The 72,089-nt window shown below is 46.7% G+C and overlaps 1 long non-coding RNA gene across 1 annotated transcript; it reads right to left on the reverse strand.

Annotated features, from left to right (window-relative positions):
- Positions 1 to 21,943: 21,943 nt before the first annotated feature.
- On the reverse strand, positions 21,944 to 55,594 carry LOC147726025 (uncharacterized). The gene is made up of 2 exons (XR_015309408.1): positions 55,538 to 55,594; positions 21,944 to 22,259 (listed from the first exon to the last, which is right to left on the reverse strand). It is a non-coding gene; the product is annotated as an uncharacterized LOC147726025 (long non-coding RNA).
- Positions 55,595 to 72,089: the final 16,495 nt, after the last annotated feature.

The raw sequence follows: 72,089 nt of genomic DNA on the forward strand, positions 1-72,089 counted from the left end.
GCGCGAGATCGGATTCAGAAGCCGCGAATTCGTGCGAATATGCGATTTGTTTTTTTGCAGCGTGTTAGTTTGCAAGGTTTTGTGCGTTTTAGCGAGCCGCTTGTAGCGCAAGGCGCGAAGTTACCCTCGCGGTCGTTCAAGGGCGCGGCCATCTTGTTTGCATGACGTGTTTCCGGGCGCGAAGTGTAATCTCGCAAAGTGTGCGGCCCGCTAGTACAATTTCGCGGGTGTTCGCGAGGAAAATCTCGCGCAAACTTACCCGCGCGGTCGTGAACGGGCGCGTCCATCTTGCTTCTCATTCATTGCTATGGTTCTGGGCATGCTTTTTGTATCCTCTCTGTATCTCTGCCATCCTTTGCTTGTTTGAAGTTTTTTTGATCTATTTTACTTATTATCTATCTCTCTATTTTTCTAGCTCTATATTATTGTGTTTTCTGCTACTTTTGGTTAATTTTAAACTACTTTTTTCAACTCTTTACTTTTCTTCTCTTCCCTATTCTATTTTCTTTATTATTTAGCTTCCTTTCTGCCCAGACTATGGTGAAGGGAGCCGGGAAGCATCACAAGAAGTGGAAGGGTCCCGCACCCCGCGCCCGGCTCCCGTGCGGGCGTTTGAGGGGGGAGCAGGTCATACCCCGGGAGATCTTCAGCCCGGAGGAGGTGGCCTCACTAATTTTTCATGTTCAGTGCCGCCTCCCCAGGACCATCATGGCAGGCGGCAAGATCGGTAGCGGGTACGGGATCCGGGAACGCCAGAAGCGGTGGGAGAAGGTGTGCCGGGCCATGTACCACCACTCTCGGGTCCGGCGCACCTACAACCAGGCCACCCACCGCTGGACGGATGTCCTGGACCGTGAACGCGATCTGCTCGACCTGCTTGGCCTTGAGATCCCCGGGCTTGGTGAGTAGTAGTAGCTATTTCTTTACTCCCTGTTTTCTCCTGCTCTGTGTGGTATTATATTGCAAATTTTTGTTTTTTACCAAGAGCAATAATGCTGCTCATTACATTGTAGGTAAATTATATTTCAAAATCTTCTGTGCATTTCAGGTGCACTGCTCTCCTTCTCAGTACTGTTGCGACTATGCTTATTTGTTTTCGATTTTGTGTTCATTTCATTGGCCTGTGAAATTATGTATGAGTGTAGTTTAAAGAACTGCGTAATGCTAGACACTAAGGTGCGAATTTTTAATTACCGGCGCATCCCTGCAAAGTAGCAGGGATGCGCCAGTAATTGTGGGCCACGCCACCATCACCCATGGTGCACCGTATTTACAATGCGGCGCACCATGGGCCCAAAACGTCACCAAAGCGTTACGCATCTGTGCCGTAAAGGCGGCGCATTGCTGGAGTTGCGTCGCAACGATGGCGCAGCTCCATCAATGCTCTGGGGTGCCCTATCTACCCAATGCTGCATCAAGCCGTACGTCTGCTTCAAGCAGGCGCAGGGTTTGAGTCACGCATCATTGTCGTTAAAGTGACTGATTGAAATCTTGTAGATTTCCCTCAGCCACTTTTAGGATGCGTTCCTGCGCAGGAACACCCTCCCTTGCGCTGGAACGCCCCCCTGATGGCGCAGGGCTTTACAACGTGAAGCATCTCCCATATGCGTCACGTTGTTAATATACGCCGCACCATTGCGCCTCTTTTTTTTTGCCGCTGCGTCACAAAAGTCACGCAACAATGGAGCAAAAGAGCCGCAAGGGGCTTCTAAATCAGCCCCTACAGACTCAAGTCCAGTCCTTCCTTTGTACACATGGCGATAAGAAGAAATAGTGGTGGTGGATTGATAGTTTTAGTATTTTAATGACTGGTTAATGTAGTAGGAAACTTGAGTGTTGTCGCTGATCTGCAATCACGATGGACTTTGTCTGTCACTTCGCGTGCTGCGGACTGCTGCCTGCCAATCCTAGGCAAACCTTTTTAGTACTTTGTTTAGTGAGTTACATAAGAACTTTCCAATTCGACGGTCCTCAAATCAAGCAATACTAATAACGTAGTAGACCACATGAGATCGGTCAATATATCCCGTGGAATAGTTGTCTATTTGCTATTTCGCCAAAATATTTTGTTATTGTTCTTTTGAAATGTTTGATTTGGTTGACAAATATCATCCATGTTTTCTGGTCTTTCTTTCTTTCATGTTGTACATCAGCTCCCCCCAGGGGCAAGAGGACACAGGAGGAGGAGGGTGCTGTTCAGGATGCAGGCCAGGATCGGGCAGGCGAGGGCTCCTTTGCTGGCCCCAGTAAGTTTTAATTTTAATATAGAGTACTTATTTTTTCCTAGCGTTCCTCATTAGATTTTTTCTAAATCGTCTTTGATCTTCTTGTAGACTGGATCTAAATTCTTATCCTGCCTCGACTATGACTCCCTGTGGTATTACTAGATTATTCTTATTAGTCTATCTGTGTAGCTAACTAAGATTGCACATTTGGCAATTCCATTGGATTCCCATCCTAGTCAGCAATAGCTCTATGCACTGAGTGCAGTCCTCTGGGATTGTCCATAATGTCTTTTCAAGTCTTCCAAACGTTTATGCTTTGACAATTGCCAACAACAAAAAGGTGAATGACCACCAAGAAAGAATAAGATACTACTTTACTTTTGGTTTGGACAGTAGGACAATCCTTTCTACTACTGTTGCAGGGACAAATCTGCACAAACAGAACTATAGACACTAAATAATGCATTGCTTAGCTTATCAATTATAATAGGTGCTGTTAGACTTTCCACATACCTCAGTGATAACAGACTTTGTAGTTGAACCCCCAATCTCCTTACTGACTAGATAGTGTGGCAGAGTCATTTAGCTCCCAAAGTCACCGATGATTGATCCCCAATGATGTCAGAGGCACGGACTCATGCTTGCAAAAATTCCAAAACCTTTAGCTCATCCACGCTAGTCTGGAGGACCAAAAACCACAGAGTCTATTTAAGTTTAAAATCTTTATTAAAAGTAAACACATTTATTAAAATCAAGTTTGTCATAAAAATAAACGTTTAACTGAAAATGGAAAAGTGCTTAGTGCTGACGATTAATTGGACACATTTCTTGTGGTCGAGCCGAGCTCTCACCTGGTTTGAACTTGATCCTGCTCGTGTTCTTAGAAGTCAAGCTTCTGTCTGTTAGGAGAAAAAGTGGTGCGTGTTAAAAATAAAAAGCAAGCATTCATCAGTTGTGCCAAAAAGTGCAGCAAGACCACAGCCTTCCCTGGAAAAAGGGACATTTTTACTTTAGAGTAGACAGTCACAAATTATTACATTGTATTCTGTTTTTTTCACATTTCTTTCTTCCTCCTAGACCAAATATTATATAGTAGTGAGTGGTGTATTCTAACATTCCTAAATGTACTTTGTAGGTGGAACATCTGGAGGTGGGCCAGCGCGGAGGTGGTGGTATTGGACGAGGGGAACAACTCTGGGGAGGAGGCGGTGCAAGTGCCAGACATGCCTGTGAGGGATAACACGGTGGTGGCGGGCAGAGGTAAGCTATATATCCCTTACTTATTGAGATTGAAGACTGCAGAGTGTGCTTTCTACATGGGTGTATTATAAATCAACCAGGTAGTAGCCTCCTCTAAATGTACTTCGACTTAGCTGTGAAGTTTTTGGCGAGAAGAATCCCAATCAGATCTGAGATGAACTAGATGGATGGATGAACGAAAAGTGAAAGAAGGCTGTAAGTAAGTGTGGAAGGACGAGAAATGTAATGATGACTGGCAAACAAGAATGATATGTGTTTGCTTGGTCCCTGAGGTGGCTGGGAAGGAAAGAATATGGTATGGTGCATGGCTGGGTGAATGATGAAGCAAGGATGGGTGGAAGGAGAACAGCCTGGGTGGGTGAAACAGAAACTGCATGTGTGCATATACTTTGAATGGATGGATGCCTGGATCATGGTACTATCTGACTCTTAGATAGCATATGTGTATCTAGAGAGAGTAGACGGTCACTGGATGAACTAAGTGTTACTTTGAAGAGCATGCAACTCCGCACCTGCACGTCATTTCCAGTGTAGGAAAGGCAAGGAAAAGAAGTTGTAATTTTGTCCAAATACTACCATGAATAGTAGCAGTAGTTTGTATTGCAACTGCAAGCAAAGCATATATCTGGTTATTACGGTGGACACTCCCTACCTCTCTTAATAACTTTAGTTTAGTAGTAGTACGTCATTCATGTGTGGGTGTATCACTGTTCACTCAATAATAAGCAAAGCACCTAAAGTCATCCCATATGTCATCAAATACATCCCATGTGAAGTGATAGATAATCAGATTATTTAGCTTCTTTATTTTCCTTTTCTAGTACTCATTTGCACTGTAGGGTGAAAGCTAAATTAATTAAGCAGTAGCCCTTTTAACAGAGTATTCTCAGTGCCACCCGTAATAGAAAAGTAAGAGCTTCACCACCTGCATGTACTGGACCGGTACAGTAACGCAAGTCTGTCTCACTCATCATGGTGTGCGTCTGTTTTTCTCGGGTGCAAGTTCACTGCGCTGGCATTATGCCGGCTTGCATAAGATAACGTACCAATTTTCCTAAACAAGAGAGAAGAAGAAGAATAAGACTGGTTTACTATCATAGTCGACTGTAATGGAAGTCCATTTCTCTCGGAGAGTTTGTTCCTTAAACTCCCACTAATGTTAGAGCAAGGATGAAGAAGTCGGAGGTTACATAGATACTGTCCTCAATAGTTATGTACTGTGCTTTCAATTTGCTACATGTACTGTGACACAACTTTCTGCTCAATCATTTTGTGTTAATCTTAAGGAGCATTGGTTACAGACTATGTCTTTCTTTCTTCATATAGTTGCTCCTTCCAAATCAAACAGACCATCAAGGAGGGAGCTGGCTCGAATGGCCCGGCAACGGAGGCTGGATGCCACTGTTGCCGAATATCGGCGGCTGGTGGCCCTGGAGGAGGAGGACACGCAGTCTACTGGTACAATAACAAAATCCACTGGGACAGCTGCATCCTCCTCCGTGCCCCCACGGGCTGCCATCCAGCGCAGTGCTCCAGCGGTACGGAGCCGGGCTACCAAAGCCAACCGCCACCACCGAGCAGCAAAGACAGCAGCTGCCCCCCACAGGATTTGCAAGGCACGCCAGCGCCGCTTATGCCTCAGAGTGTCCTACCTGGAGCAGGAGGTCCTAACCTATAAGAACTTGGTTGAGGGCCTCCGCTTCGACCATGCCACCCTCCGCAAGGAGCATGATGCCCTGGCCGCTAAAGTCAACAGCACCCTGCCGTAGTGTCCCTTGCCCCTTTTTTAGAGACTTTTGGGGGGTGGGAATTGGGAGTTGGGTTGTTTTTGGGACTTTTGAAGGACAATCGTTGGGGTTAGGGAGGGTCTTGCGGGAGATTATTTTGTTAGGGCTACAAAAATATACTTTTTGAAACTTTATCTGACCATACCTGTTTTTTACTGCTTTTGAGTCTGGTGGGTGGGGGTTTAACAGTAAGTTTGTTTTCCTGAATAGTCCTAGGACTTTAGTAGGACTACCGTCAATCTCTCGTCTCTCCTAATACTCCATTATACTACCTCCAACCAAACGCTTATCTTACCTGTAATTTGTGTTTGAAAGTAGGGCTAGGCCCAGGGCTGGCTCCACGGGAAATGGCAATTAAGGTTAGTAATCCTGGGCGGATGAAATGTCCTCCTCATTGCGGTGGTACTAGTGGTGTGACACAGTGGCAGTTGCATGCCTATGGAAAAAAAGAAAATGAAACCTGGTTTGTCCTTACTGTAGCATTACAACGGTACGATAGAGAATATAGCAGGTGACAGTACACTAGAACAGTGCCACCATGTAGCCTAACAAATGGTAAAGTATTGAAAGTATAACTTGTACTTATGTTGGATTTCTTTGACATTGGCTACTACTACAAGAAATAGTACTGAAGCTGAGTAAGTCTAGAATATATCCTCGGATTCCTTCACCAGCCTGTTGCTATGACCTTTTCCTCCCCAGCAAGTGTGTGGAATTATTGATGTAATTTAGTCACACATCAAGCAAAACCACACAGCCGGGGGGAAGAGGGTTAGGGTTTGGAAAATGGATGGGAATGGGGGTTTCTTTTTGGGTAGGTTTTGTTGAGAGAAGAAAAAAAAAGCACAGCATGGACAAACAATAATTGAAGATAAAGAAATCTTTGGATACAAAGCTAACCATAAATCTTTTAAGTAACATAAAGGAAGTGCATGCACTACTGCCTGCATTGTTACTGAAAAGTAAGTAGTACTAGAATGCGACAGTACAGGGCTGCAGCGTTTTCACTTGCCTATCTCTGCACTCAGAGAAACACTTCTTACATTAAATTAGGTTTAAAAAATAACCGAAGTAAAACCTATAGAATGGCTGTAGGGATCAATTTAGAAGCAGAGAGAGATCCAAAAAATGCAGTCACACTCATAGAAGAAAACAATGGATACTGTATCTGTCTGTATGTTGTTGTAGTTGTCCTCCTGTTGAATTTGGTAAGTAAGTTGCATGCAGCAAACAATTCCTCTTATTAGCGGCACTCCTCCATTCCAGCTGACGCTTCGTCCATCAATGTTGGTGACCAGAAGACACCCTGTCCACTGCCTGCCTGGCGGATGCTGAATTGCGGCTCACTAATGTGAAGCCTGACTCCATCCTTTTTTCCCCATTGCACAGACTGAAACCCGGCCTGTAATTATTGAACGAAAAACAGGAAGTGATATATTACAACACCACTGATGAATAAATATAAGGTATGTACGCTGTGTAGTGCAAAAAGTCACACTTTGATTTTCCTAATAGACAGTACAATATTTTTGAAAGTGCGTACTCTGTCTGAGTCACCTTTTGAAGGATAAATAAGTATGAGCAAATTAATTTAGTGGATCTTTCCCCTCAAGCTAGGTGTACTGTAAACTGTGTTTTAGAACAAAATTAGACCTTCCCAGCAGTGCTCCCACCCAGACCCTTACTAAAGCCAGTCACAAAAATGTAGAAGACCCCCAATCAGATCTCAAAAAACGAGGCCTAGCAGAAAACTGGTGACAAAACGTACTTTGAAAGTAAAAGTAGGCCCAAATACCCCCTTACCCACCGTGGATTGTATTCAAACCACTTGCAAGCAAGCAAAAGTATCCATAGCCAGCATCGCTCCAAGACTCGAAACCCCCCCCCACCCAAACACATGCAATAGAAATACTGCTAACCCTAACGAGCCCTAAGTTAAGAATAGTGGCAAAGGCTTTCTTTAACTATGCCAAATCCCCCCTTTCCCACCATGGATTTTCTTCAAATGACTTGCAACCAAAATTACACATTCTCACGAGTGCTCTAAGACCCCAGAACTCAGTTGCAAAAATCTAGAACACCCTGAAACACATGCAATCCTGCTGCTAGGGCTAACCCTAACGAACCCTAAGTTACAAAAAGTGCCAAAAGGCTTTTCCTTATGGATTTTGTCCAAACCACTTCTATCCGGTATTAGACCTTCCCAGGAATGCCCCAAGACCCGCCAACCCACCCGCAAAAAAGCACAACACCCCCAAACAGCCAAAAAGGAAAATCTCATACTTACAATATTTCTCGGCCTTCGGTCCAAACGCGCTGTGCAGCTAGGTTATAACTCCCGTTTTCCACCACGGATTTCCTGAAAAGCAAATGCAATCAAGATTAGACTGTCCCAGCAGTGCTACCAGACCCCAAAACTCACCCACAAACAGCCGGAACCCCCCCCAAAGAGCACCTCAAAGGCAAGCAAGTCAGCAAAAACACACAAAAAATTCCGCCTCCGATTTGGTCCAAACCACTTTTATCCGGGATTAGAGCTTCCCAGCAATGGCACCAGAGCCGTCAACGCAGGAGAAAACTAGTAGAAGACCCTCAAACAGCCAAAAAGCAAAAGTACAAAAATGGGGACTTAGTCATTTTCTTGCCAATTTCCAAAATAACTCCGCGCGCGCTCTGCAGCTAGGCCCTAACTCCCCACTGCCATCATGGATTTGCTTCAAACCTCTTGCAAACTAAAGTATCCATAGCCAGCAGTGCTCCCAGACCCCGAAACCCACCCACAAACACCAGGAAGCCCCCCAAACAGGCACCCAAAAACGTTACATTGAGCAAAATGTCAGAAATATAAAAAAAAAAATCTGCATGGATTTTGTCCAAACCACTTCTATCCGGTATTAGACCTTCCCAGGAATGCCCCAAGACCCGCCAACCCACCCGCAAAAAAGCACAACACCCCCAAACAGCCAAAAAAGAAAATCTCATACTTACAATATTTCTCGGCCTTCGGTCCAAACGCGCTGTGCAGCTAGGTCATAACTCCCGTTTTCCACCACGGATTTCCTGAAAAGCAAATGCAATCAAGATTAGACTGTCCCAGCAGTGCTCCCAGACCCCAAAACTCACCCACAAACAGCCGGAACCCCCCCAAAGAGTACCTCAAAGGCAAGCAAGTCAGCAAAAACACAAAAAAAATTCTGCCTCCGATTTGGTCCAAACCACTTTTCTCCGGTATTAGAGCTTCCCAGCAATGGCCCCAGAGCCGTCAACTCACCCGCAAAGAAGTAGAACACCCCCACAAGTGCAGAGTCTTTCTTCATTGGGCGTAATCCAGCCGTCTGCTTTGAGGGAAATAGGAGTCTGGAGGAAGAGGATAGAGGAGCATGTTCTTGTGAACTTGTGAACCTGAGGAATGCAGACTGCGGCACCTTCAAATCAATAAGCAAACAAGTGAAGACAGTTCTGCTGATGGGCTTGTTTTTGTGATTAGGTGATTAAAGTTTGAATTATATTAACTGTGCACAACAAAGAAAGACAGACACACAGGAATAAAAGTGAATAAGGACGAAAAAGAAAGTTATTGATTCATTGTCTCATTTTCAGGGCTCGGTGTCAGTGAATAGGAATAAGGCTTCGTCATCATACTCTGCGAATTCAGGCAGGGTGAGGTTAGTGTCACCTAACAGAGAAGAAATTCCCTCATCTACGTTGCTGTCCTCGTCTTCATCCGGCGTGCTTTCTCGTACTTTGTAATCTGGTGGTATGAGGTGCTGATTCATCTTGATCATTGTTAACCTCTCCACATTTTTGGGCGAGAGGCGGCTCCGTTTGGAAGTTACAATGCCACCAGCAGCACTGAAAACACGTTCAGAAGACACGCTTGCGAGTGGGCAAGACAAGTAGTTTATAGCCAGGTTGGAGAGCTGTGCCCACAATTCTTTTTTCCCATGCCAATACGCCAATGGGTCAGAATTAATATAGACCTCTGTTGAGTCATTCAGATAGTCCTGCACCATCGACTCAAGGTCCTCCAAGGTTCCTCCACTAGGCTTACTTTTGCTGTGACCTTTTGAGAACCAAACCCAAGCCGAGTTAGCCAATCCTCTTCTGCATCCAATGTTACTGTTGTGTCTGGTGCAGATGATCCGGTTGCTGGTGTCTTTAACGGCTGAGAGGTCACTTGTGCCACAGCCAAAGGTGCAGAAGTGGATTCTTTTGACTTGGGATGGCCTGCTGATGCTGATGTACTGCCTTTTCCTTCAATTTCCTGCCATTCTCTTTCAAATCTCTTGGCTGACAAGGCTAGCCAACGTTTGTACTTTGTAACATCTTGATCACCAAAAGGAAAGAATGCTTGGCCTGCCAGCGCCTTTTTGTAGCGTGGATTCAGAATAGTAGCACAAATGTAATGCTGTTCTGAGTGGATCATTTTAAGATGTTCATCACCAAGTAGGCGCTCTAATAATTTCTCCGCCAAAAGAAAAGCGTCTTTCATTTCTTCATCTTTTTCAAACATAGAAGACATCGCCTTCAGTTGGTGCTCCAGCATGCGCAACAATGGGATAGCTTTTCCCAAATTACAGTCCTCCTTGCTGACTGAATGCGTGAAGACCTCAAAAGGGCGAAGCATGTCTGTCAGGCTTTTAACTAGGTCCCATTGCGCCGCATCTAGCCTCAGGTCCTTCAGAGCTGTACCCAGTGTTAAGAAATACTGATCGAGTACCCTATACTGCTCATACAGACACTCAAGCATGTAGAAGGTTGAGTTCCAACGTGTTGCCACCTCCTGGATGAGTCCTTTCACTGGCATTCGACGTTCATGTAGCAGGGTCCTCAGATGCTTCCGGGCCTTAAAAGAATGGCTGAAATGGTTGCACATTCTTCGGCACACGCTGGACTGTCTTCATCACTCAAGAATTTTTTAACAACCAGGTTTATACAGTGCGCCAAACACGGCACTCTGAAATAGTCACCCAGCTCCATGGCCTTAACTATATTGGCGCCATTATCCGTGGAAACTCCGTGGAAACATAACCAATCTGGCGGTTTTTTGGGTACAGCCAGTGAAAGACCTTTGTGTTGAACTCATCCAAAATGTTTTGTGCTGTGTGACGTTTCTCCAAGCCAAACATGGCTAGTGTTGCATGTTTCCGAGCAGCTTTAAAAACTTGGTCCGGGTCAACACCTGCGTTTAGCTTTGCTTTAACCCCTGAAAAAGAGACCCAGTGTGCAGTGATGCACATGTAATCAGCGCCTGCGCCACTGGTCCACATGTCTGTTGTCAGAAGTATAGTGTGAACAGCACTCTTCTGCAAAGCTGCCCCAATCACCTCCAGCACATCTTCATGTAGTGCTGGAACCGCAACTCTGGCAAAGTAGAACCGGCTAGGAAGCTTCCATTTAGTCCCTCACCACCCCTTGTTGTAAATATGTTTGTCCACCCTAAGCGTGGAAGGGTATTCTCAGATGTGAGACCCATGCTCATTGCACCATCAGGATTCAAGCAAACCGGGCCGAAGACGGCTGTAATGCCAGAAACCGGTCCCCGGGAGCTTGTTTCCTTCCCAGTGTAAGAATTGGCTTTTGTAGTTTGGTTTGCCCTGTTCCCATCATGCACTGGGACAGGAACAGACTAATTTGCATACAGCCAGGTTCTGAAACTGGGATGGTGCAGTGAGCTAAAAAACGGTGTTGGATCTAGCCCTGATCTCTTGACTGGGTGAGAGCTTTCTGCTTAATTCAGAGACTCTGTCCCTCACCACCCCTTGTTGTAAATATTTTTGTCCACCCTAAGCGTGGAAGGGTATTCTCAGATGTGAGACCCTTGCTCATTGCACCATCAGGATTCAAGCAAACCGGGCCGAAGACGGCTGTAATGCCAGAAACCGGTCCCCGGGAGCTTGTTTCCTTCCCAGTGTAAGAATTGGCTTTTGTAGTTTGGTTTGCCCTGTTCCCATCATGCACTGGGACAGGAACAGACTAATTTGCATACAGCCAGGTTCTGAAACTGGGATGGTGCAGTGAGCTAAAAAACGGTGTTGGATCTAGCCCTGATCTCTTGACTGGGTGAGAGCTTTCTGCTTAATTCAGAGACTCTGTCCCTCACCACCCCTTGTTGTAAATATCCATTTAGGGCACAGCGCTGCCACTAATTCTAGAAAACCAACCCCTTCTACAAAAGAAAAAGGGAGAAGGTCCAGAGCTAGCATTTTAGCCAGCTTAGTGTTATACAGACGCGTCAGTGGGTGGTTGCGTTCATATGGCGCTTCTGTAAACAACATGGTTCTAATGTTACCCTGGACCAAGCATTTACGGGATGATGATGATGACTTCTTCGACCCAGTTACGCTCGCTGATGAACTTTTTCGAATTGGTGTCTCACTCTCTCCTACACTCTTAGTGTGGCTCACATGGGGTGTGCTGCTGACAGGGGTACTGGGTGTAAGTGAAGTGTTTGACACGTCTTCTTCCTCCTCGTCATCATCAGATGAAACATCAACGTTTTCTTGACGTGCAATTTGGGCTTCCTTGATCGCCTGTAGGTGCGCAAACCATTGGACAGCGTGCTGTCTCTTAAGATGACCTCTCTGGCCTCCGGTACCATAGTTGGTACCAAACTTACCACGACTAACTGCAAGCTTACAAATGCTATAAATGGCGAAGTTTTCCCTTTTTGGGCAAACACTAAAGAAGTCCCAAGCTGGGGACTTGAATTGTCTGTGGGGGCCGGAGGAGGCGGCGATACTGGTGGTGGTGGTCATGCTGCTAATGCCAGATGAAGTGGAGCATGTGGATTGCCGAACTTTAGTACGTTGTGCACTTTCACCACCACTAATTGAGGTCGAGGTGGATTAAGGTCCCTTCTGGCGAGGAAGAAATATGGAAGCGGTACGTGTTGGTGTACTAGTTAACTCCAATGATTGTTGTGTTTCCATTGCCTCCTCGCCGACATCATCATCACGCTCAGCAGCTTCTCGGGCTAAGGTCAAAATGTCTGTTTGCTGCATGCTCGCTGGGGCTGCAGTGACCTTTATGATGACTGGGTCGTCGTCGTGAGAGCCTTCATCAGCAGCAGTATCCGCCACTTCTTGTTGAGCCTCATCACACTCGATAACTATGAGTTTTTCGACGACCTTCCTTTTACGCCACCCTTGATCTTTTCCTTGCTAGGGATGTGAAAGACAATGAATGATCATCAGGAGGAGTGGCTTCCTCAAATGATACCTTGGCTTGATTGTCGATTTCCTGATGTGGCCCTACTTCGGGAGGAACAACTATTGTGGGCACTTGTGACCCTCCATGCACCTCTGCTTGCGCATCTCCTTGCGCTGCCTCTCCTTCCACATGTACTTGGGCTTGTACTTGCACATGTGGTTGTTGTTGCGGCTGTGGTTGTTCAACACTCGTCAGATGAGTTACAACAACCTGTGTTGATTGAGGGACATTGCTGCTACTTTCTTGTGATGACCCAACATCACTGGTCGATGGTGATTGAACAACTAGACTAAGTGCCTCTGCAGCACTCAAGGGCTTGGACTTAAGTTGGCGTGGTGGTGGTGGTGGCACTGAGCCCAAAGGAGCGGGGGTGCTGCTCCCAGCTTGGTCCCCAGCAGATCCCGCTGCTGCTGCAGGCGTACTTTTTTTTTTTACTCCCAAAAAATGTGGCAGGCGGCACACCAGTCTCTTTGGTAACTCGCTTCTTCTGCTCCTTACTGGCAACTTTCTTGCTAGAGGAGCTACGGGGAACTTTTTTTGGGGCCATCTTCGTCGGAGCAGGTCAGAACAGCAGGCCACAGTTGCACGAGTTGCAGAGTTGTCTGTGGCCAGACGTGACGTCGCGTGACGTTATGCTGCACACACACACCGCTGCAGGACTTCTTCCTGGCACTGGTGGTTCTCTTCAGTCTTGTGCACCTAAAAGCAATGGAAGACAGAGGAACATCATTTCAGTTATACACCCCAAAAAAAACGAAAATCACAGAAAAATCAGCACAATCCCATGCCATCCATCTCTCCATGATGTTTAAATTCAAGACACCCCACAGAAAGACTAGGCTCATGCACCACTCACTACCCCTGGTGAAAAGGCCACAACAACAGCCCAAAAAAACGAAAATCACAGAAAAATCAGCACAATTCCAAGCCATCCAGGCCCTCCATGATGTTTGAATTCAAGACACCCCACAGAAAGACTAGGCCCATGCATCACTCACTACCCCTGGGCATAAAGGTTGAAAGCTAGGCAAAATGGTTGCAGACCTAAGAACACTGCCTGCATTCAAAATGGCCCCCTGCCTCCCAGCACATGGCTAGGGCCTGCCTGTAGCAGCACTCAAAATGGCCCCCACCCACATGGCCTGTCCCCATGAACACCCCAAAAAAATCGAAAAACACAGAAAAATCAGCACAATCCCATGCCATCCATGCCCTCCATGATGTTTAAATTCAAGACACCCCACAGAAAGACTAGGCCCATGCACCACTCACTACCCCAGGTGAAAAGGCCACAACAACAGCCCAAAAAAACGAAAATCACAAAAAAATCAGCACAATCCCAAACCATCCAGGCCCTCCATGATGTTTGAATTCAAGACACCCCATAGAAAGACTAGGCCCTTGCATCACTCACTACCCCTGGGCATAAAGGTTGAAAGCTAGGCAAAATGGTTGCAGACCTAAGAACACTGCCTGCATTCAAAATGGCCCCCTGCCTCCCAGCACATGGCCAGGGCCTGCCTGTAGCAGCACTCAAAATGGCCCCCACCCACATGGCCTGTCCCCATGAACACCCCAAAAAAATCGAAAAACACAGAAAAATCAGCACAATCCCATGCCATCCATCTCTCCATGATGTTTAAATTCAAGACACCCCACAGAAAGACTAGGCTCATGCACCACTCACTACCCCTGGTGAAAAGGCCACAACAACAGCCCAAAAAAACGAAAATCACAGAAAAATCAGCACAATCCCAAGCCATCCAGGCCCTCCATGATGTTTGAATTCAAGACACCCCACAGAAAGACTAGGCCCATGCATCACTCACTACCCCTGGGCATAAAGGTTGAAAGCTAGGCAAAATGGTTGCAGACCTAAGAACACTGCCTGCATTCAAAATGGCCCCCTGCCTCCCAGCACATGGCTAGGGCCTGCCTGTAGCAGCACTCAAAATGCCCCCCACCCACATGGCCTGTCCCCATGAACACCCCAAAAAAATCGAAAAACACAGAAAAATCAGCACAATCCCATGCCATCCATGCCCTCCATGATGTTTAAATTCAAGACACCCCACAGAAAGACTAGGCCCATGCACCACTCACTACCCCTGGTGAAAAGGCCACAACAACAGCCCAAAAAAACGAAAATCACAGAAAAATCAGCACAATCCCAAACCATCCAGGCCCTCCATGATGTTTGAATTCAAGACACCCCACAGAAAGACTAGGCCCTTGCATCACTCACTACCCCTGGGCATAAAGGTTGAAAGCTAGGCAAAATGGTTGCAGACCTAAGAACACTGCCTGCATTCAAAATGGCCCCCTGCCTCCCAGCACATGGCCAGGGCCTGCCTGTAGCAGCACTCAAAATGGCCCCCACCCACATGGCCTGTCCCCATGAACACCACAAAAAATCGAAAAACACAGAAAAATCATTACAATTCCATGCCATCCATGCCCTCCATGATGTATAAATTCAAGACACCCCACAGAAAGACTAGGCTCATGTACCACTCACTACCCCTGGTGAAAAGGCCACAACAACAGCTCAAAAAAACCAAAATCACAGAAAAATCAGCACAATCCCAAGCCATCCAGGCCCTCCATGATGTTTAAATTCAAGACACCCCACAGAAAGACTCAGTCCACCCACCACTGAGTACCCCTGGGCAAAAGGCCCCAAAACAGCCCAAAAATCGAAAATTCCAAAATTGTAGTTGCAGCAACTGTAATGCCCCAAACAAACTTACTTGTGAAATTTCTAATCCAAAAGTGATCCAAAGAAAGTCAAAAAGGCCTCAAATCCAAATATCCAGCAGCATCCACAAAAAGTAATCCTTCCAGGTGAAGAATCCGAATGAAAGTGACCAGCACATGAAGAAAACCCTGGGAGGAGCCTGCTGGACATGAACAGGAAGTTGGAGACTGTGGGGCACTTCCTTCCTCATTCCCCCCCCCACCCAAAATGGACTCCTTGCAAAAAAAAGTGCAGGCAAATGTCAACCTGAGAAGTTATTCTGATAAAAATCATCATTTCCAGAAGGTTTATGCTGCTTGCTGGTGGATTTCTTGTGCAGAATTGCACATTTTGTATTTTCGCGAGTGCAAGATTGTTGCTGCCCGCCGCATCTACAAGTTCACAATTGCGAACTCCCGCGATATGTGATCACGCCGTACTCGCGTTGACAAACTCTCGCAGTGCAAGGTGGCAAGCCGCGATGATGTAATCTCGCTCGCCAAACTCCCCCGGGATCCCGCAGCAAGATCCAAAATGGCGCAGCACTCGCAAAATATCGAGAAAAACAACTCGGCAAACGCTGAATGACGGTAAGTGAACGCCGCGCGCCGCAAAATTGTATCACCAAGAAAAAAAAATCCGCTGCGTGCAAATTTGCGGATTTTCGGTAAATTCGCAAGCGTTCGCAGATTGCGAATTTACCGAAAATCCGCAAAATCCGCGAGCGGAACGGATTTTCCTCCCATGCTTAATAGATTTTTCTTTTGCCGCTTCTCCCCTGATCGATTTCACATTGTGCCTAGTTATTGGGGATTTTAGTATTGTCCTAGTCCCATTTCCCTTTTCCGTATTCCTTTCACCAGTCAGCCCATTTATTATTGTTGGTGTATTGTTCAGGTTCACACTTCCAGACTGCAGTGATGTACCAGGGACCCCCATATTATGTATAATTCCCTTTTGTATGACCAGATGGGTTTTTCAAGAATTTTACTTCATGCCCACTTGGATGTTTTTTTTTTTTTTATATAGTCTGACTGTCAGGGTAGTGATGGAATGCACAGTTATTAAAGTTAGGTATATACATGTCCCTGATAATCTATATCAGGTGCTTTCTCTTTTGAGGTGTTCTAGATAGGGAATTTAGGAACACCTAGACCTAATCATTGAGGAAAATATGTTTTCCCCCATTAGACAATGCCACTACGTGTGAGGACATCCATTCAGATAGAATTCCCATGTAACTATCTACATTAACCCTGGGCGTAGTGGGGCTTCGCGGGGCTACGCGAAGTGGGCGAGAAACTACGCCCAACTCCGCACTCCGCGTAGCCCCACTACGCACCTCAGGCCTCCCTCCCGCCCTCCCTAAATACTTTAAATTAAATCTGTAAAAGAATTAAAAGGCACTTACCTTGCCCGCCGCTGCCCGCCGCTGCCCGCCGCTGCCCGCCACGTCCCCGGGGCTCGCTCTCTTCATCGCCGCCGTCTTGATCTTGAGTACTAATGCGCATGCGCGGGCGGCCGCGCATGCGCATTTCTCGAGAGAAATGCGCATGCGCGGCCGCCCGCGCATGCGCATTATTACCCAAGACGGCAGCGATGAAGAGAGCGAGCCCCGGGGACGCGGCGGGCAGCGGCGGGCAAGGTTAGTGCCTTTTAATTCTTTTACAGTTTTAATTTAAAGTATTAAGGGAGGGCGGGAGGGAGGCGGGTGGCGGCCAGCTACGCTCCGTCTGCGGAGCGTGCGTAGTGCCGAATTCTACGCATGCTACGTAAAATGCGTAGAAGCCGGCACTACGCACACTCCGTGCACGGAGCGTAGCTGCCCGCCCACCCTTAATCTACATCTAGATGGTAGAGGATATGCTCTCACATTGAAGCCACTCCTTTGAAGATTGCAGGCCACCTGCTTGCAATCCCCTTGTTAAATACAATGAACTGTTTTTGTGCTGAATTTGAAGGAAACTAACAACTGTGTCACATTTCCTACGTCACTAGGTTCTGTGGTATCAAGTCATAATAACCTACAGAACGCTGATTTAAGCCTAATTCCCATCAGTGACAGTTACAGATTAGTGCCGGAGGTCTTGGCCCTACAGTCCCAGCACCCAGAAAAGTAGCAAGGCTGCACAGTGATCGCCAGCGCGCCATCAATGGTATCTCCAAAGCATTGTGCTTGCTTCATCAGAAGGCGTTTAAAATCAGAAAAGAAGGAGGAGCTGTTGATGGCAGGGTTGATTTGAGCCTTGAGTTTTCTACCTGTCATGTGCTGGTAACCTCTGACAGTGTGCAGTCCCTTAAACCCCTTTGCCTGAGTTTTGGCCACACCCCCCCCTTTGCTTTGCTCCAATGGAAGGGCAGTGCACCGAAGGATCCAAGATTGAAGGCACTACATTATTGTGCCCATGAAACAGCAGCCTGAGCGTCCTCTGACACTGAATAATGAGTGTTAAAGCCTGAGAATGTAGACCCGGGTCTGCATGAGATGATCTGTGCCCATGACCAATGAAGAGCACATTATTTGTAGTGTCTGCCGCAGAGGAGAGACACTGGTGCACTGCCTTGAGACATTGAGACTTTCGAGTGAGCTGTGAGTGTTGGCCAGGAGCGCACTCCAACTAAGCAGTACTATTTTCATGAAGAGGCCTGAATCGAGAGGCCCAATGAGGAAGAAGACAATGGAAGCAGATTTGATGGACGATAGAAGCCTGCCAGAGAGGCTTTGAACGGACTTTGGGCAATTTAATGTTAATTAAGTTCTTATTTGACTGAATTGCCATGGAAGAGGAAGTGGCTCCGCCTCTAGGATCCAAAAATGGTCCACCAGAAGTGAGTCTTTGTGCTACTATGTGTGTTCGGAGACCTGTCCCGAGAGAAGTAGAGAATAATAAGATGATGTTACAGCAACACCTTGACGACCTAATGAATATCGATATAGACCTAGATTCAGATTAACATGAGTCTTAGGTTAAGGAGGGCCTGAGGTTCTGTAATTCTCGAGTCTGACTCCATTTTGTTCTGTGCCACCATTTTGTGTTGCCCTCACGTAGGCCTGTGAAGGTAGCCTGGCGAATAAAGTGGCCTGGCCTTCTTAGTTCATATATACATTAACTAGGGTTTCTTTTTGACTCTGAAATGAACTGTAAGAAACTGACCTCTTCACCTGAAACTGACCTTGCAAAGCCAATTTCCCTGATCGATCTTTGTCTGAGATTGCCAATGAATGTTCAGGACATCGTTAACTTTTAGTTTCCTTGCAAATGCCTTATCTTGTTCATCATCTGTTACTCTTTCTTTTTATGTTTCTTCATTACATGGGTTATGCTTTCAATTATAGGTTTGTCCGGCTTTTGGAGGTTGAATTTGGGACATTCTTAATGATTAACTTTTGTGTTGGGATACTGTACATGTAATCATGCCATGCCCTGCAGTGCCATCTAAATCAGATTAACCTTTGTGAACTATGTAACTACAATGTTTTGCCTATATCCTGCTAAAACCCAAAAGGCTACTCACCTGCTGACCCTCCAGATTTTCCATTTGTTTAGGAATGTAATTGGTACAATTCCCTTACATGCCTGAGGCAGGATAAAGAGTATGTAAGATATGAAGTAAGACCATTCTAGCAGACTGCCTCATTCAGTTGCTAAGGCTTCTGTGTGACGTAGTATCACTCATTTGAGGTTAATAAAAATGTACTTTTATATTCCAGCTTCTGTGTCAAGTTCTTCTTTGTGAGTTTAAAAGGACTAAGTATCAGTGGAACCCCTGAGAAGTGGGTTTTTGATTTCTACAGTGCCGTACCATTCCTGGAGCCTGTGTCTAAGGTGCTTGCCAGCGAAACCAAAACATCTTTTCTGCTGAGCTGTGCACCAAGCAGAACTGATGCGGTGATGCTACCATGGAGATTGAGCCTGTTGCAAAGATCTGCATCGCCCACCGCAGTTATCGGAACCAATACACTGCCCCGGAGAAGCGGTACCCCCTCACCCAGGTTTTTGCATCTCTGGTCAATGGCAAACTCGACAATGATGCCGGACTATGCATCAAAGCCTCGCAGCTCTTCCAAACCCATGCATTGCCAGCTGTGTACCGAAACCCTGACACAGGATTTCGCATTGCAAGCCCAGTAGATGCAACAGGACCTCTCACAGCAACCTACCACATCCTGTGACCAACACATAACTTGGGCTGCGCAGCACATCTTTGACCCGGCAACGCACTGCTGCACAACCAGGATTTAATGTACTGTGGGCGCCCTCTGTGGACCTTATGGATATTCAAGAATGACAGCTGGAATGTGTGCATCTGTTATTTATATGTGTAAGTAATTCCCTGGTAATAGTCAGTCTCATTTAAGGTAGCAAATATTAATCTTACTAATGTTTTTTCTATTTGCTATTAATATAGATTGGCTGGAAGTGAAAAGATGGTAGACACTCTTTCTTACTCTATAGGGGAAGGTCAGTTTCCCCCAGTATGCTTAGTTGGTTATAAATGCCTGTTTTAATAATTCAGACTAGGAGAATTATAGAAACATGCTTGAAAGTTGTTTTTCACTGTTTATCAAAAATCTAAAGCAATTGTGAAAGTAAACTTTCCTTTTGGTTGTGGAAAAAAGTGTTCTTTGCCTTGTCTGGGAGCCAAAGAATATAAAACAGTTCTGCTGGCTGCTGTTGCTCATGAGGATAAGTAAATGGCCTCACCTCACCAGCATTTTTGAAAGAAATCTTTGACTGACATGCTGGGGTACAAAGCTTGAAGGACTCCCTGCACTGGAACTCATATACTGGAACTGCTCTCAGAGGTCAGCTGGCTGGTCTTCTGTTTCTATCTTGGGAGAAATAGTTAAAGAAGCGCTCCATGTGCTGGAAGCAGAGTGTCATCACCAAAGTTTGTCCCCATTGTGCTGCATTCTCACAAGCTGGAATTTGATGGCAAAAAGGTTGAGAAGGATGCCAACATGAAACTGGCTGACATGAGCCTGGAGGAGAGAAAGTTTCCGTCTGAGGACAAGAAGGCACAACATTTGAATAGGACATACGCCTTTACTATGTCGTCCAACATTTTCAACCTTTTTATAGACTGATCTTGGCTGCAATTATCACTCTGTGTGCTGGAATCCTACCACTCAGTGTCACACTGTGTGTGCCCTTCCCCTACAAAACATAATGTGAAATTGGCTAGACCCAAATCACTTATCTACTTCCAATTTAGCACCTGATAAAATAGTGCATGAAACATATCAGTGGCGTGGAAGACAAATGTTACTTGTGGGCTGCAGACTATATTACAGATTGAAATATTAGACACATGCAAACACAGTACATGACTTCCAAGTGTTCCTTTTTGCCCCTGTTGCTAATGGTGATTGTATTTGACTGTGACATTTTCAAGACTATAACTTTATGTACAAGAATAACTTGGGAGGCTCATGTGTGCACTAGCTCTAACGAGAGACACCCAGGGTCCTATTCACAAAGGGCCTCTGCACTGCGCGGTGAGACCTCTGCATTGCAGTTTCTCATTGTGGAGGTCCCTGTACAAGTGCGGCCCCCCCACCATGACTGCGGGGCCTCTGCCACGAGTGTGGAGACCCTTTGTGAATCGAGCCCTTATTCACCAATCTCAAATGTGGTCAGAAGTGGCCTAGTAGAGGCAATATTACACAATTGATACCTGAAGAGACAAACAGAGGTGTGCCTCGTGGAAGCACTCATCTGGGTGTGTGAGGCAAGCACTTCTGATCAATCCGAACCCTCCAATCAAGTTGATCCGCCCCTCTCCCTGTCTCGACCAACAGCCTATCCTCCCTCATTTCCCTCCCTTTAGAGGAACAGCATCCTTCTATGCTTAACCTTTACATTTAAGGAGCATGGTGCTTGACCTGATCATTAGCTCTGTGTCCCTCCTTTTGTTTATAATAAATGTTCTATATCGTCATCTGATAAATAAGGATTTCTCTGCCTTTTGTCAACACTCAATAAATAGGCTTCGCACTGAAAGATGCTGATGCAGGATTCATTTTCAGGAGAGAATGCGCTTCCTGGACAGCATCGATGCAGGTAAAGGCACCGCACTGACTGGTAAAGAAATGATAACACCATTCAGGCACAGGAAACTCTCTACCAGGAAGTAACACAGACTGCTCTTCCTCATGGATGGCCTTTCACAAAGAGTCCAACACTTACTCTGTGATCCTCCTTATACTAAGGAGTGACCAGCAGCTCTTGGGCCCTTCTTCCTGTCTGATGTAAGTATTGGGAGAGTCTATAATATGGCCTTATAGCCCGCCGTAGCAGGCTATACCGGCTATTAAAGGCCCACTGCAGCGTTAAAGGCGCGAGCCAAAATGCGAGGGACTTTAACAAGGCAGTGGAACTTTAAAAGCCGGTATAGCCCTGCTACGAAGGGCTATGGGGCTATTAGAACATTCTGCCACAAGAGGGCAAAATGCTCTAACAAATAAAACAAAGCCTTCAGGGAGCGCGAGGAGATTGAAATCCCCTCAGGCTCCCTGACGCCTTTGCTCACAGCCAGAGCTGTGAACAAAGAAACATTGGAATGTTGGAGCTCTGGATTTAATCCAGTCATTATAAGCCCGGAGCACTCCATTGTTTTCAATAGAGTCACCAACTTTCCAATGTTCTAATACTGGTTATACATACATATCAGCAGTGCTTCTGAGATGAAATAAAGACAGTGGAATCTAACACAATTGGTAATAAACAGAAAGTATTTTTACTTTTCGCTGTATGATGGGTCGAACTCCAGTGATGGCGCAGAACATCAAGAATCTAAACATCACACGGGCTTACTCAGAAGGCATCTACTATTGCATATGTGATAAAAAGGCTGAACATTGGATGCATGATGAGATAAAATAAGCACCATGTAAAGACAATAACTCGGACTACAAAGGAAACAAACAAAATGAAAAAGACGATGTCAATAAGCTTTTCTAAAAGTCCAGTGTGGCCATCGGAGCGTTGCATTCTGGGCATGTTCTCCATTGTCATCCTGCCTTCAGTGAATTGTCTGAAAAAGACATAGAAAATAAGGAAAAAACATATGTACTATCACACTGCTTTGTCAGTCAAGCTTGAGCGCAAAATCTATTTCTGAAATTTAAGTAACGCAGGAAATTGTTTATTATCATTACTCCTAATACCTCGATTTTGCTATTTCAAATGACAGCAAAGAAGAGGACGAGTGGTATCATGGGAAGGAGCAGAGATGCAAATGGTTGTTCACATGTCTAAGCACAAGTGCACGCTAGGTATTAAGGGCCTCATTTATGAAAAGTGGCGCATCACCGCGTGAAAACTGCAATGCGTCACTTTTCATTGCACCCTCCTTGTGACATGTTGGATGCGTCATATTTACAGTATGAAGCATCATGTCGGAAGGAGTTACAGTATTTCTGACGTATCTGTAGGCGCAAAAAATGACGCATTGCTGGAGTGTGTCACAAAAGTGACCCAACTCTAGCAATATGCCCTTTCACATGGGGCAAGCACCATGTGAAAGGGCATGCGTCAGTCTAACGCCAGCTGTGAGGCAAGCGAAAGATATTGACGCATTTGCGTCCTAGAAGTGACTCACTGAAATCTCGTAGATTTCACTGCATCACATCTACGAGGCTTACTTGCGTCAGAACGCCCACCCTATATACATTATACCTGGCGCAGGTATAATGTGGTGCAGGGGTTTACAAAGTGACGCATCTACCTAGATGTGTCACTTTGTAAATATGACGCAACACGGCACATTTTTTTACGCTGTTGGTTCGTTACAAAAAGTGACGCACCAACGGCACAAAAGTGACGCAAGGGCTCATGAATAAGCCCCTCAGTTGTGTTTGTGGATGTACACCACGGGCCACATCGTGATGGTCATTGCAGTGTCCACTTTATGCATCTGAATTAAGTGAAAGGAATCCATTAAACCCAATATTTCTCTGAGTCAGTGCTTTATTTTCAAGTAGCACAGCTAGAAAGCAGAGGAAGGTTCGCCTCTTTCCGTTCCTAAGCTGTGTAGGGCCAAAAAGTGGCCTTTCCCATATTCTTTGCTCCTCGATACAGAAAAATGGCATTACACTGAACTTCGCATATGAACAGAAGTTTTCTGGAGAAAGTGCCTTTGCTCAGTTTGGTGGAAATCTGTACAGTATTTTTTTTTTAATTATTATAATTTTAAAACTGTTACTGTCTTGGCATGAATTATTTGTGGATCCTCTGTGGATTCATGATTCAAAAGACTATTTGTGAACCTTTTAAAAAAACAAGGCTCAAAATTGGAAGAGAGAGCTTTTTCCTCCATCGTGTATTGCAGATTTACAAATACAAATCCATTTGCGGACTCCCAAATCCGACACACTCTAAACAGCTGCCCGGAATTTCTAAATCGCCTGGCATTCCCAAACATGATGCCTCAAGCAAAATAAAAACAAAAATGACAAACCTATCCGGACTCCCAGGCCCATACAGCAGGGCAAAAACATTGGGTCCCACTGATCCCATTCCCTGAGGTCCAGATACTCTGCAGTGTCCCGGGAAGCCCGCCCCTGGACACTTGGATTCTCTGCCAGAGAGAGTGTGAGCATATACTATCCACACTCTATCAGGCAGGAAACAGAAGCTTGCTCCTTCCCAGAGGGAGTAGAGAAATGCTGCTCCTGATGGGCAGGAGCAAAGGAAAGATGCCAGTTTCGGTCGACCCCCAGTATGGAGCTGGCCGAAGAGCTGGCAGAGCTTATACGATACAAAAGGGGGTGGTAAGGGGTGGTAATGGACGGAGCATCCGAACTAATCAAACACTCACACCCAGTCAAAAGATCTGGGTTTAATCCATCACCGTTCTTTAGCCCACTCTGCCACCCCAGTTCAGACATGGCTATATGCAAATCAGTATGACCCTGCGCCTCATGGGAACAGTCCAGCCCGAACTGCCAAGCCATGCCTTCCCTAGACCGGAAACAAGCTTCAGAGGACCGGTTTCTGGCATTCCAGCCGTCTTCAGCCCGGCTTGCTTGAATCCAGTGGCAAAGTGAGCAAGGGACTCACGTCTGAGCATACCCTGCCACACTTATGGTGGCCAAAAGCGGTACAAAAGGGGGTGGTAATGGACGGAGCATCTGAACCAATCAAACACTTGCACCCAGTCAAAAGATCTGGGTTCAATCCATCACCGTTCTTTAGCCCACTCTGCCAGCCCAGTTCAGACATGGCTATATGCAAATCAGTCTGACCCTGTGCCTCATGGGAACAGTCCAGCCCGAACTGCCAAGCCATGCCTTCCCTGGACCGGAAACAAGCTTCCGAGGACCGGTTTCTGGCATTCCAGCCGTCTTCAGCCCAGCTTGCTTGAATCCAGTGGCAAAGTGAGCAAGGGACTCACGTCTTTTGACTGGGTGTGAGTGTTTGATTGGTTCAGATGCTCCGTCCATCACCACCCCGTTTTGGCAGAGCTTATGCGGGCCTTGGGGATTCCCGCTGCAGCTACCAATGTGGCTTGCATTGTGGGTCCCCCGGTTGGGCACAGGGGCACCCACCTAAAATAGTTAAAACTGTAACTCCTACAGTCCCCTCCCTGAGCCTATGGCGGCCCCAGTTACCCCAGCCCCTGGGGCCTTGTAGTTGGGTGCAGTGGTATCAACCCGGAGCGCCCACCAATCAGTAATTTGGGGCCATGGGAGAAGCTACAGGGACCCAATGGCCCCAGCCGTCTCTCTGCATGCTCAAGAGCTGGCATAGCGCCTGCTTGTGGGGAGCAGCAGTTTCTGGATGCCCTAACCGGGTGGGAGCAATGTGTGTTTCCATACCTGCAGGAGCATGGATAGGGAAACAGAAGTCTGCACCCAACCGGCGGGAGAATTTGTAAAGCTCCCGCAGAGTGACAGCAGATATGCCTTCCCTGCCTGCGCTCCCATTGGCAGGGAAGGTATGTCTGCTCCTCCCTTAAAACCTCAGTTCTAACTTCACAGATTTTTATCGATTTGCAAGTTTTTTCAAAATAAGCGTTTTTTAAATTCTAAACACCAATGACTGTTGTGGTGCCTTTCATCATCCACTCTCTCTGTCTCTACCATTTGTCTGGTATTGGTCACAGCTCTTACTTATATGTGTAATGACTTGAGTTTTGTATTTGTAAAATTAGCAACTCTAGTGAGTTTTGAAAAATTACATCTATTTTCAAATAGATAATGGCAACCACTTGCTCTTGATTTATTGGAAAGTTGTAGATTTACGGCCTCTGAATGTGTTTTTCTCATTATTTGAGCACTGCTTTTTCACATCTGGTCAACTTATCATATCCCCTTCGTAGCTGATGGCTGGTCAATATTCCAATAGTTCCTTTTTGATGTTTTTTTTCACATCATGGTACTCACTGACCAAAGTTAGGAGCTCCAAGATGGCACAGAAAAACAAATTCATGTCCTTACTCGCCATCCAAATTTCATGAAAAATGCAAATGTGATTGAGAGATCTCACAAATTTAGCGCTCAAGAGTTTTACAGCTAAGACCTCTTAACACCTTTTTTTTAAAGTCACAAAAACGATGAATCGGTTAAACACCAAACCCCAAAAATCTTCTTTCTTAGTGAATTTGTACTTTCAAGCCAGGTTTGGTGAAGTACTGTTCAGCCTGTTTTTGTAGTAAACTGCAGATAAAGCGGCGATAATAGGCTTGATAATGTGCTCTACGGAATTCCAATCGAAGCCCAGGTTAGATGTCTTCATATCTAACATGGGCTTCGATTGGAATTCCATAGAGCATATTATCAAGCCCATTATCGCCACATTATCGGCAGTTTCCTGCCGATAAAAGCGGCGATAATGTATAGCCCGTCCTTGATAATATGGCCCAACATTTCTCATGGATCTAAAATGGAAAATGCAACTATGTTGCACCGCCCCTAACTTTCTTCCCATTCCAAAGTATAACTTGATGCGCTAGTGAAGTGACAATGGGGTATATAATTATCGCTATTGCTTGGTTAGCGTGAAAAAATTATCGCCGCTCTGCGGCAATTTTTATCGCAGATAAACCTTGGTATTACCAAGGTTTATCGCAAATGCGATCAAAATCGGCCGCAATGCATGAATATCGCTGAAAAGTAAGCGATATTCATGCATTACCGAGCTAATGCTCTTAGCCATGTTATCCACCTCCCATTGGATAACATGGCTAAGAACTGCTCAGGGCAGGTGTTAGCTTTTGGAGATATTCGCGCTTAGCGCGAATATCTCCAAAAGTTGGTAATAGGAGATAGCGATGTTAGCAATTGTTTCCAGTCGCTAACATCTTGGCACGCCCACTTTGCATGTCATTAGTGATAAATATCACTGAGATGCAAAGTGGGGCCCAAGATGGTCGCTATCTCCTACTAGCTGTTGCTAACTGGTGTTAGCGACAGCTAGGTGATAGGGAGATAATTTTATCTCCGCTTTCTTGACTTTTAAAGCCAAAAAAGCGGCGATAAACCCCCGTGATAATATGCCCCAATATTCTTGCAGATTTGTCATGCAAAGCCAAAGTTAAAAGCAAACCACAAAATGCATTTTAAAGGAAAAATTCGCCTGAATTATGCATACATGGTTGTAGTCTCCAGCTTTCTGATATATATATATTTCATAACTCTTGTTACAAAGGCATTATTTATAATAGAAACTTTGTAAGCTAAATTCTTGCATTTCAGTCTTTTTGCTACTTTTTTACAAGACTGCGCCAATAGAAAGAGGAGCCTGTAATTTGCCATTCTTACTGAATTACTTTTAAACAATGGGTAGATATATGTTTTCCTCCTGAAGCAAACTCTTTGCAAACAAGCCAGAAATTCAGTCTGTGCTCATTCTGATGCATTTTACATAAACGCCGTGAACTTGTGGCGTACCATCTGGAGTACATTCGAAGTGATGAGCCAAGTCATCTGAACATTTAACCACCTTTAAAAGATTTTTGTTTGTAATGTTATTTTTCTCTTTCTGTATCAACAGTTTTCAGGATTGAAAGATCAGACAGCCTTATTTACAAGCCAATTGCGCCCCCAGTTTGTCACTTTTGTTGACGCGCCGGCCGTGCATTGTGCTGCAGCATATTTATACAGCCACGCAAAGCCGCCCTGCGTGTCTTTTCATGACCTTGTAAATATGGGATCCTTTCACACATTACTCTATGCGTTCCATGGGTGTTGCTGTGGGCGTTCCAATGCAACCTCGATGGAACCTGAGACATTCACAGATTTATTCCGTTTTGTAAAGCTGGGAATGCGCCAGAACCCTACGCCTCCCCAGGGGAGGCCTAGGAGGAACAACGAGGAGAAATACTTGTAAATATTAAGGTGTTCCTTCCTGCACTAAAGTAATCATCCCCACAACGCAGGCACCCTTGCTCCATTGCCCCAGTTGAGCGCAGGGAAGGCACACAGATGCTTTGCATTGTTGTTAATACGAGGCATCCCTGTGCTTTTAAAATGAGGCCGCTCAGCGCAGCAAAATGGCTTGCCGCACTACGCTGCATAATTTTTGTCCAGAGTTTTTTGTAACAGGTAATTGGACTCGCCACCGTTCTACAGTCCTACATCCTAGTCCAGGCTCTATTGAATTATAAAGATGCATCACTTAGTCTAAATCTGGAGCCCAAATGATCTTCCTGCTGGACTGTCATCCTATATTAATCATTGATCTTCTTTACTCCACATGAGCGGATCAGAACAGCCCTTTAAATTTAGGCTGCTCCACAATTTGACCAGGTGGACCAGATGTCCCAACAAGGCCAAGACTCCTGACTAGGCTTTCACCGCTTCTACAAGTCCACAGAGAGCAGGTTTGCTGTCACATCCCAATTGTGACACAAACTATTAGTTTTATTGCAGGACACTGGAAATCCTTGGTTCAGCTCGAATAGATAATTAAAATGAATAGACTAGGGAGTGCAAAATGATCTACTTTTTTTGTAAAATCTTGCTACTTCATAGCTAAAACTAAATTAAACTTTTAGGGGTAAGGCTTCTTTTTAGGTCGAGCATTCGAGACCACTTGTATATACTTTAGTATTTACTTCAGTATATACTTTTATGTGTATGTATTTTGTGGGTCTGAAGATCAGCCCTAGGACTTGCCTTCCACTTAGGGACTATTTTCTTTCTGTTCAACTGCCTCTATTTAAACTCTTTGATAGAAAACGACCAGCAGAGGTCTGTAAAATATCAGAATTGTTTTCTGCTGAGGGACTTGCTTTTTTTAAATGTTTCTGGCAACTGCGTCTATTTACCTTTCTTGATAGAAAAAGACCGGCAGAGGTCAGTAAATTGTCTTCCAGGAGCACCCATATTCAATAATATTTTTCCCAAATCTTGTATTTTCTGCGATATGACCATCGAAGGCCCTGCTTTTATATTAAAAACAGAGCGTTGGACTATACCATTTCCCGCTGAAAGGCAATATTTCTCTCCATGTGTTCCCATTTCTGGCATGTCACGTAGTTTGGCGCTTACTTTCTCTCCATGTTAAAGAACAGTAGATGTTTCAGCACCCAGGCAAATGTGCTGCATAGCTAAATAAAAATAGGGTCCCAAAGGCGAGACCGATTGCATTGCAAATGCTTGTTACACCAGTCACTGTGGTCCCATCCCATCATAGGTTAACAATCCTCTTTCTTATGAATCAAACCTGTTTGAACAAAAGTCTCCTACATGGCTCTGGCAAGCCACTCACCCCTGCTGCCTGTTAATTTTCTGACTCACCTGTTGTCTTTCTCTCATTAAAGTGCTGCACTCACTTACTAGTACACAGTGTCATGATTTGTCTTGACCCAAGGCAGAGCTGCACATCAGTGCAAAATGGAACCATGCATACAAACTTTTGGTTGCAATCTTGTTTCCAGGATTAGCACTAGCTGGGCTAAACTTGAAGATCTGCTGCTATGGCCGACCTCTGCGGAAAGGAACGCCTTCCTGCCTGTGGCAAATGCATAGCCAAGGGGGCTAAGAGAACCGGTGATAGACCGTCTTTTGGCTATACCTGCTCCATACCCCTAAGGGTGTCCCCCGCCAACTACTCAGGACTGGTGCTTTACATCAGTGGACTCCCATGAAGAGCCACCATCTTTTGCTTCTGGTGGCAGTGCCACCATTTGGTTTTTGACCCCTATCCGTTGTAGGCAATCTATGTGTGTCCCCTAGGTGCCTTTAGAGTCCTTGCAGTTTCTTTGACTTCACCCCCTCTCATAGGGGTTGGAGAGGTGGCAAGTGTGGGATGCGCTGAGTCTGGAATCAATAACTACATTGTTTTAGTCCAAGCAGATCCAGAGGTATCCTTGTAGGAACCCAAAGAAATATCCATGTTTGTCCTTCTCTTCGCGGTGATCATTTCCCCTGGATCTATGGCACCCCTGCATCTTGAGGATTTACTCCAGCCAGTGGGTTTCCACTCACCTTTTTTTTGCAATCTGTTCAGGTATACTGTCACCTTGGCCAGTCAATATCTCAAATGTATTTACCAAAGGCTAGTACACCAGCAAGGGACTCTGCCCTTCACAGTAAGTACCGAAAATCACTCCTTTTAACAGACCATTTATTTGACAACTTTGGTGGGCACTTTTTGTTACTGCTGGGTGGATTCACAGACAGTTCAGAGAGTCGTGACAGGTTTCATGGGAAGCTCATTAAAACTTCACAACATGTCCTCCTCCTGTAAGGTCTTTGTAAAAAGCACTGCAAACTCCTACAATTTGAAATGTGTCTTTGGGAGACTGTGATTTTACTGTCCTCTTTTGTGCAATCATCAGAAGGATTTTGCACTGTTGATGTTCATGGGCAAATTTGCTAGCTCTGCCCATAGACTAGCATTGCCCACAGGCCTCCATATCAAACCATGTGATGTTGTTTAGCACTTCCATGCTATAACAGTGTTTGGGATCATATCTCTGGCTAGGAGGACACTGGATACTATTTTCTTTGTGACTGCACAATCATTCCTAAAGCGCAGTGGAGGGTATTAGAACACCGTGTCAAGATTTCAGGGTCAGATATTTGCAATTATGTGAGATAACTCTGTGGATCTATTTGTATGCCTATGCTGTAAGGATGCACATTGCTGATTGGAGTTCTCTACCAACCCTGCTTAACAGGACAGGAAGTTACAGAGTAGATGTAAAGAAACAGCAATTCCTGAGCCAAACTCTAAGAGGAATACAACACATCTTCATCGTGCTGATCCAGTGCCCCCAAAAATGGATGAGTAGTGCAGAAAGAGGGCCTCCAACTTCACTCAAGAGCAATTGTTCTCCAACACTTCCCACAGCTTTATTGGTGAGTGGGGTGGCTAGCCTGCTGGCAAAGAATGCATCTGGCCATCTGTGAGGTTCTTAAGAGGCTCTGAACTGCAGTGGGGCTGCCATCTGTATGGATGGGATTGCCACGATTGCTGAGAGGACTTGTGTACTGGGTCCGACAAAAGGCCCAGGACATTTTAGGGAGATTCCCCCAGATCCACACCGGGCACCGATGTGAAATATGTCCTTGGGCCAATTATGGACACGGGGACATATTTCGCACATAAAAAAAGAGCAATATGATGAAGAGTGCATTTTGCATAACAAAACACTTTGACACAGGAAAGTATGTAACTTTTGCCTCAAACTAAAAATAATAGTAACCGAATGACAAATACGTACATTAAGTGAAAAAACAACCAAAGTCCAGCGCGCAACCTCCAAATGTGCACCAATTACCCTCTGGTGCACTGTTTTGTATTCAGGCAAAATACAACACTTCAATCAATCAATCAATCAGAACATTTGTAAAGTGCACTACTTACCCGTGAGGGTCTCAAGGCGCAGGAAAGGGGGGGGGGGTATGCTTCTACTGCTCGAATAGCCATGTCTTGAGGAGTCTTCTGAAGGTTAGCAGGTCCTGGGTCTGCCGTAGGGGGGCGGGGAGGGTGTTCCAGGTCTTGGTGGCAAGGTGGGAGAATGATCTGCCACCAGAGGTCGTTCTTCGGAGCTGGCGGTTGGGGGTGTAGATGCTGAGTCGTCTGTTGAGGTATGCTGGTCCGGTGTTGTGGAGTGCCTTGTGTGCGTGGATGAGGAGCTTGAAGGTGATCCTTTTGTTGATGGGGAGCCAGTGCAGGTCTCCCAGGTGGGGTGTGATGTGTCTGCAGTGAGGGATGTCGAGGATCAGGCTTGCGGAGGCGTTTTGAATGTATTAGAGTCGTTTCAGGAGTTTGGCCGAGGCTCCTGCTTAGAGGGCGTTTCCATAGTCCAACCTGCTGCTGACAAGGGCCTGGGTGACCGATTTCTTCTATCTGTGGGGGTCCACCTGTAGATCTTGCAGAGCATGCGGAGGGTGTTGAAGCAGGAGGACGAGATGGCGTTGACCAGTTTTGTCATGGAGAGAGTAGAGTTGAGGATGTTCTTCATCCACTCGGCGACGGCTTTCATTCCTTCGTGGAGGTTGGTTTTGGCGGTGAGGGTTCCTTGGTGAGGGAGAGGATCAGCTAGGTGTCATCAGTGTAGTAGGTGATGTTGATGTCATGCAGTCGGGTGACGTGGGCGAGCGGTGCCATGTAGATGTTGAACAATGTTGGGCAGAGGGATGAGCCTTGGTGTATGCCACAGATGATCTTGGTGGCTTCGGAGCGGAAAGGGGGGAGAAGGACACTCTGGGCTCTGCTGGAGAGGAAGGAGGTGGTCCAGTCCAGAGCCTTGTCTTGGATTCCAGCGTCGTGGAGGTGTGTTCGTAGGGTGCAGTGGCAGACATTGTCGAAGGCGGCTTACAGGTCCAGGATGATGAGGGCCACGGTTTCTCCGTTATCCAGCAGAGCTCTGATGTCATCGGTGGCTGCGATGATGGCAGTTTCGGTGCTGTGGTTGCTGCGGAACCCGGACTGGGACGGGTCAAGGATGCTTTTCTCCTCGAGGTAGCGGGTCAGTTGTATGTTGATGATCTTCTTATGACCTTTCCAGGGAATGGGAGCAGGGAGATGGGCCGGAAGTTCTTGAAGTCCTTGGGGTCAGCCTTGTGTTTTTGGAGTAAGGCGTTGATTTTGGCATGCTTCCAGCTCTCCAGGAAGGTTGCTGTCTCGAAAGAGATGCTGATGGTTTCCGGAGATGGGGTGCGATGGTGGTGCTGGCTTTGTTGAAGATGTGGTGTGGCCATGGGTCTGATGGAGATCCAAAGTGGATGGTGTTCATGATTTTGATGGTGTCGTTGTCGTTTATGTTGGTCCAGGAGAACAGGGGTTTGGTGCGGATGGTGGCCGTGGGGACGGAGGTCTCAGTGGTTGTCGGGGCGGTCGGGAGGTTGAAGCTGTCGTGGATGTCTGCGATGTTGTGATGGAAGAAGGTGGCAAGGGAGTCGCACAGGTCTTGCTAAGGTGGGATGTCGTTGGTGTTGGAACTGGGGTTGTAGAGTCTCTTCACGATGTTGAAGAGCTCTCTGCTGTTGTGTGCATTGTTGTCTAAGCGGTCTTTGAAGGAGGCCCTTTTGGCAGATCTGATGAGGTGGTGGTGTCTGCGGGTGGCATTCTTGTGGGCTGCATAGCCGTCCAGTGTCTGTTCACAGTGCCATTTCTTCTCTAGCTTTCGGCAGGTTTGCTTGGAGGCCTGGTGGTCTTCAGTGAACCAGCTTGCTTTCTTGTTGGTGTGTCTGTTGGAGGGTTTCTTGATCGGGGCGAGGTGTTGGTGCAGTTGTTGATCCATTGTCTGAGGTTGCGGGCGGCGGTGAGCGGGTCGGTGGGGTCAGCAGGTGGGCTCTGGGCAAGGGTGGTGGTAAGCTGGTCTTCTGTGACTTTGCTCCAGCAGTGGCGGGGGATCTGTGGGTTGCGATGGTGCATGGTGGGTTTCCGGAAGGTGAAGTGGATGCATCGATGGTCGGTGCAGTGGAGTTTGGTGGTGTGGTTGAAGGAGACATGGGTGCTTGCGGAGAAGATGGGGTCAAGCGTGTGGCCGTCGGAGTGGGTGGGTGTTGTGACAAGTTGTTGGAGTCCGAGGTTGGTGATCAAGATGGGGGAGCGTGGAGTTGCGGTTGTTGTTGTTCTCGAGGTGGAAGTTCAGGTCCCCAAGAAGGATGTAGTCTGTGGAGGCATCCGCCACATTCCCGGAGAGTTGGAAACATGCCGAGCTGAGCGCCCTTCTGAAGAAACCCACCGCTGACCCCATGGACCTCAAGAACTTCCGCCCCATCTCGCTCCTCCCGTTTACGCCCAAAGTCATTGAGAAGTCCGTCAACAAACAACTCTCTACCTTCCTCGAGACAAATGGATCCCTCAACCCCTCACAGTCCGGTTTCCGAGCAAACCACAGCCGAGACCGCTCTCATTGCAGCTACAGACGACATCAGGTCCCTGTTCGACAACGGGGAAACTGCTGTCCTCATCCTCCTAGACCTCTCAGCAGCCTTCTACATCGTATGCCACCGCACCCTGATACAGCGCCTCAGCAACACCGGAATCCAAGGAGCGGCCCTGGAGTGGATCATCTCGTTCCTCGCCGGAAGAACCCAGAGAGTCCGCCTCCCCCCGTTCTGATCCACGGCCACCGAAGTCATCTGCGGCGTGCCGCAAGGATCCTCACTCAGCCCCACCCTCTTCAACGTCCACATGAGCCCCCTCGCAGCCATCGCACACCAACACAATCTTAACATCATCTCCTACGCCGACGACACTCAGCTGATCCTCTCCCTCACCAACGACCCCGCCACCGCCAGAGCCAGCCTCCAGGAAGGAATGAAAGACGTTGCGGAATGGATGAAGCTCAGCCGTCTGAAACTGAACTCAGACAAGACGGAAGTCCTCATCCTGGGACCATCCCTTGTTGCCTGGGACGACTCCTGGTGGCCCCCTGCCCTGGGCACCTCACCCAAGCCAACGGACCATGCATGCAACCTGGGCTTCCTCCTGGACTCCCCCCTCACAATGTCCAAGCAAGTCAACGCCGTCTTGTCATGCTGCTTCAACACCCTACGCATGCTCCGAAAGATCTTCCGGTGGATCCCCACCGAAACCAGGAAGACGGTCACCCAGGCCCTCGTCACCAGCCGACTGGACTACGGGAACACCCTCTACGCTGGAACCACAGCCAAACTCCACAAAAGACCCCAGCGTGTACAGAACGCTTCTGCACGACTCATCCTGGACATCCCTCGTCGCAGCCACATTTCTGCCCATCTGAAAGACCTGCACTGGCTCCCCGTCAGCAAGAGGATCACGTTCAGACTCCTCACCCATGCACACAAGGCACTCCACGACATGGGCCCGAAATACCTCAACAGCCGCCTCACATTCTACACACCCACCCGCCAGCTCCGATCCGCCAGCCTCGCCCTCACCTCCGTTCCACGAATTTGCAAATCCACCGCCGGAGGAAGATCCTTCTCCTTCCTGGCGGCCAAGACTGCGGCAGCTTCGGCAGGAGAAGGGTCCTTGTGTCCATTCCAGGTGGCTAGGAAGCAGGTGTGTGATCGTCCGATGTTGAGTGCGTGGAGGGTGCTGGCATTGTAGCGGTGTTGGGTGTCGTGGCGTTCATGGGGGTCAGGGGTACTAGTGCTGGGCGCGGTCCAGACGCGGACAGGCACAGACGGGCGGCAGCCATAAGAAGGGAAGGTGGCAGGGAGGAGCAGCTGGGAGGTGGGGGCAGCTGAATGGGCGAGCTAGGGGGCGGACCGCAGGGGCACAGGGGCGCAGCGGCGGAAAGAACGGGGGAGAGAGAACGGCAAAGAAGGGTACAGAAGGCAAAGAGGGCACAGGGCCCTGAAATAGCACAATGGGAAAATGGAGGAATGAAGAGAAAACAACAGAACAAATACAACAAAATAGAATTTACCCTAAGGTGAGGTGTGGCGAGCGGTGGGGACGCAGCGTTGGGAAACCAGGGGAGGAACGGCGAGAAGGCAGAGAAGGGCACAGAATAGCGCAAGAGGGAACAGGAGAAATTAAAATGGAAACAAAATAAACAATACCACAGAAGCAATACAATTACATTAAGCAACCTATAGCCTACCAATGGCCACCAGGGATGAGGCGGAGGTGGTAGCTTGCGGGTGGAGGAGGGCCTTGAACTCACTTCAGAGGCAGCAGCCGCGAGCGGGGGGACACGGGCAGACAGGTGGTGATGTTGCAGTGTGGGGAATGACCTGCATGTAGAAGGGTCAAGGGACTTCAGGAGGTAATAGTTCATAAGATATTCTAATCAGAGCTATTTTTGTGTGAAATTGTAACATTATTGCGTGAAACATTCAAATTTTGCAGTTCATTGTACAGCCACCATCAAATAGTAGATGATTGTTCTTCACACATGTGCCAACTCTCACACAGTAACATCCAACACTTGTTGCCTGAACGGCTCCTCTCTTTTGATTACCTGGCTTCTTTGCTTCCACTATTTGCGTTTTAAGCACTACTTATTTTCTTTTTGGCTAAGCACACCAGGAGAGAGCATGTGTTTTCCACCTGTTTTCCCTTGTGTACTTCCCTTTCCCTCTTCTCCGTGTTGCTCACTTTCACCCGCGAACTTCTCCCCACTTCCTGCCCTGCTGTGCTCACTTTCGTGTGCTGCCCTGTTATTTTCTCGCCTGTGTTTTTCTTCCTGCCCGCTGCACCTTGCTATCTTGCCCGTTGTTACTTCTACCCCTCCCCCTTCCTCCATATTGCTTCCATATCCTTGCCCTCCATATTGCTTCCATATCCTTTCCCTCCGTGTTGCTTTCCACCTCCATGCCCTCCTTCTCCGTCCCCCCATCCCTCATCTTCCGTCCGTCTGGACCTTCCGTGTCGCTCTCCTCACCTGTCCCCCCCACGTTGCTCCCCACACTCGTGCTTTAATTATTTTTATTTGACGGTCTAAATCAACATTTTGCCAATGCTTGTTCTCTCTACAGTCCTCCGTTGCTTCTTTCATTCTACTCTCCCCCTTCCATTTCGCCTCTCCTTCCTTCCTGCTTTCCTTTCTCTTCTTTCTTAATTTCTTTCCTAAGCCTACACGACAGTCTAGTCTGACATGGAAGTGATAGGGTGAAGCCACGGGAGGGTACTGAGTGGGGTGGGGGATAGGGTGTGTGAGAGGGTAGGATATGCTTTAGAAGATAACATGGCTGAAATACAGAGTTGGATGGAAAGACATTGGATACAAGTCAGTAAAGATCAAGTTGAGATTCTGAAGACTCCCTCTGGCCGCTCCCTTAAGGAGTTGTCCAACCCCAGGAAAAGCAGTAAAGCGTTTGGGCGTCAGGAGACACTCTTATTTACAGCTCACAGGGGCTTTCTGCAGTACTATAGTGTACTCAAGTCAATTCAATTCAATAACACTTTGAGGCAGATTTACAAGCCCACTGCAACAGCACTACCTCACTTTTCGTGACCTACTGGTGGCGCAGGGGGCTCCTCCATATTTACAAGGAGAGGAAAAGCCACCCTGCGTGACTTTTCCTCTCCTTATAAATACGGCCCAGCACTTTACGATGAAGGCGCGTTCCATGGATGTTGCTGTGGGTGTTCCCACGCAACACCCATGGAACCAGACATATCTCCAGATTTATGAGAAATCTTAATTCTGGAGATACGTCTGAATGCTACGACATCCTAGAGGAGGCGTAGAGAGGCGCAACGAGGAGAAATGTTTTCATTTCTCCTCGTTTTTTTTCCTCTATCAATGCGTGCCTTATTTACAGCAAGCATTGAAGGAGGAAAAAGCCTCCTGTGATTGTCTTCCTGCACATAAACAATCTCCCCACAACGCAGGCATCCTTGCACCTTGGTGCAAGGGTGCCTGCGCCGGCGTATGGCTGCAGTTTGTGCGCCAGCGCAGGGGGGAGCACAGTGATGCGACATAATCTTGTAAATATGTGGCATCTCTGTGCTTTCCCTTGTTATATATTCCAAACTAACGCAGCACGGCTCAGCAAAATGACTTGCTGCATAGTGCTGCGTTACTTTGTTCTAAATCTGCCCCTTTATTCGGAGGCATTCTAACACCCATAAAAGCTTTTCACAGTGCAGACAAATAAAAAGTATGCAATTCTTAGCAGGCACAGATTAGGATACATAAAAATGCAGTCGGCCATAAAGAAGAAACAACAATAGCAGAAATAAATTTAAAATAGCTTGGAATTGCGTGCTCATAGAGCAAAAATGTAAAAAGGCCAAACGTGCAAAACATCGTCCTCATTTTTTAGTAACAATAAAAATCTAAAAGCTTTTCTACATTGGCCAACATTTCAGCAGAGCTTTACTAAAAATGATTTTTTTAAAGTCTAGTATACCTTGCATATAATTTACAGAAAAACATAAAATGAAGCATTGATTGTCCAGATACATCATCAACTGGGCCGGGCTTGGATTCGAGGTTGTGAACAAAGCCCGAGGGGGAGCACATCAAATATTTCGTAGTATCAGATCTAAGGCGAAAAAGCAGAGAGCATTCCCAGCGACTGCGAGCACACCCAGGGCGGCACTGGGAACCAAAACTGGCCCTGGCAAACTGCTCGGCTGGCATCCCCTGGGGTGAGGTGGGGGAGAGGGGGCAGCTGAGCAGTTTGTGAGGGCCGGTTTTGGCCGATTTTGTTACAGGGGGTTGATATTTCCTACCCCCGGTAACAAAAACGGCCCCCAGGGGCCATAAACTGGCCCCCACTCTAGCGGCCCACCGGGGAAACGCCTGGTGCCTGCTACAGCCAGTCTGGCCCTGAGAACACCAAACATAGGCATAGATGCATCAAGCTAAAAACCGCTCACAAAGGGGCAGATTCTCAGAATGCATCATCCCAAATGCAAAAATCGCAATTGAAGAAATCGCAAAATTGCGATTACTTAAATTACTATTGCATTTAAGGAATCTCAAATTGAGATTCCTTAGATGCAATGCATTAAAGTTAAAAAATTAGCGATTTTGCTAATAGGGGGAGCAAATTACCATGAAGTTGAACTTCATGGTAACTTGCAAAAACTTTTAAAAATGCACTAAAGTGCAATTTTCAAAGTTCCATTTTACACACAAACATGCCCTTAGGGCATGTGTGTGTGCAAGATGTACCCTTATACAGATTTCAGGGGTGCAACAGGGTGTCATTTTGACACCCTGGCACCCTTGAAATTGCAATCTCAATTTGCGATTCTTTAATTGAGAATCGCAAATTGAGATTGTCTTCCCATTCATTCCTATGGGCCTCTAGGAATTCTGGGGAGGTATTCCTTAATTGCGACTCGCAACTAAGGAATTTTAAGAAATCGCTATTTTTTTAGCGATTTCTTCATGCATAGCCTTTTGCTATTCCTTATTAGCGAATCCTTATTTTTCGCTAATAAGGAATCGCAAAATGGATGCTTGATGAATCTATAGGATAGTTGGTGGTACAATTGGGTTCTCGCAAAGAAAGGTATCGGGTCACGCTACTCTTCCCCTCCTTGTCACTTAGCCGCCGCGATTCCTCACAGTTATAAATAGCTTTGGCCACAGTCTTCTAATTTGCACCGGGAAATGACAGTGGATCCATAAAAATAGATTGCATCCCGATATTGCAGAATTCATCCTTCACAAACACATGCCATGGGATTAATAATCCTTTATCTAAAGCGTGTCCATCCGTTCTTCTCTCTCTTGATAGGACAGCCTTGGGATTTCTGCAAATGGCCAGTCTTAGTAAGACTGGCCGCACTCTAATCAGATCTGCTATTTAGGGGAGCCTAAGTTCTTTGAGGCAACTAAAATGCGAGGCTGATGTAGGACAGAGCAAAGCATTCTGCAGAATCTATTCTCTTCCCGCCCGGATGGCCGTACAATGAGAGATCGCCCACACCTTGGCTCCATACATAGCGACGGGCAAACATTGCGATCTATTGTTTCGTAGCATGGGGTGAAGGAAACCATGCCCCCCCACCCACCCCAGTTATGGAGGGCTGCATAACGACCCACTGGCCATAGAAAATGTGGTTGTAGGGTGCCCAATATTAGGAGACTATGACCATTGAGCAGAAAAAAGAATGCTTAGATAAGGAAAGCTGTTAAGACAGCTCACGCAATGGGCACCGATTGTCATATTCGATGGGTCTGCACTTAGGGCCACAGGACATAATATGAGATATGGTAAAAATAGTCTGGAGATCAAGGGAGGATATAAAATCGACAAAGGAGCGCGATAACTGACGCAGGGCCCTGGGAGTGCGCGCCATGAGCACAGCGTCATCCACATAAAAGAAGTGTGGGGAGCGGGTTACCTTTTATTATGGGTACGTACTAAGTGAGATTATAGATCATTCATATAAAGGATGACTAAAAGGAGGGCTAGTACACATCCCAGCCTCACTCCACAATGCATGCCTGTGTTACCTGCCACCTTCCCCTGTGCACTGACACCAACCCTGGCCCTCAGGTCCTTGTGGAGGTAGGCAAGGAAATTAACAAAAACTGTATCCATGCCCCATGCAACTCGGAGATGCCACACTTTAACCCAGTTCACACAGTCAAAGGCTGACAAGAGGTCCATAAATGCTTGATAAAGGGGAAATTGTTTCGCCACCGTGCATGTCCCTAGGAACAAATTTAAATTGAGGCACTGTTCAATAGTTCCTACTTTGTGTGTAAACCCATAATGGCATCGATGCAGTATAGACTCCTCACACACCCAATCCATAATCCTATTACAGATAATTCAATGACTGAAATCGCCTCGTGAGCGATCCCCTTTTTTCTATGATGGATGTACCCCATGTTCCGGGCGAAGAAGAATGGGCGAGCTTATAAAAACATTAGTGAGCAGAGGAGCCAAAAAGTTGAGACAGCTTTCAATTGTCAATGGGAACCCCATCGGCCCTGGCACCTTGCCGTCAGCACTTTGGTTAATGGTGTCCGTAACTTCCATTAGGGTCATCTGAAAGCGAGATACAAGGCAAAGATCTATAGTAAAGATGTCAAGGGAAGAAGGTGCTGCATATATTTGACTGAAATGCTCCTCCCAAATGTTACTAACAATATAAGAGGAGCTGGAGCTAGATGACCTGTTAGTATATTTTAAATAGGCTACAGAGATCCAAAACAATTTGCTTTACCCAGCTGTGATGCCTGAACTAGCATTTCCCATTGTGCTACAACACCCTCCTGTCATCGTTTAGTGGTTATTTTTCTATATTGCTTGCACAGGAGGGCCACTACTGCAGAGCCCATGGCTTTAGATGCCAGGGTTAGGAGGAGGGCCCTATTTGCTGTTGAGGATTCAGAATTAAACCATCTTGGTGTGTCAGGTGTAGGAAGCCATCCTGACCCCCGAACAGGGATCGGTGAAGGCCTCCACCACCTGCGAATCATGGACCTCCACGTTCAGACACCGACTCCAAATTAGCCCCAATAATTACTTTGAAAAGTTGAGAAGGGTCGAGCAATCTCCAAACCAATCTCAAATTATCTGTAGCAGGTTGCAAATTGCAGGCTCCAATATCCCACCTAAACTTTCTTTTGGATGAAGTAATAGATTGACTTCAATGGGGTTGTGGTCATTATAGCATGATGGAGTAACAATGCTTGGTAAGAGTAAGTCCTCTAAGTTGCGAGTAACAAAAATATGATATATATTTGAGGGACTTCCATTCCCCCCAAAGGTAGGTACCCAAAAACTAGAAAACTTGCAAAGCCCAGTGCATTTACCAAATCAAGAAGAGAAAGAAATGACATTAATTCTGCACTCCATGGGTCAGTATTAACAGGGGGACAAGGTACTATAATCAGGTCCTCAAAATTATTAATGTAGAGCCGCATATTAAGGTCCTCAGCCCGACAGAGATACAGTGAGTGCCCTGACCGTGCTAAATCATCCACTGTTTTGGAGATAGTTATGAATAATGGTTGAAATGTCGTGTATGGTCTACAAATAAAGTCATTATTATAAAAATATACAATGTGCAGGTTCAAAACTGTTTTAACAACTGTAATTTGAAAGCTGCTATCATGGGACTATGTGGTTTTGATGTGTACCCTAGAGCAGTGCTCACCCAGGTGGCCAGCCTGTCCGATGAGAACCCGCAACGTGAAGAAATGGCAGAGACACTGAAGCAATGGTGCCTATCTACAAATACAGGTAGTGTATCCCATGTTTCTTGAAACAAGATGATGTCGTAGCCCTGGAAAAAATGGAGCCAATTCAGTAAATTGAGCTTTGATCTAAAACCGGCCACATTCCAGCAAAGTATTTTGAGTGACTGGGGGACATATTATCAACAACTAGCGATATTTATCGCTAAAGGAGCTTAGCGATATTTGTTTTATCGTCGCGCATCACCGATTTTATCGCAGAGATAACGTGCTATTAGCAACGTTTATCTCAAATGCGATAAAATATCTGACGATAGAGGCTCAATGCGTGAATATCGCTGGAAATCCAGCGATATTCTGGCATTAACGCCAATAGGGTCTTAACCTGAATATCCAACTCCCATTGGATATACAGGTTAAGAAGTTGTCTGAGCAGGCGTTAGTTTTTGGCGATATTCGCACTTAGCGCAATTTTTTTTATCACTGTGCCTGCGTTTATAATAGGCGATAGCGTTGTTAGCGACTACATTTAGTCACTAACAGGTTGGGTACGCCCACTTTGCATGTCTGTAGCGATAAATATCGCTGACATGCAAAGGGGGCCCCAAACCGGTCGCTATCGCCTACAAGCAGTCGCTAACTGCTGTTAGCGACAGCTTGCTAATAGGGTGATGAAATTATCGTCGCTTTAGCTGGAAAAAGTCCAGTTAAAGCGCCAATAAGGCCCTTAATAATATGCCCCTCGGTTTCCCTGTCCTTGGTATTGCTCCTATTCCCAACAAGAGCCCCTGCATTGGCACTGACTGGGGACCTTACTGGATCCTCATTACGGGTAATTGGCAAATGAGGGTTCAACATCCTACTCTCAACCTCTACAATGGGGGTAGTAATAGTAGTGTGCACTATAGGTGTATCATTGCAGATAGGTATTTGGTTGGACGTTGATCAACTCTCATAAAGTAAATCTACATTCACCAGATCGCTGAGTGCAGAGAACATTTTAGTACAGGGGACATTGCAGGAAATACTTGAGATCTGGGTGTGGGAGCCTAAAAAAGGTACTGGGGGCCTGTAAAAGATCCCAGGGGAAGGCGAACAACCTTAGTTTCAGTTAAGCTGTTGGATTCTTTTATACTCAGTATACTATGGACACATGCAGGCCTTCAAAATGTTATGACAATACAGTCCACATGTTGTTTTCTGTGAATGTCCGAGCCAGCCCACCTGCCTCACCATTAATATCTCCCTGGGGCCCCAGGCACTAAAGGGTTTGTACTTGTATAACCAATGCGCAGCCTTATTCCTGAGCTGGTCCTATGACTCCTGTTGTCAAGTTCTTAAAGGGGAAACCCGAGCCAAAATCAAGACATAAGGGCATTTTGAAGGGAAGAGGCCCAAAATATCTTACCAGGTTCAGCAGCAGAACTACCAGCAGGCGGGGAGGGGGAGGGGGTTGCTGGATCGGGAGATGACACGCATGACAAACGGGATTACTCAGAACACAAATATAAGAATTTTCCCCAGTCTGACCCCCAATCCAAGGTATTTGAAGACTGTCCATGGGTATCTACAGTGAGCGAAGGTGGATTCTTAATTGCACCCAGCTGGGCAGTGTTGGTGGAATTATTTGAGAGTAATTGGTCAAGCACTAGTGAGCCACTGCCTTTATTGTTCATGTCCTCATTGTAAACCTGATTAAGGGCTCTACCCAGGAGACCCTCAACCCAATCCAATTGTCAGTCAATGGCTTGAGTTTCCACTCAAGAATATTACCAAACTTCACACAAAGAGCTTCAAGTGGGGGAGGGTCAAGTGGGGGAGTGTCAGGAATCGCATGTCTGACCGCCAGAGGATTGTGTTAGAGTTTGGGGTTGAGGTTGAGGTGCCATCAGGGGCAGGATCTGTGGAAGTAGCTGACTATTATTACTTGGGGTGGGGTGCTGTTCCTGGTTTGCAGCCACAGTTCTCCCAAATTGTCTTTTGCACTTAACAGCTGTATCAGGGAAAGACTGCAGTGATCAGAGATGTCCCCGTCGGGTGTAGACTCATCTGTATCGACCACATCAGAACAGTCACCGGGGCAAGCAGACACAGGTTTGTTGACCAACCCCATTCTCAAGTCAGAGACTGTTAATTGCAATAGAATCAACATTAGGATGCAGAGTCGGTAACACCTCATGAACCAAAGAGAATCTACACTCCGTCAATTCAATTCAATTCATGACAATCCCAACAACCCTTTCCAGCATGCTGTTGATAGAAACAGGAAAGTTTGTGGCAACAGCAACTACAACAACCTTGTGCTTCACCATAGTAGTTAGCAATATGTTTGCACCTTCCTACAAGTAGTACTCCATGAGTAAAGCAGGGTCACTGATTCCATATGAGATGAAATACAGAGAGAGGACCCAGCCCAGCCTTGTTCAGCCGCGGATGGGCGCAGATGGCACCCTTGGCCTGGGGTTCGCCAAGCTTGGCCCGCGAACGGCCCGGGGTGCATGTCTGCACATCGCTTTTCAGCGGGTATATGGAGGCCCAGCCCCCCTCCAGGACCAGTTTGCAGGTGGGATCCGCACGATGGAAGATGGGGCATGCAGTCTGCATTGCTGATGAAGATTCAGGGGGTCAGAAGCCATTATGCCCAACACAAAAGTCACCCGCGGAGTATGCCTGCACAGCGCTTTTCACTCCAAAATCTAGTGTACGTCTAACAACATAAACTTGTTTTCTCTTCTACACCAAATCCCTTTCGAAATGTGGATGACTGCAATATACAATAATCTATAGCAGTTCAATTAGAAGGTAGTCCAATTCTGATACATGCATGAGGGGATAACAAAAACCTACAAACATCTATGGTGTGTATCCCAATCCTATGTACACTGTGATGATTAAGCAGACTCCTCCTTTCCAAAAGGTCGATGTGTTTCGGCCTATCTGGACAAGAGAAAAAGAAAAAGAGCCAAAAAAATATACAATACATCTTTCAAATGTCTTCTCTAGGTGTCACCCAATAAGTATTTTTTGAAGAAATAATAAGAAAAATACCATGTACCCAGAGAATGGTTACACTTTCAACTCTCCATGGAAGAAAATCACATCACTTGCAGAACCTCTTATTAGGCATTTCTTTCCCTAATTCTTAAGCCAGTCAGTCCAATCACCCGAAAAGTGCAAGAAGACACATGACTGAAGACAGTGGGAACAGCAACAATGTAGGTCTCTATCATCACGATAGACTGTGCCAGGGTCCTTTGTCACCCATAAAGAAAGAGAACAACAGGGGCGGTGGGTGACATTTGAAAGTGGTGGGCCGCAAAGTGATTAGCATACAGCACCGTAGGGCGCGAGCGCAGCGAGCGAGCCCGAACCCCAAAAGGGGGAAAATTTTGAAAAAAAATGAAGAAAAATCGTGCATTTTCAAGCAAATTTGAGAAAGCAGGAAGGTTAATAAAGCAATTGTGAAAGTGCAGTTATTACATTAATAGATGGCATAACATAGGTAGCTGCTTATTCAGTATAACCACATAGCTTCATACATTCCGTCCTATTACACTCAGGTGCTGAATTGAGACTATAAGACTTTCACGAAAATCTCAGCTCTAAGAGTAGAAGAAGTTGCACAGCAGTGTAAATTATGGTTTTGCCTATTTGTTGTGTGGCCATCGCCACCAGCCATGCACACTACACATTCGCCTATGATCTGGCACCTTTGTTTTAGTTCTGAATGCTTCCTATAAGGAGCACTCTAGACCTAGCACACCGATCCAACTGCAGACCAATCCTGAAGGGCCTAGTCTATTCCACGAAAAACTGATTGAAATGTGAGCGTTAACATAGTTCTGCAACTACCTTGAAGAAGAAAACCTTTTCCTCTGACTGGGATCTGCCCTAGAAGAGGCACAGACTCTGCACAGATCTCTATAACGATTTACATACAATAGTGGACACAAGCTTGATCAATACCCTTCTGTAATAAATGGTGCACACGGACACGCTGCACTGCAGACTGCCTGGTAGTGGAACTAATGAGGTGAAACTTTGGCCGAGATAGCGTTAACGTTTAAAAATTACAAACCAAGGAGGTAACAGTAGTACAAAATGCGCCGCATTATGCCACATAATATGCCCTCTTTCATGCCACACATAATTTTCCCTCCCTGCCGCATAATTCCGGTGGACCTGCATTTATGCATCAGTGGATTACGATCAGCCAGACACAAAGTATGCCCATGAAAGAATTACAATTTGCTTTATTATGCTCTATGTTTCGTTAGGTTTTTATTAAAAGACTACATAAAGCATACCCGCATATAAAAATGTAAAATCATACTCAACAGTAAATGAAACAATGGAATTTATCTACAAAGTTTTATTCCCCACATGCCTTAACTTAAACTTCTTTGGTTTGCTCTCAAGCATACATTTGAATTACACACTGTGGCAGCCTATTATTAAACAAACATTTTTGCCATTAATCAGGAATTTATGGTTGTGACGAATTCTTTCTGTCAGTCTTCTCAAGAAGCAAAGGTTTGGGACTATTGCTTCTTTCCTTCAAATTACAGGGTTCAAAGAGAATTAAATTGGCCAGAACCTCGAGGAATAGCCATATTACCACTGAGTGTTAGAGTCGCACAATTGACCAAGTACAGCACTTTAAACTCAGAGAGATGACTGCACTTAACTAAGTTAAAGAAAGGCTCACTGTACATGTAGTTTTAATTTATATGCATTTCCATTTTTAAGAGCACGGAAGAGGCCCAAAAGGACTGCAGACACTGTACAGTCACATAAAAAGAAACATTTAACCGTGTTTTGTTATAGGGTGGGTGCAAACAATGGATAAGCAGATACATGACGACTGTAGAGGGCAGCAAATGAAATGAAGAACAATGAGTCAGCCCAGGGCTCGTGGGCTGCTGGGAGGAGGGGACTTTCAGCAGTGGAAGTTGAGCAGAAGGAGGTGAGTGGGTGATATGAAGGTCTTTCATTAGTAGGTAACTTTTGTTCACCGACAAGTGTGATAAGTGGAACCTTTTCAAATGTTGAGAAAGCAGGGCAGTTTCTAATTTTGCAGTGATCAGACCGTCTCTCTAATTTAGGCGACACCATTGAGACTACAAGGTTTCCAAAATTGATGAGATACCAGAGGGATATGATGTGTTAGCTCTCATGTGAACCATTGCTATTTTAGCTGCAGTTACGGTGAGCAAAGGCATCAGAATAAAGTGCATCGTATGCAACAAGCTCGCTGTGCCTCTATGCTTGCGTGCAGTTATGACAGTATTGCATTTCGATGGGCAATGTATAACTAGCACAATAAACAACCAAGTTTCTACCCATATGTGAAAGACACCTATCCATTCTTGCATTCACTCACTGTCTCAACATACACACACTCACATTAAGACAAGCCTGACCCTCACTCCTGCACTGAGTCACTATAACAACTCACACATCATTTCACAAAGCATCCACTCACACTATCCCACACAAGACCCTCACTTGTTTACGCACTTGTACATTCACTCACTCATCAAGCACCAGCTCACACAAGACCCCTACACATGCACTCACTCATAGCAACAAACCTAGGCATCTGAAAAGGGGGGAAAAATCATGCAAAAAATGACTGGAGTCATACATACTTTCAAAGAAACACGACAGAGGGTGTTCTGGGAGCAACACACTTCTTGTTAAATGGTTCAAGACTCTTTTGTCAATAGGATTTTAACATTAGAAGAAAGGCTAGTCTTAAAGACTGAAAGTGCAATGGTGTGTAGTGGAACTGGAACATCCAGAGGCAGAGGGGAGTCTCTGACACTATTTTTTAGCTGTTGGAGGGTGTGGCGGAGTCTGGTCTGGGAGCTACTCACTCAGGCAATAGGGTAACTTGAGAGCTCTGCCTCAAAGTCCATCTCTTCAGCCTTCCATCCATCGGTGACTCCTTTCGGTCATCTCCTCCAGTGGGTCAAGCTCCCATTTGATTGAAAAGAAATTCTATCATAACCTAGAATTTGAGGCAGAGCTCTCAAGTTACCCTATTGCCTGAGTGAGTAGCTCCCAGACCAGACTCCGCCACACCCTCCAACAGCTAAAAAATTGTGTCAGAGACTCCCCTCTGCCTCTGGATGTTCCAGTTCCACTACACACCATTGCACGGTACAGCAGAAGTGTCATGCATGATTCCTTTCAAACGCACGTACAAGAAGACGAGGGTGCTTGTGCGGCCCCGTGCACGACTATGAAATTAAAAAGGAGGATATATTAATTTACAGTGCATGCGAGGTGATCCACAGCAGGAAAGCCAGCGAACGACAAGCACACTTTGTTATCTGCAAAGCACTTTGTCACTACATGACACGAATGGAGTCGCAATACTTCTACTTAGTCTGTCAACTATATACTGACTGATAGTGTACTCACTATTATCATGCAAGATATCACGATCGACGACGGGTCGAGACACGGAGACAGTGAGACTCGAGGAGTCGAGATTGATAAATGAAACCACACAGGGGCAGACACAGGCAGGCTGGCTGTAGGGCAGACACGACACCACGAGGCGACTAGTCACTAGAACCGGATCCTGCCTGCCATCCGACATCAGCAGCCTGATTAGCGCCACGCGCCGCGAAATGGCCAATCACTGCATGACTACATTCAAGTCAGACACAGTGATTGGCCATTATGCAGTGCGGCTGAGCAGCAGTGCACCACCCACGTGTGGCATTCAATAATGGATTGCCCTTCCCTGCTGCGCCATGACTGGCCAATCCTGGCGCTGCATGCAGCACCAGGATTGGCTAGGAGGGCACACTGACTGCTCGCCCTCTCGCCCTTCCTAACGCTGGGGGCTGCTGCCCGGCTAAACCAGCACCCCCCTGGTTACTCTCTATGAGGGGGGGCCTAACTGCGCATGCTCGGGCAAGTTTCCGCCCCATGCTTCACTTGCGCGCTAGGGGTAGCTGTCTCTGCTGCTGCAGCATGAGCCCTGCTGTCACTCAAGCTGTGCAGGACAGCCCCCTACGCGCAGCACACTCCATGAAAACTCAGGTGCTGCCCGGATTCCAGGCGGGGCTCGGCGGCGGCGTTTAAATAAATTACTCAGTGGCGATTATTTTGTAAAACAACATTTTGTACAACATTTGCCTTGCAGCCACGGGTCCATGTGGGCTAGTGGGGCTACGCCGCTACGCCCCAATGGACGCACCGCGGCTGGAGAACATTAAAAGAAGAAATAGAGGGGCAGATTTACAAGGCACTTGCGATGCAGTTGCACCTCCGTTGAGTCACTTCTGTGATGCAGTGGCGACGTAAAGCAAGCGCCATGCTGCAACGCATTTACAACGTGACGCATCTAGGTAGATGCGTCACACTGTAAACCCCTATGCTACATTATACCTGCGTCTGGCCAGCAGTTGAAGAAGGTTTGAAGTTTGAGCTTTCATCTCCACATGCAACCCAGAAGAAAAAGATGAGACACTGGAAATGAGGCTAACGCGTAGAAAGTGAGGATAGTGGACCTGATTTCCTTGTGCCCACTTTTGCCTTCTATATCCCGCTGTGTGCCCGCTCGTCCCCGTCCATGCTCTTTCCCGCTGCTGCCTCCCCTGCGCCCCCCCCTGTGCTCCCATTTGCCGCCCGCCTCCCAGCTGCTCCTCCCTCCCACTCTCCCTCATATGGAGGCCGCGCAGTGGTGAGGAGAGCTACCTTTGACCCTGTCACCAGGCAGGTCGCTCCCCCACACCACCACACAGCCCTCTTGTGTGCCCTGAGCCGCTGCTGCCGCTCAATCTGGTTTGTGCCTGAGTGGTTCACATTTGCTGTGCTGCTGTACTTGTGCCCTTCTGTGGCTCCCTTGCTGTGTGTACACCCCGCTCTGTGCCCCCAACTGTTTAGTTACCATTGTTGTTGTTGCTGTACTCTTGTGCCCCTCTATGCCCACTTTTGCCTTCTGTATCCCGCTGTGTGCCCGCTCGTCCCCGTTCATGTTCTTTCCCGCCGCTGCCTGCCCTGCGGCCCGGCCCCTTGTGCTCACATTCGCCGTCCGCTCCTGCCGCCCAGCTGCTCTTCCCTCCCACTCCCCCTCATATGGAGGCCGCCAAGCGGCTGTGTAGCGGGCGTGCACAGCAGGCACACCACTGGCATGCCGAAGGTGCACCTAAGGCAAGCCCGTCTGCGCCTGTCCGTGCCTAAATCGTGCCCAGTGCCAGGACCCCTGGCCCTTGCACTCACCACGACTCACACCACCATTACTACTCCAGCACCCTCCTCGCCGGACGGTCACGCACCTGCTGCCTGGCCACACAGGAGCGCACACAAGGACCCTTCTCCTTCCGGAGCTGCATCTTCACCAGCATCTGGCCTGCAAACCCACACACAGAAGAACCGAACTTCCTCAGATGCATCCTGCTCAACACCCGATCCGCCCACAAACACGCCGTCAAACTCTGGGACCTACTCGACACCAACGCCCCAGATGTCCCCTTCCTGATGGAGACCTGGCTGACACCCCAGCCTCTGACCTGACTGAAAAACTACAGGCTCGTGGATACCCAACAAGGATTATAAATAAATGCCAAAAACGTGCAAGGCACCAACCGAGAGAAGCTCTCCTAGAGAGAAAACCACCCTTGGAAAGTACAACACCGCTAACTTGTGTTACCACGTTGAATGCCATCTCCAACCAAGTGTCCAAGAGCATTAACAGAAATTGGTCTATTCTCTGGACTGGCAATCTCCGCTGGGAAAAGCCACTGATTTCCTATAAAAAATCTTCTAGCCTAAAAGACACATTGGTGAAAACCAAGCCCAAAGCAAAGAAGTCGACTGACAGCCATTCTCTAACAAAGGTTTGGGGCCTACCCGATGTCACAGGACACTTTCGCTGTGGTAACTGCAGCGTATGCCACCTAACGAACAACACCAAAACTTTGAACATTGAGATCGGCAAAGTGTGGAGACAACAATCCCACACGAACTGTAACAGCTGCAACGTTGTATATCTGATTGAATGTACATGCAACAAACGCTACATAGGAATGACAACAAGAAAGGTGAAGCAGAGAATCTGTGAGCATCGCAGCACCATCCGCTGCAAGAAAAACGCAACTAAATTGACTGACCATTTCTTTGAACACAATCGCACGCCCAACGACATGAGATGGACAGTGATTGAGCAAATCACCCCTGGTCCTAACATGCAGAAACGCCTATATGAAAAGGAACAAAGATGGATATATAGACTATCCACACATGTCACAGGACTCAATGACAATATTCCTTGGGCCAGCGTCATGTAATCTGATACTCGAGTGACATGAACAGTCTCTGATTTTCCAAGCGCCTAATAATGGTCAGATTTGTGATCTTTCTCTCCCTTCAATCAAAGTCTACTCCCCCCTTAAAAACCGAGCTTGTAGCTATAGCTTTTCCTTTATTCTGGCCCTTCCTCTTGTATATATGTCCCCTTCATTCTAAACAAACCCGGTGCTCTCGCTGAAAATGTGGGTTTAATTCCCAAGGTATGGTGGAGATGATTAAAAACTCCCCATCCAGTCCCAACTCGAGTGCAATTTAATTATTTATCAACTTTCATTCTGAACCTCGAGTGTAATCTACTCACTTTGAACCTCTGTATACCTATTACCCTGGAACTAACGCCTAGCGACGTTAGTTCCAGCAGAGCCCCTAGTCCTACTACCATTTTCACCTACTATACGCTCTCAGTAGTGCGTCATCACGCACGTGCGCCTCCCCGCCCACCCCGGAAACCGACCTGACTCTACTAATCCTGCCGGCCGATTCACAACGCTTAGCGGGGAGGCACGGAGAGGCAAGTAGGTACACTGCCATTGAACCTCGCAATAACTGTAAGTAATTTAATTTCTGGCGGCCCGAGCACCGATCTATTACTGGTCGACGCCCTGTGAGCCCTTCTCTTTGACTAGTGTTTTTCTTCCCTTTCCCCGCCTTAGAATACGTTATCTTGCGAGGCTAACCTTCCCTCTACCCCGTGAAGCCAAAAAGACCTGAAACAGGAGTAAGCCCTGATCGCCTTCTGGTCTTTTACGTGTGTGGTGTCTGTTTGTCTGTCTAGTGTGACTGTATGTATAATTGGATAAAGATCTCACGTCGTTGTTAATTCACGCTAATGTTAATGTGAGAAGTCGAGCCACGCACAACTAATTGCTGAGTGTTTTCGACTGATGAAATAACGACTTATTAATCACTGAGCACGCCAAAATTGATAAAGTGTGCTTGTTCAAGCCTCAGACAGGCTCAGTCTTAGTTTAATACAACGTATGTAAGCACCATCATAAGTAGACAATCATGATTAGTCTTACATAACACAACCGACCATAATGACTTCTGAATGGGATGCACAGCAAGCAAGCAGACACGTGAGAGTCAGCACAGCACCTCGTTACAGGCTTGTAACAAGTATATTCGTGACTTTTTCTTTCTCTCTCTACAGGTCTTTTTGCATTTCTCCCGCCCATTTGGGTGTGAGTTTTTGCCTACAACAGATTTTTGTCTGTAGCTCTAAGGAATCTAGGATTGGCAGGACGTTAGTGTGCCCTGACCACCCATTTTCCTATGGTCCTGAAGAAAACCCGGTAATTTCCATCCGACGGGTTGAAACATGTAGACCTAACACATAGTGATACACATGGTCATAATATACCTCTTTGTATCCATACACTTGATTTTATTATTGTCCAGTAACTTGCAAATAAAATTATTTTTCACACAAGTATACCAGGACAATTTTTAACACTTTTTTGTTCACTTCACACACACAAATACCAGCTCCACTGTAATCCATGTGTCGCAGCACACCCTGATGGCATTCGGCTATCATGGTGGACCCCGATGATGAAGCATGTCACCATCCAGGTTGGTGAGTGAGGGGTTTTTATAAAAGAAGAACTCTCTTCTTTTTGTAGTCATCCCATTCAGACTATTTTCACCAGGCAGCTTCTGATGGTACTCCTCTTATGTTGATTTCATATTGGAACCCAGGGTACTAGGAGTACTCTCCGTTCACCTTTGTGAATTTATCCCTTACTCTCTTTATTGTTTAACTATGACCTGGCTGACCCCCCACTTCGGCGGCCAAAATTGCCATAGCCATCCCTGAAGGCTTCAAGATAACCCACAAGGACCGCACCAACGGAGTAGGTGGAGGAATTGCCATAGTTCACAGAAACACCCTCAAAATCTCAACAGGGGCCGATGACACCCTCAGCACCGCCGAACACCTGCACTTCAAGAACCACACCGACCCCAACACAACCCTCAGAGGCACCCTCGTCTACAGATCCCCCAGACCCACACCTCAGTTCAGCGACTCCATCGCCGACTTCATCAGCACACACGCCATCGCCTCCACGGACTACATCCTCCTCGGGGACCTGAACTTCCACCTCGAGAACAACAACGACTCCAAGACCTCCACCCTGATCGACAACCTCGGCAACCTCGGACTCAGACAACTCGTCACAACACTCACTCACTCCGCCGGCCACATGCTTGACCCCATATTCTCAGCAAGCACGCACGTCTCCTTCGACCGCACCACGAACTCCACTGGACTGACCACCACTGTATCCACTTAACCTTCCAGAAACCCACCACCCACCACTGCACCTAGCCGATGCTTCGCCGCAGGTGGGGCAAGATCACCAAGGACCAGCAAACCACCGCCCTCCCCCAAAGCCCACCCGCCTGACCCCCGACGCCGCAGCCCGCAACCTCAGACAGTGGATCGACCACTGCGCCAACACCCTTGCCCTGCTCAAGAAACCCCCCAACACCCAGCCTAGCCAGAGAGCCAGGTGGTTCACCGTAGACCTCCAGGCCTCCAAGGGAACCTGCCGAAAACAACTGTTGAAAAATCTGGACCCGCGAAAGAACACCGGAAAGTTACACAGCCCACAGGAATGCCACCTGCCAACACCACCAACTCATCAGGTCCGCCAAAAGGACTACCTTCAGAGACTGCATAGACAACAATGCACACAACAGCAAAGAGCTCTTCAGCATAGTGAAGGAAGTCTCCAACCCCAGGTCCAACACCAACGACATCCCACCTCCACAAGACCTGTGCGACTCGCTGGCCACCTTCTTCTATCGCAAGATCGCAGACATCCACGCCGTCATCATCCTGGCAACCGCCGGCACCCCCGCCCCCAAAGCCACTACCCGCACCAACCGCCTGCTCACCTGGACCAACATCAACAACGACGACACCATCAAGATCATGAACACCGTCCACTCCAGATCCCCAGAAGCCCCCGGCGCACACCACATATTCAACAAAGCCAGCAGCACCCTTGCATCCCATTTCTGGAAAACCATCAACATCTCCTTTGAGAAAGCAACATACCCGGAGAGCTAGAAACACACAGAGATCAACGCCTTACTAAAGAAACCCAAGGCGGATCCCAAGGACCTAAAGAACTTCCGACCCATCTCCCTGCTCCCGTTCCCGGCGAAGGTCATAGAAAAAGACGTCAACAAACTACTGACCAGCTTCCTCAAAGGAAACAACATCCTGGACCCGTCCCAATCTAGAATCTGTAGCAACCACAACACCGAAACTGCCCTCATCCCTGCCACTGATGACATCAGGATCCTGCTCGACAACAGAGAAACCGCGACCCTTATCCTCCTGGACCTGTCAGCCGCTTTCGACACAGTCTGCCAGCTCACACTAAAAGCATGCCTCCACGACGCCGGAATCCAAGAGAAGGCCCTGGACAGGACCACCTCCTTCCTCACTGGGAGACCCCAGAGCGTCCGCCTCCCCCCTTCCTCTCCAAAGCCACAGAGATCATCTGCGGCGTACCCCAAGGATCATCCCTCAGTCCAACGCTGTTCAACATATACATGGCACCGCTCGCCCATGTCGCCCGTCGCCATGACCTAAACATCATCTCGTACGCTGACAACACCCAGCTGATCCTCTCGCTCGCCAAGGACCCCCACACCGCCAAAACCAACCTCCACGAAGGAATGAAGGTCGTCGCCGACTGGATGAGGTACAGCTGTCTGAAGCTGAACTCGGACAAGACGAAGGTCCTCATCCTCGGTTCCACCCCCTCAGCTTGGGACTACTCCTCGTGGCCGATGGCACTAGGAGCACCCCCTACACCCACCAACCACGCACGAAACCTGGGTGTCATCCTCGACTGCACACTCTCCATGACAAAGCAGGTCAACGCCGTCTCCTCCTCCTGCTTCAACACCCTCCGCATGCTCCGTAGAATCTTCAAGTGGATCCCAACTACAACTAGAAGGACGGTCACCCAGGCCCTCGTTAGCAGTAGACTGGACTATAGCAACGCACTCTACGTAGGAGCCCCTGCCAAAAACCTGAAACGGCTCCAACTCATCCAGAACGCTTGATCCTCGACATCCCGCGCCGCAGCCACATCACACCCCATCTGAGAAACCTGCACTGGCTCCCTATCAACAAGAGGATAACCTTCTAGCTTCACACCTACGCACCCAAGGCACTCCACAACACCGTACCAGCGTACCTCAACAGCCGACTCAGCCTCTACACCCCGTCCTGCCAGCTCCGCTCTGTAGACCGTGCCCTCGCCACTGTTCCCCGCATCCGAAGAGTGACCGCTGGCGGCAGATCATTCTCCCACCTCGCAGCCAGGACGTGGAACACGCTCCCTATCCGCCTACGGCAGACTAAAGACCTCCTAACCTTCAGGAGACTCCTCAAGACCTGGCTCTTCGATCAGTAGCAGCGTTCGCCCCCCCTCTCCTCCAGTGCCTTGAGACCCTCACAGGTATGTAGTGCGCTTTACAAATGCTATGATTGATTGATTGATTGTGAGGGGGAGGATCAGAAAGCAGTGATCTATTCTATGAGGGATAAACAGACAATCCAGTGGTGATTACAGATGCCTCTTGCACCCGGTAAAGGATCCCTTGGCATGCAGTGACGAAAGCTGAAGCTCATAAGAGCGGGAAACTGAATGGCTCAGTTTTTTATCAATACCCAAATATTAGTTATATGACTGACTCATAGACAGGATTCTCCAAGCCATTATCAAAAGAGTTAGGGGCATTTTCAAAGTTCCTAGTTAGATTAAAGATCAAGATAGGGAAAAAACGTGTGTGTTCAGTAACAGTGAGGGGGCACAGATTCTGATACTTACTCTGTTCACTGCTGAGATCAATATTTGAAATGATTGGTCCATGGTGTGTTTGATCATGTGCAATCACATGAAGTTACCATGATAACACCCACATACTCTACTCCCACTTACCGTGCAAGCTGTAGAAATGTAAATGGGCTTCTCAGGTGTGTGCTTCTTCAGAATATCTGCGAAAAAAAGCAATACTTTGTTTATTTCCATCATCATAACTTTGACTGGACAGGCAGGAAGTGAGACCAATTGTAATCTGATATTAAACTGCACTGCAGCCTATGGATACCAACTTACCAAACTGAAGTACATGCTGGTGCGATGACCCATCTACATTGTTAGAGCATTAACTCCCTGTGCTGCACTGCTTCCCACTGTCGCTAACGCACCAGACTGTAGAGACACAACCCCTCCACACTGAACCCTATCCTCGGGGCACTACCACAATGTGCACTGCATCTTTAGACTCCGAACCACCACACTGCACTGTACGTTACTGACACTACCCCACCACACTGCACTGTACCTTACTGACACTACCCCACCACATTGAACTACATCCTTGGAGCACTGACACAATGATGGTTGCATCTTTAAACTACTAACCACCATAATGCACTGTACCATAGTGACACTCCCCACCACACTGAGCTGCATCTTAGGGGGACTGACACAATGTGAACTGCATCTTTAGACTACTAACGACCATACAGCACTGTATCAAAGGGACACCAGTGCACCCAACACTCTACATGTTGAGCACTGTAAATCATTTCACTACAACAAAAGGAGATTGAACTCACCAAACAGCATTGTGTAGTAGAGACACTAGTGCACAACAGTGTCCTGTGTACTAGGGGCTCTACCATATTGCACATCATTGCAGAGACAGTAATGCACCAGACCTTAATGTATGGTAGAGATGGGAATGCACCACAGTGCCCTGCATGTTGGGGGCTTCAACAAATCGCATTTCATCATCAAAGCATTACTCATCAAACTACACTGCTTCACACCAAAACTAACTCCACCACACTGTACCTTAAGACGACTGCCCAGCCACATTAAACTTCAACCTATGGGCAGTAACACAATGTGGACTGCATCTTTAGACTTCTAACCACCAGCCTGCACTACATAGAAGGGACAGTAATGCACCACAGCACCCTGCATGCAGGGGACTGTACGACCTTGCACTTCTTAATAGGGGCATTCATTCACCACACTGCACTGCATGGCAGAGGCACTTATGACACAACAGTGCCCTGCACACTCGGGTCTTTTAAAAATGCGCTTCATTGTAGGAGCATTACTCATCAAACTACACCGCTGCCCTCTGAAACTAACCCCATCACTCTGTACCGTAGGGCCACTGACCCATCACAATGAACTACAGGGCATATTACCAAGCAATAGCGATAATTATCGCTATTGCTTGGTTAGAGACAAACATTTACCGCTGCGCTGCGGCGATTTTTACCGCAAATAAACCTTGGTATTACCAAGGTTTATCGCAAATGCGATAAAAATCGCCGCAATGCATGAATATCGCTGAAAAGTCAGCGATATTCATGCATTACCGAGCTAATGCTCTTAGCCATGTTATCCACCTCCCATTGGATAACATGGCTAAGAACTGCTCAGGGCAGGTGTTAGCTTTTGGAGATATTCGCGCTTAGCGCGAATATCTCCAAAAGTTGGTAATAGGAGATAGCGATGTTAGCGACTGTTTCCAGTTGCTAACATCTTGGCACGCCCACTTTGCATGTCATTAGTGATAAATATCACTGACATGCAAAGTGGGGCCCAGATGGTCGCTATCTCCTACTAGCTGTCGCTAACTGGTGTTAGCGACAGCTAGGTAATAGAGAGATAATTTTATTTCCGCTTTCTTGGCTTTTAAAGCCAAAAAAGCGGAGATAAACCCCCTTGATAATATGCCCCTACATCCTCAGAGCAGTAACACATTGTGGACTGCATCTAAACATGAGCTATCCTTTGCATGGAGCGCCCTTTATGCAGCACGCTGCCAATGCTTGTTTTTGTGCTACGTTTGTTAACTTTACCATTGAACTCAGCTACAACTGAAGATTCCAGAGCCAATATTATGAACGGCCGCGCTGGCTCAGTCAGAGCAGAGCCCCCGCTTTTAAAGTCAATTCATTTACCCCGATATTTCTCCAAGTCCGAGCTTAGGGGCATATTACCAAGCAATAGCGATAATTATCGCTATTGCTTGGTTAGAGACAAAAATTTACCGCTGAGCTGCGGCGATTTTTACCGCAAATAAACCTTGGTATTACCAAGGTTTAACGCAAATGCGATAAAAATCGCCGCAAAGCATGAATATCGCTGAAAAGTCAGCGATATTCATGCATTACTGAGCTAATGCTCTTAGCCATGTTATCCACCTCCCATTGGATAACATGGCTAAGAACTGCTCAGGGCAGGTGTTAGCTTTTGGAGATATTCGCGCTTAGCGCGAATATCTCCAAAAGTTGGTAATAGGAGATAGCGATGTTAGCGACTGTTTTCAGTCACTAACATCTTGGCACACCCACTTTGCATGTCATTAATGATAAATTTCACTGACATGCAAAGCGGGGCCCAAGATGGTCGCTATCTCCTACTAGATGTCGCTAACTGGTGTGAGCGACAGCTAGGTAATAGGGAGATAATTTTATCTCCGCTTTCTTGGCTTTTAAAGCCAAAAAAGCGGAGATAAACCCCCTTGATAATATGCCCCTGAATTTTCAGACAACTGGCTGGAAGCACTGAGACAGATTTGCATCTTTCTGTTTTTAGACGTTGCTGTATGAAAGACTGCACTAGGTCAAAGGACTGCACCGCACTCACACAGCGCAAGCGCACCAAAAAAAAGGCACTCGAGACTGCTCTGGAGCAGGTTCGACCTTCATGATAGGCCCATGTTCGTACTGGTTTCTTATAGCATCGCTAAATCCCAGGCGTTCGGTGCACTCTATGGGGCATATTATCAGGCGGCAGCGCTATTTACTGCTGGTCGCACTTATCGTGAATTTTCTTATCGCCGGTTATTGCTGGAATTTATCGCAATGCTAGCGCTGTATTAACAATGCGTAGCACAATTGCGATAAATATTCCAGCGATAGCGGGGGAAATGAGCCAACATCGCTGAAAAAACAGCCATGTTGCATAAAAAACAGTGATAACCTTGCTGATACCACCCTGTGGTCTTATCACCATAATCCACCCCCCATGTAATGTATACATAAGTCATGATTTTTGCAGACGTTAGAAAGCAGCGTTAATGCCGAGTTAGCGCGAATATGATTATCGCTTCGCCGGATGGGGCCTCGTTGTAAATATCGCGATGCCTCATTAGTGATATTATTCCATGATGTTTTGTGAGGCACGCCTCCTTTGCATCTCATTAACGATGCGATGCGAGGCGTGCCATAAACGGGCGCTAAGTCATTGAAACACGCGCTAGCGTGTCCTTTTAAATAATGCGATAAACTTATCGCTGATTTTCGCCCGAAAACGGGAGCTAAAGCTGTGAAAATTGTATCTCCAGCCCTTGATAATATGCCTATATGTGTATGATGCTAGCGCTGCGAAATGTTCTGACCTTTATCGAGGCGCCACACAGAACATGAGACAAAATACAGTAATCGAAGATAGCCACAATGTGTCTCTCATTTTGGCTTTTTAAAGCTGCCAACTATTGTCTTCTCACAGAGAGACCAACGGGCGCAGTAAATTAGATTTGCCATAAATGTTGGCAGCATGAGGGAGAATCTGGATAAAAGGATATTAAATATCATTTCCACAGATCTGGCAGGTTAGCACGGCTCTTCTAGTTATGCAATAGAAAGTAGGTTTTAAGGAATGTAACATCTACATCAGGCCAGCGAGCTGAATAACAGCATATTTTCACAAAGCTGCCTTCTTCTGCACAACAACCGGGCTGGACTGTGAGAGGAAACCCTCACGCACGTCAATTGTGGCTATATGTGCATCTTAGCATGATGGGCATTATGAGCATCATGGACAGCACATGTAGAAGTTACTACAATGACTGATTCAATTAATCTACAGCAACAGTAATAGTATTAATAATTACATTAATAATAATGATGATATTAATACTACTAATAATAAGAATCATAATCATTATGATGATAACATTAATATTATGAATACTGATAATAATAATTAAAATTATGTTATGAATATAATATCAATAACAATCAAAATAACGATTATAATGATTATAATAATAATATGATTCGTTTTAATATTTATAATAACAATAAAATTAATAATGATAATTATAAAAGTAAAAATAGAAGGAAAGAAAACCACAAAAATAGGAGCTGTTAATAACCCTCCCACAATTATGCGCCTGAGCCTGCAGGTAAGTGCAATAAGCTATCAGAAACTTTCCCCCAAAAAATATAAAGAGCTTTTCAGGAGCCAAAACATAGGCTGAAAAAAACAGCTCCAGACTGCCATGGCGCTTCTGCAACCTCTGCTGAAGGAGTGGATACCAGAGTATGCAGCACTCCAGAGGGAGTTTGGGAGCTATCCACATGAAATGTTCATTTTGCAGGCATTTTCCGTATTTACTTACAGCCTGTTATGACACCTGGCATGCAGGGCAGCAATAAAGGCCCTCCACTTCTGTCTGTGTTGGGCAAGCCTCTGTTGGATGCCCCGGCTATTGTTCAGGTTCTTCATTTCTGTTTCCACAGTTCACCCGCAGGTGTTCTTTCACCTGCCTCTCTTCCGTTTCTGTTCTTGGGTTCTGTTGGGAGCTGTTCTTGTGATGGAGTCTTGTTATCTTCTGATGCTGTGTCCCATCCCTCTCCATCTTTTACTCATGGTGCACCTTGCATCTGCTGAGCAGTTCCTAGCTGGAAACGGTTCGTGGCCAGAACATGCATAAGATTTTTCTCAGATTACTGGTGTGAAAGCTGGACAGTTTGGTGATGCTGCTTTTCTTTGCATTCTGATCCATACAGGAGTGCAGACAGAATTTAGCATTAATAAAGCCAGTGCTTAATTTGTGCCGGTGGTTTCCGGTGCTCAGCACCAGCACTTAATTATCAGCACCAGCTCTATTGACAGTCCACAACATGGTTGCACTGTCTTTAATATTTCAAGATGAGCACAACAAACATATTTATATAATCAATATGTACTGAAAACAATTAATACTAAACTCCGATGACATTACTATACCTTTGTGTGGCCTGAAATAGGCTGACGTTTCACAATTAAAGAAGCGCAATGGTTATGTGTTATGTTGGTACTGTCTTCGTCATTGGGTGGTACAGGCTGCAGTGGCCTTCTGAGAAGGGCCCCTGCATTTCATTTTTTACAAATTAAGCACTATGTAAAGCCTTAGCTTGGTGTTGGTGCTGTACTGCGATGACCTCCACACATTGTTGAGCATCCTAAAGGCCTTTCTGGCCTTTTCAGTCTGCTTTGATGTCACTGTTGTAATATGACTAGTAGGTGTGAGATGTCATGTTTTTACAGGTGAGCACATAGTCAGTGATGTCATGCTTTTGCCAGTGAATTCTCGGTATGAGATAGGGCCGTGGTTATCAAACTGTGCGCCGCGGAGCCCTGGTGCGCCGTGAAGGGAAGCCAGGGGCGGCCGCACACGATGTGGGAAAGGAAGTGTTTAAGTTGAACTAAATGTGTCACTTTCGCCCCCCCCCCACCACCACCCCGCCTCCGTGATGAATAGGTTGCTCTGCCCCTAGAGCATCACGGCGGCGGGGGGGGGGGGGGGGGGGGGGCACAAACAGCGCACACAGGACTCGGCTACAGACATAGCTGTGAGGAAGATCCAGGCACTTCTTACTCAAAGGCAAAAGATGATGCCCATAATCCTGCATTTTGGCGCCTGGCAGTTCTAACCATTAAAAAAGACAATCAACTCTTTCAGCTGCTGATGAGCTGTGAAAGAGATGCTGGTCAGTGGCAGAAGGGAAGGAGTTGCAGCACAGGAGGGGGTCATGCTCCTTGTGAAGTCATGAGCACCTTCGGTTATTTAGATGCAAATAGCATTGAAAGAGTAAATGAAACTATTTTTTTCATTTTTTCCCCCTCAATTTTTATATAGAGCAAACCCATCCCAAACATATTGGAGTGCTTTACATGAGCACCAATGACACTTCATAAGGACATGTTCCTTTTTTAGATACGGAGAGATTAAGTTATTTGCCCAGGATCACAGGATGTTGAGCCAAAACCAGAATCAAACCTGATTCCTCAGTTCCAAAGTCGGTAGCTCTGACCTCAAGCTCCATCTTCTCCCCTCCTCTACCCATGCTCAGGACCTGTCCAGGGAGTACACTCTTAATATCTATGCCATACATCTGTGATTCCCAAAGTGTGCGCCGCAGCAACCTGGTGCGCCGTGAAGGGAAGCCAGGGGCGCCGCGCCGCTGTGCAGGATGTGGGTCTGAAAAAAATATATAATTATCCTCAAAATGTAGTGAAACTGCGAGCTGCCAATTTTGGAGCTGGGGAACCGGGTTCGACCCTCGGTGTCAGCTCAGAATCCTGTGTCATTCTGGGCAAATCACTTAATCTCCCGGCGCCTACAAAAACAGAATACATGAATGTATCCTTGTGTAACGTGACTGGTGCTCTTTGAGTCGAGTTTGCGCTATGTAAATCAACACCAAAAAAATAAATAAATAAATCCAGCCAACCAAAACACAGAAAAAGGGTAAAACTTTTCAAATGTCAAATGACATTCACGAACGTTCCTATTATGACGGCTTTTTCAAATTCATGTGCAAAGTTGTACCAAGTCCCTTATCAGGCAGAAAAATCACATTATTGATGAGATATATTTTGGATTCTTTAAATGGTGGAATCATTTAATGATTGGGAGAGAGAGAGGGTGTTCGTGCGCTGCTTAATAAACTTGTGGCGGTATCCCAGTGTTCTCTCTGGGAGCACAGATACGCATAAAATGACTGTCTTTAACCTCCATTGGGTGGGTGGGTGCAGGGTCAGGGTCCTGGTGGAGAGCGTTGGGTGGGTGAGTGGAGGGTTAGGGGCCTGGTGGAGAGCGTAGGGTGGGTGCAGGCTCAGGGGCCTGGTGGAGAGCGTTGGGTGGGTGGGTGGGTGTGGGGTCAGGGGCTTGGTGGAGAGCGTTGGGTGGGTGAGTGGAGGGTTAGGGGCCTGGTGGAGAGCGTAGGGTGGGTGCAGGCTCAGGGGCCTGGTGGAGAGCGTTGGGTGGGTGGGTGCGGGGTCAGGGGCCTGGTGGAGAGCGTTGGGTGGGTGCAGGCTCAAGGGCCTGATGGAGAGCATTGGGTGGGTGGGTGCAGGGTGGGGGGCCTGGTGGAGAGCATTGGGTGGGTGCAGGCTCAGGGGCCTGGTGGAGAGCGTTGGGAGGGTGGGTGGGTGCGGGATCAGGGGCCTGGTGGAGAGCGTTGGGTGGGTGGGTGCAGGGTCAGGGGCCTGGTGGAGAGCGTTGGGTGGGTGCAGGGTGCGGGGTCAGGGGCCTGGTGGAGAGCGTTGGGTGGGCGCCTTATGCCCTGATGCAGCCGCACTCTGCCAGCTTCTGTCTTTGCCTCACTTCTCGTTGAGGGGTCGTCACTCGTGACTGCTGCATGTTAGAGAGTGTGAGGGAAGAAGGGTGCAAGACAGAGGGGAGAAGGGTGCAAGGAGGAGGGGAGAAGGGTGCAAGGAGGAGGGGAGATGGGTGCACAGCAGAGGGGAGAATGGTGCAAGGAGGAGGGGAGAAGGGTGCAAGGAGGAGGGGAGAAGGGTGCACGGCAGAGGGGAGAAGGGTGCACGGCATAGGGGAGAAGGGTGCACGGCAGAGGGGAGAAGGGTGCACGGCAGAGGGGAGAAGGGTGCAAGGCAGAGGGGAGAAGGGTGCCAGCCAGAGAGGAGAAGGGTGCAAGGCAGAGAAAAGAAGGGTGCAAGGCAGAGGGGAGAAGGGTGGAAGGCAGAGGGGAGAAGGGTGGAAGGCAGAGGGGAGAAGGGTGCAAGGCAGAGGGGAGAAGGGTGCAAGGCAGAGGGGAGAAGGGTGCAAGGCAGAGGGGAGAAGGGTGCACGGCAGAGGGGAGAAGGGTGCACGGCAGAGGGGAGAAGGGTGCAAGGCATAGGGGAGAAGGGTGCCAGCCAGAGAGGAGAAGGGTGCCAGCCAGAGAGGAGAAGGGTGCAAGGCAGAGAAAAGAAGGGTGCAAGGCAGAGAGGAGAAGGGTACAAGGCAGAGGGGAGAAGGGTGGAAGGCAGAGGGGAGAAGGGTGCAAGGCAGAGGGGAGAAGGGTGGAAGGCAGAGGGGAGAAGGGTGCAAGGCAGAGGGGAGAAGGGTGCAAGGTAGAAAAGGGTGCAAGGCAGAGGTGAAGTAGGGTACAAGGGGAAGGGGAGAAGGGTGCAAGGTGGAGGGAAAGAAGGGTGTAAGGCGGAGGGGGAAAGGGTCCAAGGGGGATGGTGATGAAGTTAAAAATGTGTCCCCCCCCCAACGAAAACATTTCTGAGGATACCCATGATCAGAGCCCACCTCACGTAAACTTCTTGTAACGCCACAGAGCTCCTTGAGCCTTTCTCTAGCCTGGTTACTTTTAGTGGGAGTAGTTTATACTACTCTATGTATGCATTGAAATGTACTTTATATGATCTTTGTGATTGCAAATAAAGATTTATGACAGTGATGGCGACTCTCTGAATCCTTCATCACGTCTAGGCTTGTTTCTTCATGTAGACCAGTGGCTCCCAAAGGGTGCGCCGCGGCACCCCGGTGCGCAGGTAAAAAAATGGTGGGGAGCCATGGCCAACTGCCAATTAGGTCAAGGGAGCCACGGGTCAAAAAAGCTTGGGAACCCCTGAGATAGGGTTTTGCTACTATCAATGTCACGCTGTCAATACGCTCATGTACACTGCGCCCTCAGCTGCCAGGGCCTTAAGGCACCAAAGCCTGGGGTGTGGGACTGGCTGGGAGGAGAGCCTGGCTTCTCTGCGGGCAGTGCTGGCACCGAGTGCTCCAGTCTGTCTCAGAGTGAGAGGGCTGGAGGTGCAGCCCTCCCTCCCGCAGCAGGAGGAGGCTCGGCGAGAGGCATCACTTGGGACCAGAAAGGACCAGGAACACTGACCTCCATACCCACACCACGGCCGGCATCGAGGTGTGACACTAGACACTTAACTATGAGCCAACAATGCCAAGTCCGGGCAATGATCCGGGAACTAGACAGCCCACCATGAGGGATCCGGGAGACAATGCTCGGGCTCTTACTGGTAGACTGCTAAAAATACGGTGCAGACCTTGCCTGTTGGTATTGTCCCAAGCCCCAGTACTGGGCTAGAAATCCTGAATGCGGAGTAGTCTGGGCCAGGTGGCAGTAGCACGTGACGCTGCCCAGCTGGCCAAACTTTTGAGAGGTCTCATGTTTTTGTGGTTGGCTCAGTAGAGCATTGTACACTTGCAGCCAGGAAGGCTAGACACAGCCCATCCCTCCCACTAGCAAGGAACACATCGTCTTCCAGGTCAAGAGTCAGACTCCCTTGCAGCATGTAGGGGATCTTGAACTGATCCTTATGAGTACCACAGCACCCAACTGTCGTGAGACCCCCTCCACCAGACACGAGCACTGGCAGACAGAGCAGTGGCTCCTCCCACATATCCACCACATGGGGCAGGTCTAGCCCAGTTCAGAATCGGGAATCAGATGGAGCGGAGCGGAGTCAGCAAGTACAACAATTTTGCCTTAGCAAACACGGCAGCAGCCAGGCCAGGGAAAGCATTTGAGATCATTGAGGCGGGGCAAATTGACCTGAAGATGGCGCCTGTAAGGTGCAGTGAAGCGTTGCTCAGTCTTTATGTCATTGTGTTTTTTTACGTTACGCCTAATTTAATAGTTACTGCACGGCTCACCACACAGTAACTGTGGAGAAGTGTGGCTCAATGGTTCGAGCGGCAGACCCTGATGCAGAGGTCTGGCCCGGGACCAGGGTTCAATTCCCGCCTCGACGGCTCTTGGACTCAATCTCCCCGGACCTGATAATTCTCTCCTCGGTGCCTATTCTAATCATAGGTCCCACTCTGGGCAATAGCTTGCTTAATCTCCACAACGGCCCCAGCAGCGCTTGGATGCCTGGCTTCACCTTGGGGGTGCCCAGGAGTGGACATCTCACAGGAAAGCCAGGAAGGGATCCACAGCAGTATGAATACAGCACTACGAGACCTCTGGGTAGAAGGCGCTATATAAATACAAAACACATAAGAACTAAAAGTCTCATAATGGCAGAGTAGAATATTTATGGAGTCTTTTTGCAACCCTGTGAAATTCTGCGTAGTATAACTCAGCGAGCACCGCCCACTCCTAATGACTAGTCAAGCTTATGTTATATGCAGTCCTGGTAGCATGCTGCCATGTGGAGAATGTAGAATATGGAATGTAGAAATTATGTCTTTATATTGAAGAAAGCTCCAGCAACAGTTGCTGACAGTGCTTGCCAGGGTTGGTTACATGTATGTTTCCTGAAAATAAATTGAAGAGAACTTTACAATTGTGGAAGTGTCTCTTTTCATTGGTGACAAGGATGGGATGCTTCATCATCTGCACTAACCCTCAGCGCTCGTTCGGCAGCACTTTCCTGCAAATATTTGATGAGAGCTGGAGAGCTGTTTCTGCCATATACAGAGGAAGGAGCACTGCCATACTAAGTGAAAAGACCATGTTGTCACCAGGGGATCAGAGCGGCAATTTTTGGGAAACAGTGGGCATTGTAGCTATGGTAAGGCTGAGACTTGTGATCTAAGGTCAGTGCAGAGATTTGTGGTCATCCACCATTGTAGCTGTGTATATTAGATGTGTGTGAAGCCAGCTTGTGCGGTGCATTGTGACGAGGAGTGGTGTTTGTGCAGTGCTGTCTGCCATCGCAACTGAGAGTAATTAGAAGCACGTGGAGCCAGCGGAAGTGCCAGTAATTAGAGCAATGGAGCGTCGTACCTGGTGCTGTGTTGTTCACACATATTTTAAATGTAAATGCATCCAGTTCCAGTGTCTGCTCGCTGAAAATACTCCGTAATCACAGTAGTACAGGTTGGCATCCTGCCAATCCCAATATAACAGTGGTATTTGGCCAATCACAGTGTGCAGAGCACTGCAAGATACAAATAATAGACCGCGCTGCATTGAACATTACTCGATGTGCGAACGTGGTTTAATGACATGTCACTTGTTCTACATTGCGGTTCTATGTTGGCAGTAGGGAGGAGGCTAATTGAGAAGTTGTCACAGAGTAAGATTAGCGGTAAGGGGATAGACGGACCTTCTTTCTGCAGTGGGACCACTAAGACACAACAGTGACTATGTTTAGTTTGTAAATAGGGCAGTGGCAAAAGCCCACAAGATACAAAGTGTGCCTGTAATACTGAAAGACGTATTAAAGGAAAAATAAGGTAGATTGCTGGAGAATGGTGCGATGCAACACATAGACTCATCTGAATGGTTAATTCCAGTTGTGTTTGCCCGTAAGCCTAATGGAAAAATCAAGCTGTGCATAGACTTTAGAGATCTAAACGATAACATATGGGTAGATCGACATACTCTATCCGTCATAATAGAGCTATTGGCTTGTGTTAAAAGGGGGTGGTATTTTTCCACACCCAACCTCTCCATCGCAAACCACCAAATATTGTTACACCCAAACTCAAGACATTTAACCTCTTTCATAACACCAGAGGGTGCGTTCCAATTTGTGTGAATTCCTAATTGGACTTGCATCTGCTTCAGTTGTATTTCAGTGGGTCATGCAAGATTTTTTAGATGAATTAGAGAATAGAAGATTTTTCCATGATTACATTTTGGTCTGAGCAGCAAGCAAAGAAAAGCATGATGTGCTGTTGAGGAAGGTATGTTGAATTCTGGAGGAAGTGGGACTCACAGTGGTAGTGAACAAATGCAAATTTACATGCAGAGTTGAATATTTGGGCCATACTATAGAATAGCAAGGGATAAGCCCAAAAACTAAGTTAATGGAGGCAATTGAGAAAGCTCTTAATAAAGATCAATTGAGATCTTTTTGGGCTTGGTGGAGTACTACGCCAAGTTTATGAGGAACTTCTCTAATAAGGCGCAACTCCTTCAAGCGTTAATGAAGAAAGTCTAGAAATATGTGTGGATGAATGGGTTCTCGAGAAAGTCACTATGAACGTAAGGGGTGGTGACTTTGCCAGTATCTTGAGCGTGCGTGAATGCAAATGGATGCACATATAGTACACTGTCAATAGGGGCCTTAACGAGTATGAGGAAACAACGAGACAAATGGCTACCCTGCACAATGGCTGACCTAGAAAGTTACATCGTGATATCTGGACTCTGCCTAGTTATATATGCACACTTTTCATTTGTATAACATATTCCAATGCACAGTAACTGAATGTAAATGTACAGATGCAGGCATGTATAATTTCATTTCCAAAATGCAATATGCAAAATGCAATTAAATCCACCTTTTATCTTTACAATGCCATATAAAAGATGGACACAGTGTATATATGCAATAAGTTTCAATGCCTCTTGACATCTGAATATGAATGTGGAAACCATGGTTTTTCATCCATGCATGTCATTATTGTAAATAGCTAGCATTATTGTAAATAGTGGTGCATCAGTTCACCAACTCACCAATTTTCCTTTCTATTGCACCCTTTCTTTTAAAACTTGAGGATCTTTTTACCAGACTTATAGTCAATACGAGGTTTCCTCCTCCACAAAACCGAACCCTTGTCCTTAGTCGGAGTAGAGCCATCACTTTATGGGGTTGCTCTGCAACTTTCGAGACGTGAGGAGTGTTTATGAATTGCAGGAGTGTCTGGTTTCAAACAGCAGCGTGTACACTGCGGTACCCCTTTTTACTGCATTCTATTCCCATATATGAGGAAAACGTGAGGATTTTGCTTTGTTTTGGATTATAACCATCGAGTAAATACATGGTTCTACCACAACCCACATAAGACACACAGTCCTTAGTCAGATCATGCATCTGACGTCATGGGGTTGCTAGACACTAATCGAGACGCACAGTAACTTCGGTGTGGAAGCAGTGACGTGGACGCTCACGTTGCTAGGTTACTTTAGAGGAGTTTCCGCTGAGGCACAGAGTGCACGCCACTTCCGTGTTCCATACCGGAGTAACGGTTTTAGTTGCAGGTTGTGCGGACGGAGCCAGGCTGACAGCTCGCTTTTTTGATGCTAATTGAGGTATGTCGGTGTGTATTAGTCCCTGATAGCTTTCAAGTATTAGTTTGGGCTAAGAGTCCGTATTTTAATCGGATTATAAATATTCCTTTACAGTTACATCTTAAAATTAACCCATTGGATTCTTCGCGTGAAAACCTTATGTGGGTGAGTAACACTCACATATTTAGTATTTAATTGTTATATGTTGTGGTTTGTGTTGTATGTTCTAGCAACTATTGACAGCACAAATGGCTATTTTAACTAATAGCACTGATGGCCACTCTTTTTATTATTTAGTGCTGACAAGCACATTGGAACAGCTTGACTTATACCATGGCTATTGGGTGCTGACTGAGTTTGCACAAAGTCGCACACCATTGAAAGATGAGTGCCTTTGCTAATGCATTTTCGTACAATTTTGACACTTCATGGGTGCCGTTTTTGGAGAAACTCATCCTGTCTATTTGTTGTTACAGGTGCCCACTCGCTTTGGGGTCACGTTTTTTCATGCACACTGACTCCCCCCCCCTCCTTTTCCCGTCCTGATGAAGACCTGTCCCTGAGGAAATCAGCTACCCTGTTCACTTTGGGTCGAAACGTCGACAACTTTTTCCCAAGCATGTACATTTATTGTTCTTCCAACGCCCCTTTCCCTTGTGCTAATCTGAATACAGAGGACTTTTTTCAATTACGTGCCAGCAAGAAAGAGTTACATTTTTTGCAAATATATCAACAAGGGCAGGCTCATTTTTGTTTACACTAAGGATTGAAACTTTAGTTTCTGTTCTAAAAAACCTTATTGAATGTATCTCAACTTATATTCTCTCAAGACCTCTTTGGTCGTTTCACTCACACCAGCACTTAATTTCACTCTTTTCTTTGCAAATAACTGTATTTTTTACTGTATGGAAGCATATTATGTCTTTTTTCTAAAGTGTATATTAAATAAGAGAATCTCTCGGACCTTGGTGAGACACAGTTTTTTGCTTCAGGTGTGGTTTGTTGTATCAACGAATATTTTGGGCTAATATGTGTTTTCTGTTTTGATTTCAATCAACCATTACAGGATTTAATCGTATGGTGATCAGAAGTAAAATGAATGTTTGATATAACTTGACCGTGCATATTTTGAATCAATGTCTAGGACCATTTTTTTTTATAATACTTGATACCCAGGTCCTCTGACTCCAATTGGGTTACCACTTTGTTAATAACACACAATTCCACCACAGCAGAAGCACTGTTGTTGCAAAGGGAGAAAGCTGTGTACCAAAGCATTACCAGGATGGATGGGAAGACTGGGTAAGAGAAAGGTCAAAAAGAAGGAATTGCTAAGAAGAGTGCAGTAAAAGCAAACAAACTACACAAAGAATGGATAATCTAATGGGAATGGAAATTGGTGTTTGTGTGGCGATTTTGTGCACACACAGTTGTTTGGACGCACAAGAAAAGGGTTGTCTAAGTGGTCAGCTCCCAAAGGAATAGTGAACGTGTGAAGTTAAATTGTGCATGTAAAAGATGGAAAAAGGTGTATTGGAAGGAGTGTGGTCAAGTGTGGTAAGGTAAAAGTGGAAAAATGGACGAAGAGTGCCAATGAGAGTGAGGAGGAAAAGATAGTCAAATAGAGAGAAGGTAAAAGGATGATAACATTGAAGGATCATCTGAAGTGAGAGGAAGCGTTGGAACAAACAAGATACCTGAACATTTGAAGAAGTATGTTTTGATTATGGTACTGAATAATATGAACACTGTATATAGTTATAACAAATATGTGTTATTCATATTGTAGGTCTAGAGAACAATATCAATCAAACTGTACTTATATAGTGTGGCTTATCACCTGTGAATAATAGTGATTAAAGGGTTCTTGTGGAGGTAGATATGTTGTGCTATAAATAGTGTGAGGTGTGTCTTTCCAGTCACTGCCTGCCCCTCCAACATATCTGATAGCACAGCCTCGGGAGATGAACTCTTCTGTCAAGGCTAGGCCCTCTCCATACACCTTGATTGGTGAAGGGTTTGGGATGTTGAATGGCATGACTTCTGATTTCTTCGTGTTGATCTTCCGGCCCATTTGCTGTGCATAGATGTTGGAGCAAGGTGTATTTTCCTGCTTATGCTTGTGTATGAGAGAGCACAGTTAGGTCATTCGAATAATCAAGGTCCTCCATTGTAGAGAATTAGATCTATCTGATGCCTTTGGCTTGGCCTACTGTTCTGTGTCCATCACCCAGTCAATGATTAGCCTGAATAGGAACCCTGATTTCACACATCCCTGTTTCTTATCGGTACTGACTTCTAAACTATACTCACTAGCTCCCACCTTGCAGGTAAAACGAGCATAGATGCTCTTTATGAGGTGAACTATCTTCTCTCAGTATAAGCCATAGGCTGTCATGGAGGACACTGTCATAGGCTTTCTCACAATCAATGAAGTTGATGTGTAGTTGTCTCTGCCAGTCCGTTCACTGCTCTATGTTGTTGCATAGAGTAAGGATCTGATCTGACCTTGCCTACCCCTGCCAGTTCTTTTTTAACTTCTTGTTCACTGCATCAGAAATGTGTTGTATAATGATTTTCGCCAGAATTGTCCTTAAGATAGACAGATGGGTGATACCACACCAGTTCTTAGAGTTGGTTAATGCTTCCTTCTCTGGAACCTTGATGATGATGCCTTGATCCAGTCATCTGGTATTTTCTTTTTCTCCCAAATCGATGTAAGCAATAGTCTAATTTTCTGCCTTGAACATTTCTCCATTCCCATTATCTTGGCCAGGACCAGCGCTTAATTTGTAAAAAAATAAATGCCAGGGCTCTCGTCAGTAGGCCACTGCAGCTTTAACCACACATTGCCCCTGCCATGCTGCCAATGATAGTAACAACATAACTACTAATGATCACTCTCATACAAGAGTTGGAATATTTCAGGCCCCCAAATCTAAAAGAATGCTTCAGCGACAGGTAATAGTAATTTTTTATGTATATTGAAATAATAATTAACTGTTGTTGTGGTCATCTCTAAATTAGCCAGAGAGCGCCACTTTGTGGCAGATGGTCAGGAAACAGCGTTTACAACGCTGCCATTACATCACGTTCCTTTTAAAACGTGGTTGTTACAACAACCGCGTAGTTACAATGCAATGACTTTTCATCGCATGTCATTTGATCGACTTGCTATAGGGGGCCCTCTTACCTAAGGAATAGTATCATTTACTATTCCAACACCTTCCCTACTGTTGCTCAGGCTGGAGTTGGAATAGTAAATTATACTATTACTAAATCCAGCGCGCCCCCTACTGCAAGTTAATCTATTGACTTGCGATGTAAATGTATTGTGTTCTAACAATGCGGTCATTGTAACAACCGCTTTGTAATAGAACGCGATGTAATAGCATGCGATGTAACATGCTATATGAGACCTTCACAAGCGCCGGTGTTCGCGATTAAGTGCTGAGAACCAGAAACCAGCA

This window comes from Lissotriton vulgaris, chromosome 3_1 (genome assembly GCF_964263255.1).
Source record: "Lissotriton vulgaris chromosome 3_1, aLisVul1.2, whole genome shotgun sequence".
NCBI classification, from domain to species: Eukaryota; Metazoa; Chordata; class Amphibia; order Caudata; family Salamandridae; genus Lissotriton; species Lissotriton vulgaris.